The following is a 60,702-nucleotide window of genomic DNA, read 5'->3' as shown; positions in this document are numbered from 1 at the left end:
TACATCCATAGTGGACAGGATGGTGTTTTTAGGAAGATCACCAATGGACTGTAGTTTCCTCAGGAAGTCAGTGGTGTCTCGAAGATAGCTGGGAGTGCTGGTAACGTAGGGCCTGAGGAGGGAGTCTACATAGCCAGAGAATCTTGCTGTCAGGGTGCCAATGCCTGAGATGATGGGGCATCCAGGATTTCCAGGTTTATGGATCTTGGGTAGCAGATAGAATACCCCAGGACGGGGTTCTAGGGGTGTGTCTGTGCGGATTTGTTCTTGTGCTTTTTCAGGGAGTTTCTTGAGCAAATGCTGTAGTTTCTTTTGGTAACTCTCAGTGGGATCAGAGGGTAATGGCTTGTAGAAAGTGGTGTTGGAGAGCTGCCTAGTAGCCTCTTGTTCATACTCCGACCTATTCATGATGACAACAGCACCTCCTTTGTCAGCCTTTTTGATTATGATGTCAGAGTTGTTTCTGAGGCTGTGGATGGCTCCCACCATCAACCTCAGCCTGGACCAGTCCACACAAGAGATCCACTTCCTGGACACTACGGTGCTAATAAGCGATGGTCACATAAACACCACCCTATATCGGAAACCTATTGACCGCTATTCCTACCTACATGCCTCTAGCTTTCATCCAGATCATACCACACGATCCATTGTCTACAGCCAAGCTCTACGATATAACCACATTTGCTCCAACCCCTCAGACAGAGACAAACACCTAGAAGATCTCTATCAAGCATTCTTACAACTCCAATACCCACCTGCTGAAGTGAAGAAACAGATTGACAGAGCCAGAAGAGTACCCAGAAGTCACTTACTACAGGACAGGCCCAACAAAGAAAATAATAGAACGCCACTAGCCATCACCTACAGCCCCCAACTAAAACCTCTCCAACGCATCATCAAGGATCTACAACCTATCCTGAAGGACGACCCATCACTCTCACAGATCTTGGGAGACAGGCCAGTCCTTACTTACAGACAGCCCCCCAATCTGAAGCAAATACTCACCAGCAACCACACACTACACAACAGAACCACCAACCCAGGAACCTATCCTTGCAACAAAGCCCGTTGCCAACTCTGTCCACATATCTATTCAGGGGACACCATCATAGGGCCTAATCACATCAGCCACACTATCAGAGGCTCATTCACCTGCGCATCTACCAATGTGATATATGCCATCATGTGCCAGCAATTCCCCTCTGCCATGTACATTGGTCAAACTGGACAGTCTCTACGTAAAAGAATGAATGGACACAAATCAGACGTCAAGAATTATAACATTCAAAAACCAGTTGGAGAACACTTCAATCCCTCTGGTCACTCGATTACAGACCTGAGAGTGGCTATCCTTCAACAAAAAAGCTTCAAAACCAGACTCCAACGAGAGACTGCTGAATTGGAATTAATTTGCAAACTGGATACAATTAACTTAGGCTTGAATAGAGACTGGGAATGGATGAGTCATTACACAAAGTAAAACTATTTCCTCATGTTATTTCTCCCCTCCACCCCACCCCCCACTTTTTCTCAGATATTCTTGTTAACTGCTGGAAATAGCCTACCTTGCTTGTCACCATGAAAAGTTTTCCTTCTTTCCTGCCCCTGCTGCTGGTGATGGCTTATCTTAAGTGATCACTCTCCTTACAGTGTGTATGATAAACCCATTGTTTCATGTTCTCTGTGTGTGTGTATATCAATCTCCCCTCTGTTTTTTCCACCAAATGCATCCGATGAAGTGAGCTATAGCTCACGAAAGCTTATGCTCTAATAAATTTGTTAGTCTCTAAGGTGCCACAAGTACTCCTTTTCTTTTTGCGAATACAGACTAACACGGCTGCTACTCTGAAACCTGTCATTATTCAGGGACTGTGTATCTGTCTTCTTGGCAGTGGAGAGATTGTGGTGGATGTGATGTTTAATGATTTCACAGTCAATCAATGTAATGATTAAGAGTGTGCATTCATCTTCTCTTTGATGTCTGGTCAGATGATTTTCTTCTTGTGATTGTTGGTGGGATTGTGGTAGTTGTGAGTGGTGTCGTCATTGTTATGAAAGAATTTGTTGAGGCTACACAATCTCTTTCACCTTGTATTTAGCAGTGACACTCTGAGTTAGTTTCCCAGACCTGAAGAAGAGTTGTGTGTAAGCTCAAAGCTTGTCTCTATCACCAGCAGAAGTTGATCCAATAAAAGATATTACCTCACTCACCTTTCTAATATCCTGGAACCAACACAACTACAACAACACTGCAAATATAAAATAAACACACATTATTTAAAGGTGAGCTGTAACCCTAAAATGAAATTTGAGTTAAACACAGAAATTTGTTCTATATGCCCCCCCCCACCATGGTGTGTGCTCATTTAGCAGCTAAGTTTTAATTTACTTTTAAGAAGTTTACTTTCCCATTCTGTGAAATCCTTTTGAACATCCTGGTTTGGGAAATCCATCTTAACATTCATTTTTGCAATCAGAGATTTCACAGCTCTTGTGGGTTGCATGACTTTTCTAGTCCAATGCTGCTGCAGATTGATGTACCTTGAGCAAGCTAAAAAGTCTTGGGCAAGCTAAGGAGTATCAGGGGATTTCCTAGGGGCAGAAAAGAATGTTGTAAAAATGTGTAGGCATTTCTGTGGCCTTGTTACCACAGCATCTTAGCCCCGGACATAAATATAGGATGTTACATTGGTAAATTCATGAATTATTACCATCCCCATTTTACAGATAAGGAACTGAGGCACAGTGAAATACCTTTTCCAGGGTCACAAGAAAGTCTGTAGCAGATCCAGGAATATAGTTCACATCTCTTGAGCCCCAGTCTAGTGCCTTAACCACAGCTCATTGCATTGCTAAATTTACCCACAGCCCGGTATCAAGTACAGCGTTGGTAGTCAGACAGCCATGAATGCTAATCCTGGCTCTGTCACTGGCTCACTCTGTGGCCTTGGTCAAGTCATTTCCATCTTATTGCTTCAGGTTCCCACTCTGCAAAACAGGGCTGATAACACCTCACAGGAGTGGTGTGAGGAATGCTTAATTGGTTGTAAAGTGCTTTGAACGTGAATCTGTGTATAATAAATGTTATTAATTATTTCTAAACTTGACTCCATTTTACTGTTAATTTTGCAATTTGCCTGTAACTGTAGAAGAAACTCTTTCCAGACCACTTCTTGCAATGACCATCTTACTCACATTCAAGTCAAAATGATAGTATTTAATGGACACATTCTAGATTATGTGGTACTGAAACTTCTTTAACCCACAAACCAGACATGGTCACAACAAGTCATCTAGCAGTGTAAAAATGTCTGCAGTTTGATGTCTCTTCCCTTCTCATAATAATGTAGTTCATTAATATTGTTACTATCCTGGTTGGATAAAGATTTAGTATTATCCTTCAGGGGCGGGGGGGGGGGGGAGCCTCCAAAATGCTGGTTAAACTGTACCATATGGGACATTGTGATTCTTTTAGAAGTTTTTGGTCTGAATTAAATGAGTCCTCCTTTCTCTATTTAAATGTCACCATCACTAGAAGGAAGATGCTTCTGATAGTGGAAATAATCACAGTACCTGTGTCTGCTTTACAAGAAATTAATTTCTCGAGACATTTCATAGACCTCTAGGAGCTGAAACACCAGAAACACTGGCTCAACTATACATCCGGTTAAGCTATGTGCTGGCATGGGAAGGAATGTTGGTAATTTTCCTTAAGAACAAAGACTAGGAAAGTTTAGATTCTTGCATCAAAAACATCAATGTATGTGAAGATACCAATATTATTTGAGTACATATGTAAATTTTAAAAATTTCTGGAAGACCAGTGGCCAGGTATTAGAAAAATGTATGCACGTGGGTACATCCATTAATCTTTCTTAAGAATGTAGGTGGCTCCCATCACCATAATGTGTGAGAACCTCATAATCTTTAATGTACTTATCCTCGCAAAACCCCTTTGAGGCATGTTATCCCAATCTTACAAATTGGAAACTGAGGCACAGAGAGACTAAGTGACTTGCCCAAGGTGATACAGGAACTTTGTGACAGGCTAGGGAATTGAACCCACTTCTGCCAAGTTCAAGGCTAGTGCCCAACCCACTGGTGTAGTGTATCTATATGAAATGAGATTGGTAGCTTCAGTCCATTACCTAGTGAACATGGGTTTTGTGGTTTGGACGCACCAGCTGGCACTGATCATCACCATTGTTAGTAAGCAGAGAGGCCAAGGATCAAATGGGTATGATGGCTGAACTCTACTTCCTGCCAGGGGTGGTCCTGTGAGGGCAGGGTTGGACTAGGTGACCTCCTGAGATCTCTTCCAACCCTAATCTTCTGTGATTCTATACTGATACGTAAGTAGGGAAACTTGCACTGCCACTGTCTCTGCTGTACTTGCTCTTCATGTCACGACACGGCTTCAGTCTCCAGGATCAACCTGGCACTTTTCAGAAGTACTAAACTGTCATCCCCACCCCTAATATCTGGTAACGTTGCCCTAAGATTCAGCATTTTTGGTCTGAGGTCTCTCAGCATATAAAATAACTCAGGGTGAACTGCCATGGGATACTAGATGTTACTTTTGAAGTTTCCACCACATGAAATCAGTAACAGTGAGGGGAGATCCTTTCTTTCATGTGTATAGGTAGCTGCCCACTATAATACCATAGCAGCATTCTGGGGAAGAAAGAAATCCCCTGAGAATGTGATCTTGCTAAACCAAATAGAGGAGACATTTGCTAAGGAAAAAAATACACAAGGGATCAGGAAGAGAAGTAGTTACGTGGTCTGAGACTTGAGGTGGTTCCTCTAGATCTGGGTGAGGTTCAGCATGGGAATACCTACACTGTCACTGTCTGTGCTGAATGTAAACCCTAAATAAGGTAAAGGCTTCTGTTTCCACAGCTATCATCCAAGCACCTTTTACCAGCCCCAAGCAAAAATACCTGCCCTTCTGCTGTGATGCCCTTTTATTTCATTTCTCCGAGGATGCAGACAGTCAGGCAGCTGCAAAAACAGAATCACTCTTATCCCTCTCTCTTTCTGGAAGCTCTCTGAATCTGAAAGAACACTCTCACCCTGGGGACATACACTGAAATGGGATCACAGGTTTCAGAGTAGCAGCGGTGTTAGTCTGTATTCGCAAAAAGAAAAGGAGTACTTGTGGCACCTTAGAGACTAACAAATTTATTAGAGCATAAGCTTTCGTGAGCTACAGCTCACTTCATCGGATGCATTTGGGACTGGGAATGGATGAGTCATTACACAAAGTAAAACTATTTCCCCATGGTATTTCTTCCTCCCACCCCACCCCCCACTGTTCCTCTGATATTCTTGTTAACTGCTGGAATTAGCCTACCTGCTTGTCACCATGAAAGGTTTTCCTCCTTCCCCCCCCTGCTGTTGGTGATGGCTTATCTTAAGTGATCACTCTCCTTACAGTTTTCAGAGTAGCAGCCCTGTTAGTCTGTATTCGCAAAAAGAAAAGGAGTACTTGTGGCACCTTAGAGACTAACAAATTTATTAGAGCGAGCTGTAGCTCACGAAAGCTTATGCTCTAATAAATTTGTTAGTCTCTAAGGTGCCACAAGTACTCCTTTTCTCCTTACAGTGTGTATGATAAACCCATTGTTTCATGTTCTCTGTGTGTGTGTATATAAATCTCTCCTCTGTTTTTTCCACCAAATGCATCCGATGAAGTGAGCTGTAGCTCACGAAAGCTTATGCTCTAATAAATTTGTTAGTCTCTAAGGTGCCACAAGTACTCCTTTTCTTTTTGAAATGGGATCCTGGCCCTCCCCTATACCTATCCCCCTTTATTCTTCTGCTATCATCTTCAGCTTTAATTTGATTTGTAGATGAACATGTTGCATTTAAATGATCAAGATCTCTTCCTGATCACTTTTTTTATCTTATTACACTGCTCTGATATGGTTTGGGTTAGACATTCCACTCTGCAGGGCAAGTGGTGCCCAGCTTTTATCTGTTATCACAGCTTTGGGCTGGTCGTTTACTAATCTGAGACAAATGCATGTAATAACCTATTTGTCCACAAAGACGGGCATTACCCAGGCAATGTGTTTGCATCTGAATTTTGTATACATTTTGGAATAATAAATAACATGCAAGGAAACAGAAAAACCCCAAACAAACTGGCTCATGAATCTTTATTGCAAATCAAATATGAACAAAGACATTGAGCCAGTTATAGGAGATTGCAGTATGTATCTTAAATATCACTGCATCCAACCAAAGGAATTCATACCAGCAAGTCCTGTGCCTGTACATCCCTAGGAAAAGGATCAGATGTATTTCATTTTGGTGGAAAAAATTGTTTATTAATTGCTATTAATCTATCTTTTTGGAGACCGCCAGGCTGTCAAACACAATTTCCAGTGCTGAAATAATGTATCTGAAACCCATTGGCTAGGCATGGACCCCAACAATATTATTCTTTTTATATATAATGTTCTTGTACATTACTCATTACTGTAGGATCTGCCACAGTGCAGTACTAGACATTGCAGACACTGCATTCCAGCAAAATAACATCACTCATCCACCATCAGTTCTCAAAGATAACTAGCAGTTCTGAGATTGCTTCAGTTAGTTCCTTAAGTACCTTAGGATGAATTTCATCAGGCTCTGCTGACTTTAATACATCTAAAGTATCTAAATATTCTTTAATCTGTCCTTTGCCTATTTTGGCTTGTATTCCTTCGATCTTGTTGTTTAATATTACTTTTGTTGAGTACCTGGACCCCCTTAACCTTTTCAATGATGACAAGCAAAATAGGCATTAAACACCTCATCTTTCTCCATGTCAATTGGTTATTAGTTCTCATTTTCTGCTAGATAGAGGACTTACACTTTCCTTCATCTTTTTCTTGCTCCTAGTGTAATTAAAGAACTCCTGCTTATTGCCTTTTATGACCTTTGCTAGGTCTAACTCATAAGGATAAGAGTTTAACAAATCTTTTAACTGCAATTGATCAACCTTGGCATGGGACTCCTACCCCCAGTGCTTTAGCTGTCTTCTCTCTTACTTGCTTGCAGATCATCCACAAAAGAGTGTAACCTGTGAGAACTAAGCCAGAGAAGGGGACACCTCATCAATGGTGGACAAAAAGAGTATATTAATGTTCTACCTGACCACTGAGGGAGTAGTCTATCATAGAACAAAATGCTCCCTCAGAGCTCTCTGTAACCTTTCTAATTCCATTAATCTCCAAGGACTGATCATCAATGCGGGTGTTTTGGATCAAACTGTGTTTCTACAGTGCCTAGCACAATAGGATCCTGATCCATGACTGGAGCCGCTTGGTGCTACCACAATACAAATAAATAATTAAACTTAAAGAATGGGGATTAAAATGAAAAACTGTAAAGAATTACTGCAGGAAAGGGCAGATGGAATATATCATCAGTCCTATCAAATGTAGGTTAAGCACAGACACTTGCTCTTGCTTATATGGCTAAGTAAAAGTGAGCCTGTATCCAAACACCACTGAATTTTGAGGAAGTTTGGATACAGCTCTGAACTTCACAACTGGTCCTTTTCTCTACAGTGAGTATAACCAAAACCTTGGATCCAAACACTCCTAAACTTTGAAGATGTTTGGTTGAGAATCAGGTTATGAATCTGATATCTGGATATGAACTTTACTGCTTAGCCTACTTCTAGTTCTGAGTGATTAATAATTATGGCAGATTTAACATAAGGGATTTCAATTATTTCAATTGCTTCTATGTTGCCTAATGTATCTGGTATGCATGAGGTAAAACATCTCCAGCACTGTGACAGCTACCTGGTATGTCCCTATTGAATGCTGAATATTGTTTCATCAATGATAAGAATCTTGTAATTTTAAGAAAAGGAGTACTTGTGGTGCCAATTTTAATTTTGTAATTTTAAGAGTAACTCTTTTTTGTGATGATATGAACAAGTATCTAAATTCATGGCAGTTTTCTGGGGCCAGCTCTGTGGACAATATTTGGTAAATAATGAGCTATATGCTTTTCTTTAGTGATGATGCCATGCAGAAAGATAAGCTCATTTCTTAGCAGGGGAATATTAGGGCTGTCTTATCCAATGGGAGAAACAAGTCTGTTGTATATTATATGCAGGCTAAGATCTTGATCCTACAATCTTTGTGCACCCAAAGCTCCCCATGTATTAATCGGTTTAAAGTAGGGCTGTTGATGAATCACAGCTAACTCGTATGATTAACTCAAAAAAAATACTTGTGATTAAAAAAATTAATCATGATTAATCGCAGTTTTAATCGCACTGTTAAACAATAGAATACCAATTGAAATGTATTAAATATTTTTGATGTTTTATATATTTTCATATATATTGTATTTTGTGTTGTAATTCATATCAGTGTATATTATTTTTATTACAAATATTTGCACTGTAAAAATGATAAACAAAAGAAACAGTATTTTTCAATTCACCTCATACAAGTACTGTAGTGCAATATCTCTGTCATGAAATGCAACTTAAAAATACAGATTTTTTTTTTGTTACATAACTGCAGTCAAAAACAAAACAATGTAAAACTTTGGAGCCTACAAGTCCACTCAGTCCTACTTCTTGTTCAGCCAATCACTAAGACAAACAAGTTTGCTTACATTGCTTATATTTACAGGAGATAATTCTGCCCTCTTCTTATTTACAGTGTCACCAGAAAGTGAGAACAGGTGTTTCCATGGCACTTTTATGGCTGGCATTGCAAGGTATTTACGTGCCAGATATGCTAAACGTTCATATGCCCCTGCATGCTTCGGCCACCATTCCAGAGGACATGCTTCCAAGCTGATGAAGCTCATTAAAAAAAATGTGTTAATTAAATTTGTGACCGAACTCCTTGGGGGAGAATTGTATGTCTCCTGTTCTGTTTTACCCACATTCTGCCATATATTTCATATTATAGCAGTCTCGGATGATGACCCAGCACATGTTCATTTTAAGAACACTTTCACTGCAGATTTGACAAAACACAAAGAAGGTCCCAATGTGAGATTTCTAAAGATATCTACAGTACTCAAGCAAAGGTTTAAGAATCTGAAGTGCCTTCCAAAATCTGAGAGGGACCAGGTGTGGAGCACGCTTTCAGAAGTCTTAAAAGAGCAACACTCTGATGCGGAAACTACAAAACCCGAACCACCAAAAAGAAAATCAACCGTCTGCTGGTGGCATCTGACTTAGATAATGAAAATGAACATGCTTCAGTCCACACTGCTTTGGATTGTTATCGAGCAGAACCCATCATCAGCATGAATGTGGGTCCCTTGGAATGGTGGTTGAAGCATGAAGGGACATATGAATCTTTAGCGCATCTGGCACATAAATATCTTGCGACGCTGGCTACAACAGTGCCATGAGAATGCCTGTTCTCACTTTCAGGTGACATTGTAAACAAGATGCAGGCAGTATTATCTCCTGCAAATGTAAACAAACTTGTTTGTCTGAGTGATTGGCTGAACAAGAAGTAGGTCTGAGTGGACTTGCAGGCTCTAAAATTTTACATTCTTTTATTTTTGAATGCAGCGGTTTTTGTGCATAATTCTACATTTGTAAGTTCAACTTTCATGATAGAGATTGCACTACAGTACTTGTATTAGGTGAATTGAAAAATATTATTTCTTTTGTTTTTTTACAGTGCAAATACTTGTAATCAAAAATAAATATAAAGTGAGCACTGTACACTTTGTATTCTATGTTGTAATTTGAAATCAATATATTTGAAAAGGTAGAAAACATCCAAAAATATTCAAATAAATGGCATTCTGTTATTGTTTAACAGTGAGATTAATTGCACAATTAATTGATACATTTTTTTAATCGCTTGACAGCCCTAGTTTAAAGTTACAGGAGATCTATACAGTTCATCCCGAATGAGTTACAGTAAAATCTCTATACCACCTTATGGTACCTTGTATTTTTTTGTATCATATTGCAGAAAAGAGTTATTCTAGAACACTTTTTAGTTTTAAAATATATTGAGACTATTTTTGTACCCTTTGGCCTTTTAAAATCATGTTTCTTAGTTACCATGTGCAAGCCTCTAAGTGACAGAAAAATTAGAACTGGCATATTCTAAATTGATCATAAGTGTGTTTTTAAATAAATCCAGGTGCCACAATATTATGGTATGGTATCTTGTGACCAGCTGGAGTTGAATAGTAGAGGCTTGGGTCCCAGCTCCTCTGTGGAGAAAGTGGAGAGCGACAGAATACGAAGATAGGTTTCCGAGTAGCAGCCGTGTTAGTCTGTATTTGCAAAAAGAAAAGGAGTACTTGTGGCACCTTAGAGACTAACCAATTTATTGAGCTGTAGCTCACGAAAGCTTATGCTCAAATAAATTTGTTAGTCTCTAAGATGCCACACGTACTCCTTTTCTTTTTGTGAATATGAAGAAACATTCTTTTAGAAAATAACTGATTCTTTAGATAAGGGAAGTGCGGTAGATCTAATGTACTTGGATTTCAGTATATCATCTGACACAGTACCACATGGGAAGTTATTAGTTAAATTGGGGAAGACGAGGGTCAGTACAAGCATTGTAAAGGAATTGGTTAAAGGAGAGAAGGCAACGGGTTGTGCTGAAAGGTGAATTATCAGACTGGAAGGAGGTTACTAGTGGAGTTCCTCAGGGATTGGTCTTAGGACCAATCTTATTCAATATTTTTATTAATAACCTTGGCACAAAAAGTAGGAGTGTGCTAATGAAATTGCGTGATGATACAAACTTGGGAGGCATTGTCAATACAGAGGAGGATCAGAACATTATATAGGAAGATTTGAGTGACCTTGAAGATGGGAGTGATGGCAATTAAATGAAATTCAATAGTACAAAATGCAAGGTCATTTACTTAGGGTCTAATAATAAGAATTTCTGCTGCCAGCTGGGGAATCATCATTTGGAAGTGACAGATCAGGAGAGAGAACTTGGTGTCTATGCTGATCACAGGATGAGTATGAGCCACCAATGTGATGTAGTTGTGGGAAAAAAAGGCAAATGAGATCCTAGGATGTATTAGAGGTCGAGATAGAGTCGAGATAGATAGAGAAGTAATAATGCCGTTGTACAAGGCACTGGTAAGACCTCATCTGAAATAGTGTATACAATTCTGGTCACCGGTGTTCGAGAAAGATTAATTTAAACTGGAACGGGTGCAGAGAAGAGCTACGAGGATGATCAGGGGAAAGAAGGGCCTATCTTATGAGAGGAGACTGGCAGAGCTTGGTTTGTTTAGTCTAGCAAAAAGAAGGCTGAAAAGGGATATGATTGCTCTTCATAACTACATTAGGGGGAGTTAATACTAGGGATGGTAAAGAGCTATTTAAGCCTAAGGACAATGTTAGCACAAGACCAAGTGGATATAAACTGGCCATGAAAAATTTCAGGCTGAAAATTAGAAGGTTTCTAACCATCAGAGAGGTGAGGTTTTGGAACAGCCTCTCAATAGGAGGGGGAGGGGCAAAAAACTTGATTAGTTTTAACTGAGAGCTGGACAAATGTATGAGTGTAATTGCATGGTGGGGGTTGCTTGTGACGGTCGCGGGGAGGGCTCACTTCGGAGCTCAGGAGGCCAGACTAGATGATGTGGTGGTCCTGTCTGGCCTTAAACTCTATGACTGTGTTGTATAACCATTGATGTTTTAAAAGATGGACTTAAACAGCAATAATAACGAGGAGTCCTTGTGGCACCTTAGAAACTATCAAATTTATTTGGGCATAAGATTTCATGGGTTAGAACCCACTTCATCAGATGCATAGAGTGAAAATACAGGAGCAGATATAAATACACGAAAGGATGGGAGTTGCTTTACCAAGTGTGAGCAAGTCTAACAGCAATGAAAGACTAGATGTGCAACATGCAGTGATTTCAAGGGGTCCAGGATTTCACCCCAGAGTTTTAGAAAGCGTTGTCTAAACAGCATCCACAAAATCTGCATGCATTCCTACTATGCACTGATTTATCCACAGCTGCACCTGCAAAGTAGATCATTCCTATGAGGCTACAGACTGGCACAGCTGGTCATTCAGAATTCCCCTGCTATACGTTTCTAAATGACATGGTTCTTCATACATGGCAAGCGGTGCCATCATGCTAGATGCCCATCTAGCACACCTAGGGGGAGGTATTTAACACTTAAAAAACCAACCCCCTAGCCTTGCAACCGGTTCCACTGCACATTGCCAGGGTAGGGTGCAGCTGGCAGGTCTTTGCTGCCCTTTTAATACAACCCAAAGGAGGGTAGATTGCCCTCAGGTTTGTTTACCAGCTAAAACACACCACAACGCTTGATTTCCATTTTTCTCGAGCTAAAGCCCAAGCACGTTCCTGGGTCCAGGCTAACCGTGCAAGGTCATTAGAGCTTGGGGGGAAATTAGCTACCCGAGCAGAAAGCTGCTTCCTCCCCTGGGAGAGTAGATCTTTCCCATCCAGCCCTTCCTGTGGGTCCTCCCCCTCCGGCTAGCAGCCCATGCCAGCATGGCCCTGGAGCTCTAGGCGAGTTTTGCCCTTTCCCGGTGACCTCCCCTAGCCCGCGCTGGCGCGGGGAGCAGGGCAGCTCTTCGGAGGAGGCGGGCGGTGGGGGCGCACAGGCAGGGGAAAGGAGAGCGGGGGGGGGGGGGGATTTGTATTGCCCCGGCGTGTTGATGCTCCCAGGAGCAATGACATCACCCAGCCTCCTCGACGCGAAGGGACAAAGGCGGGAGGCGGCGGCTGCAGAGAGCGCCAGGGAGCCCCAGCCCCGCCGCTCCGTCCCCTGCGGGCCCGCGGCGAAGCTGAGCAGCCCTTGCCCTGGCGAGCGGCGGGGGGACAGGGAGCCGCAGGCAACGCGCAGCATGCACTGGGCTGTTGGCTTTGCCTCCTCCAGGGCCTGTGTGGTTGCGCTGAGCCGGAATCAGAGCCTCGCCCTCGGCTGGTGCGCGGGACCCGAAGAGCCCTTCTCCTTTGATGGGGACGTCATCGCTTCCCCTTTGCCGGATTACGGTGGGATCATGGCAGGGCTGGGTTCGGATTCGTGGTGGAAGAAGACCCTGTATTTGACTGGGGGAGCCCTGCTCGCTGCCGCGGCGTATCTGCTCCATGAACTCCTGGCGATTAGGTGAGAGAGCCCGGGGCAGGCTGCCGCAGGGAGGATTTGGAATAGACGCTGCAATGGGAATAGGAAATTATAAGACAGTGCTGACCTGATGGGAACGCATTGTACCCGACCTTCAGCCCTTGAGAAACTGACACCAGAGCAAGGCAGAAATCGGGAGTCTTTTGTGATTGTTTTTGTTTATTAGGCATTTCAGAGCTTCACCTCTGTAAGGATTAATGTCACACCAGTAGACACACAATTCTTAAAACCCAAGTGTCATTGGTAGTAGGGGGATCGACCACAGGGCTCTTCTCAGGGATGGGTTTAGCCTTATCTGGAGACCTCTAACTTGTCTGGCCTGTGGTTTAAGGACAGGGGCTCAGAATTAAACCAGTGGGCTTTAAAACAAGAGCTACCTTCATCATGGACCCATCTTACTCTTAGATCTTGCCATTTTAGATGCTTTGCAAAAACGTCCTTTAATAAATCTGCATGTATTAACCCACCTCCACCCAAACGACCAGTATGTTTAAATAAGACAACTCTGCAAAATAAACCTCAGCGTCAAATTGAACATACTGGTCCTTGCTTTTTGGGGGGTTGCTCAAAAATCTAACATGAAAACGCATATTTAAAATGATGCAGCATCATCTGGTTATGCAAGATCTCTTGAAAATAAGAAGCAGCCACAATTGTTTTCAGTGTAGTATTGTGTCTGGTTATGATCTCTAGCTTCATAATGGTGTGAGTAATAGGGAGCATGAGAGCAGGAATAGACACAGGAGTATGTTTGTCATAGACTGAGATCTGAAGCGAACAGTTGCATATGGTGCTGCAGTTTGTTTACAAGGATAGTAAATCATCTCAGAAAATGGTGGCTTTAACTGCTGATTTCCCAAGGATGTACCTGGAAATATAATATCCACAACAGAGGTGATGTATTGCTAGCACGCTATTTTAAAGAAATCAGTGAGAACAATCTCAGGGGATTTTATATATGTATACCATAGAAGCCTGGTGCAGACTAACATTATGAAAATGGAATGGAGATGAACTTCAGACTACTATGGGCCCAAACCTGCACTTCTTACTCAGCTAAGTCTCTCGTTGATTTCAGTGAGGACTGCATAATTGGGTCCTAAATGGTTTCTATGATCATTGCGTAAGACAGCTGTTTGTGTAATATAAACAATGGCAAAATACAGAAGTTATTTCTGAATACATTTACAGAGAAATAAAGGATCAAACTAGCCCTCTACTAATGGGCTGCCATGCACAACATAAGGTAAACAAAGATAATGTTGCCACTGATAACCTTTTAATAACACTAGAACTGAGAGATATACTTGCCTTATATATTTTATTTATTTTTATATATTTATTTTCATTCACCTTACAATAAATACCTGTATAAACATAATTCTTGGAAAATACTTGAATTCAGGGATTTTTTATAATTTAAATTTCATAGATTATCTTCCCTCTATCCTTAGGAGAGATATACAGAATGAAATTACTTCATGTAGCTATATTTTAAAAGATATTAAATTTTCTGGAGAAATGTGTAGAAATGTGATTTACAGATTCAGCAAACAAGTGCCATCTGCACAGGCTACTAGCAATGTTAAATCTGTGTATGACTGTTTCAATATTAGTATATAATGGGATGCTATAAATGTATTAAATGATTTAAAATCAGACATTTTAAAATGTGTCAAATTTGGCAGTCAAATTGCAATTGCTAGTGGCCAAATTTCAAAAGCAAAGCAAACTAACATCATCTCTGGTAGCTCAGAGCTCATTTCTGAGAGGTTAAAATCATCATCCTCATGCTAAGCAAAACTGCATGGGCTGCTCTCTGTGATGTGCAGTGCAAACCTATTCTGTACAGAATCTTTCAAGGACAATATATCCCAAATGCTTCACAGACTGAAACTATTCAACACAATGTATTGTATCAAGATAGTATGTGATGATTCAAGTAAGACCTTGAGTCATAAAGGGGGTGGTTTCCAAAGGCATAAAGAGTCAGTAAGCACCTCACTCCCTTTGACATATGTGCCTATGAAAATCTCCCTTAAAGTCGATAACCAAAGGCAGTTACTGTAAGAGAGGCATGAGCTTGGGCAAAGAAGAACAGAAATGTTTTGAGATAAGATAGCAACAGAGATGAAGACTACATGAGGTGGATGGATACTGAAACACTGTTTGAGATGGTAGAAGCATCGGAGCAGGAAGGCCCTTACACTAACAGTGGCAAACTTGTGTGAAAGCACAGATAAGAGGCCAGTGCTAGACAAGTGCCAGAGGTGCAGGAGTGTGCGTAAGAGACAATGGGCCGCCTTCTTACTCCTTTGACTTGCTACAGTTTTACACCTGTACAGCTACCTTGACCTGAATGGATCTCATGGAGTTTGGTCAAATTCTACTCTCAGTCACACTAGTGTAAATCCTTTGGAATCCTCTTGATTTACCTCAGTGTAACTGAGAGCAAAAGTTTGGTCCCAAGTCCAGGAGGTTGATTGGAGCAAGTCCAGGTGGGCTTTGAGAACCATGAACGGGATATTTTGAACTGGATCCTGAAATGAATGAACAGCCATTGGAGTTGTTTGACAGCAGAGGTGATGTAGCTGTGAGTCTTTGTACATGGGAAAAGGCAAGCAGCAGTCTCTTGGATATTCTGGAATTAGGATGATAGAGATCTTGAGAGGCCATAGAGATGAGAGTTAAAATAGTTGAGGCTAGAAGGGATGAAGGCTTTGGCAGGCTGGAGTCAAGGCAGTGGTGTATTTGGGCAGTCAAGTGTAGAGGTGACAATGGACACGTACAATGGGAGGAGATGCAAAGAACAGAGAACAAGGCCAAAGATAGTGACAAGTTTACAGACAGTGGAAGTGAATGGCATTTCTGAGTCTGGAAGTGGGGATCGGAGAGCTGAAACTATGCTTGAGTTGCTCATGTTCTTCAAGAGAGTCTCTTTGTTCTTTAAGGCCTTTACCTGAAGGAAGTAGATTTGCAGGGCCTGATTTTCCATTGCCTTACCCCGTGTGTTGTCATTTATAACTGTGCAGAGTGGCTGAAAAACACTGCCACAGCAAAGTTGGAGCATTTTACACTCACTTTGTCTAAGTGGTCCGTGAAAGACTTAGACTGAAAACAGAATTCAACTATATATACAGACAATAGATTTGCAAAGGTGCCCGCACCTCTATTCGAAATTTCCAAAGGGGTCTTCACCTCCATTTGAAATTTTTTAGGGGTTCGCAAATGAAAAAAGGTTGAGAACCACTGCCTTAGTCCACATGAGCTTGGGAGTCAATTTTAGTGCATACTAGCGTTCTGCACACTAACTGGCTCGTATGAACCCTACTGATATGTACTAAAAGTTCCCCAGTGCATGTTAACGTAGTCCCATTTCAAACAGCAATATGGTACCAAGAACAAGGGAACTTTTAATGTGTGCCAGCAGGGTTCACACAGGCCAGGTAGTGTGCAACATGCTAGTGCACATTAAAATTCACACCTCAGCTAGTGTGGACTAAGGCACCATGTAGACAAGGCATAGGCGCTGACTTCCCCTTTGCTCTGTGGGTGGTCGACCCCCCCCGGGCCCGCCCATGCCCACCCCTACACCACCCTCGCCCTGCCCCAATTCCTCCCTCTTCCCCCAAGTCCCCACCCCTGCCCCTCATCTTTACCGCCTCTTCCCCCTCCCTCCCAGAAAGTGCTAAGTGCCGCCAAACAGCTGTTAGGCGGTGGGCGGGAAGAGCTGGGAGGGGGAGGAGACGCGGCATACTCAGGGGAGGAGGGGGTGGCTGACGGGGGGAGTTTGGTTGCCAGGGGGTGCGGAGCACCTGCTAATTTTTCCCCATGGATGCTCCAGCCCTGCAGTACCCATGGAGTTGGCGCCTATGAGACAAGCCCGAAGTGACTACATGAGGCACAAGGCAGGGGAGATTCAGGCTTGCTTGCTTATTTATTTTAGCTTATGAGCCTGGGCTTATTACCAAAGGTTTGCAAGATTTTTGGATCTCTCCAACATAGAATTAACTAAGCTTCCTGTCTGAATTCTGCGCCTGCAATGTAAGTGCTTTTTAGTGATTTCAGACTTGATGAATAAAAAATTACAATAACCCATTAAAGGGAGGACAAAATGTTTTGCTTCAGCCATTCTCGCTCCTTCGTGCACATAATATATTGATATATGGCACATGCTGTAGTCTGGGTTTCTTTTAATTCTGTTTTGTTTTTGACAGGAAAGAGCAAGAGATTGATTCCAAAGATGCTATTATACTGCATCAATTTTCAAGGCCTAACAATGGTGTTCCCAGTTTATCTCCTTTTTGTTTGAAAATGGAAACTTATTTAAGGATGGCTGATTTACCCTACCAGGTAAACTTGAGTGTACTTTTTCCCTTTACATTATCGTTAACTATAGAAACACATAATGCTAAGTATGCAAGAGAAATATCTATCTTATCCAAGAGAAGTGTAGGTGTACACATATAGCTAGCTAGATACACACATCACTATAGTGAAGTTTTGGTCTGTGATCTTCAAGGTAGGCCTAACAGAAGCTGGTTGGTCTAAACATTCAAGCGCTAATCCAGATTTCATTGCTTGATGGCAACTGAAAATTTAATTTTGGGAGAAATGAACTTTTGGAGTGGTTCAGCGTTCATATAATGCTACATAATGGACTGGGTTTGCTCTAAAATTCAGTGTTGTTTAGTTTTATTTAGCCTACCAGCTCTGTTATGTTAATAGATCAAATTTAAGCTGTTGCAATTTTTTTTCTTTTCTATGAGGGTGTCTCTTCTATGCTCTCCTAGTAGAATAGTGACAAATCCCTCATTTGGCCTTTCATTGCAGACACTGCCCTCCTGGCTGAGGAGGACTGGATTGCTTGCAGAGCCCACGAATACCCTTTCTTAATAGTGGACGGGTTGCTGTTGAGGCACTGTCTTTCTTCAGGGAATGAATCCCAAAGTAAACCAGAGACTGAGAGACAGGAGACTGGGAAATTTATTCTGACTCTCCCATCTGTTAGAGTCAAGATCTAGCCACCAGACCACTGGATAAGTTCACACTCCATTGTTGCAGTTTTAATAGAGCTGTTTTACATTTGATAATATATATGTTTGTCAGCTCTCTGAGGCAGAGAACATACCTTTTTTTCTGCGTGTGTAATGCAGTGTGTAAATTTAAGATGGACTATATGAATGCTTAATAATATAATAAGAATACATGATGGTACAATGTGGTATAAATGTTTGTTTTATTGGCACATGTTTTGGGATGACTGATTATTCTCAAGTAGTGGAGCCATGAATAAGTTGTGTGGTCATCTCAGATGGGTTCCAGTAACACTTTTATATCACACTGTTATGAAAAGTATTTTGTTTTTTCCATCTAGCTGGCAGGGATTTTTTTTTTTAGAAATGTTATTTAGAGTATTTTTACTTTTTATTGTTGTTGGTATCCACCCCCAATAAAACTAGCCTGCTTTAGGGCTATGAATCCACATATACGGACACCTGAGGTAAAGAAAAACAATAACTGATATACCTTAGAACTCTTTAAGAGTATCTAAAATAGTTTTTAAAAAAGTCACGTCTGGTTTTAATGTCCATTATCTTGTGATTTTCCAGCACTAGAACCAAGCACAGTATTGTACTGGAAAGGAGGAAATTCCTGGCTTCCCAAGGATATACGCCTCCCAGGTCCAGCTGGCACAGCTCACAGGATAGTGAACTTTAAACATATCACAGGTGCAGCATGGGCAAAAGCCCCTCCAACATCTCCCACCGATTTAAGGCTGAATTGTAATTTGGGGGTGAAATTGCTGTTTGCAGGGACAAAAATATTCTTGGCGGGTTGTCTTTTCTTTGCAATTGGTTGATTAAGCAGGTTTGGAATGATTAAAATAGCTCTAGTGAAGGTGGAGTAGTTGGCAGAAGGCAGGTGAGGCTGACAAAATTGCAATATAAAAGCAGCTTAGCCCATGGTTCTGCAATTTTTAAAGGAATGTTACTTACCATGTATATGATACACACATGCACACCCTCTGGACATCTTATTTTAGGAATGTACGTATTGGGGCCCTCTATGCCATAGGAGGTATGTCTAGCTGGCAAGAGGCATCCGTGGTCCTGGCCGCAGTGTGTGATGGATGCTGATAAAGACCACTAATAGGGGCACTATCAAATGGGCTGGTTCAGAGTGGGAACTAGCACACCTGCCTTCCACACAGCTGGTGTATAGATCCGAATAGCTGTTGTGCCCTGGCACTGAATCCTGACCTATGCGGAGTGCATCATGCATGTACTGAGCACAGGCATTTTTGCAACTGCCCATCGTCAGCGACAACCACATACATGCTACTCTAAGAGTCTTCCTTTTTGGCAGGAGGCTGTGCTGTGTTGCCCTCTGCCCAGGGTTTGCCAGTGTTGTTTCCAACATACGCATTTTAAAACACCCTCAACCAGCTTTATTTTGCACTGTCCTTACTCTGGATTTTTACATGCAGTTGGAAGGAAGCGTGTGGCACAGTCCTCTTTCCTCTGGCCATACAAAGACTTTGCATGATCATGCCTACTTTCCTACCACCATTTGGTACATCAAGTATGCGTAAGGCTGTGCTTGTCTCAGCCCCGCACAGAAGCATGGCAGCAGTCTTTACTTGGTGTTCTCCAATCGGTCAGTTGAGTACATCATGCACTCTTAGGACATGTTTACACAGCAATTCAACATCCACGGCTGGCCCATGTCAGCTGACTTGGGCTCACGGGGCTGTCAAATTGCATTGGAGACATTTGGGCTTGGGCTGGAGCCCAGGTTCTGGGACCATCCCCCCTTGCAGGTCCCAGAACATGAGCTCCAGCCTGAGCCCAAACCTCTGCACCACAATCTTACATCCCTGCAGCCCGAGCCCTGCAATCCCAAATCAGCAGACCTGGGCCAGCTGTGGGTGTTTAATTGCTGTGTAAACATACTCTAAATCTCCCCTGTGCATTGTGTATCTGGGCTTTCTGGAAGAGATGTTAATGTAGGGGCTGCAGGTCACTTGGAAACCTAGTTGAAGTCTTAATAAACTTTTAAAAAGTTTAATCAGGAGGAGAAATTTTCTACCATGACACCCAAATTGCTTAATGTTCAGTCCTTGGGGTTGAAGTCTATGGGGCTGCATGGGGTTTAAAGGCAGAATTTATCCCAGTTAAATTGTTGAAAGGAAGGGACAAAGAAAGACCTTTTAGCCAACATAATCTTTGCTGCTGGTCCTGGAGGCACCTACCTTCCTTGTGGCAAGGAGTCCTGTGGTACCTTATAGACTAACAGATGTATTGGAGCATAAGCTTTTGTGGGTGAGTATTATGAAAGCTTATGCTCCAATATGTCTGTGAGTCCATAAGGTGCCACAGGTCTCTTTACCGCTTTTACAGATCCAGACGAACACGGCTACCCTTCTGATACCTTCCTTGTGTTTCACAAGATGCTGCTTGGGGAAGCTTCCTTATAAATGTAGTCGCAGGGAGCTGTCCAACAATCTCATTGGCTGAGACAATAGAAATCTGACTGCAGGTATACAAAATTCTATGGAGTTTGAAGATTTAGAGATTTTTTGTCCCCCCCCCCCCAATTCTAAGCTTTTATTTACAAGGAAAGGAAGTTTCCAGCCTCGCAGGTTTTAGAGGCCCCCTTTCTCAGTGTAAATTAAAGCACTGCTCTTTTTTGATCCCATAAACATTGTAAAACCAGCAGTGCTGGAGGGACCCAGTTAGACCATGGTTGTCTGCTGACATGGTTTGTCATAGTTACAGGGCAAATGTGCCTTAGATGCCTTCTAGTACCTTTTGAGTGTACCCAGTGGGTGACAGGCCTGCCTTCCTGCACCTCACTCTGGGTGGAACCATGTAGTCCAACCATTGTTAGATGGAATCTATGGGCTGTAGGCTCCTTTTCCCCACTGTGCTAATCCAACAGGCCCAACTGCATTGGCACCTGCCAGCCTTTTCTTTCTGGGGACCCGTGACCAGCAAGTTGATTAAAGTGACTCAGAATCAGCATCTTCAAAACAAAGCTGTATTTATTCCTTTCCTCAAAGGTAGAAAGCACGTAGAGCAAAGGGTACAAACAATAAAAGTCCTGTATGCCTCGTTCTTATTTATGTCTTAGTCTTTTCTTGCCAACTTTTGTAAATTTCCCTCAGTCCAGCTAATCCCCATCTCTGGCTGGGAGAAACAGATAGCTCACAGCAGGCTCGCTCTTTTTCCTTGCCAGCTCTCACTAACACTTCTTGGGCAGTGTCTGGCCACTCACTGTACCCCAGCTCTTTTCTAGGCCCAGGGTCCTCTAATATTTGGTATTCTACTTCTGATCCTAGATTTAGCCTTGGGAAGAATAAACTGTTCTCAGGTTACCTGGTGGGGGTATTCCCTAATAAACAGCTTTTTCCATTGTTTCCGCTAGATCTCCTATCTGTGTCATTGTTTTACCTTTCCTTCTTGGTTCCTCTAACAACCCTTTTTTATCTAACTCAATGGCCAAGTACCCATTATAGAGAAATGCAGAGGCATGCACCATATTCATAAAAACAATACAGCTAATTCCCAGTTTGTTTTATAGTTAAAGTGCCATTTTTTCTTGCAGTGCTGATGGGACCTAACCATGTGTTAGCTGTTGCTTAATCATGCTAACACCATGGCTGCTCTGCAAGAGGGAAGCTTCTTTTAAGCATGGCTGGGGATAATAGGAGTTTTGCTGTTGACTTCAGTGGGAACAGAGTGAGGCCAACATTGAGTGCTTTTGAAGATCTAGTTTTCTCTCCCGAGCTGGCACTGTACCTTTGAGCTGTAGAAGCAGCTCTGCTCTCTGAAGCAGCAAGGATTCTCTTTTTACTACCCTACCAGGAGTCTGGTGCTACTCACAGACACACCTTAGCACCTAAGGATATGTCTACGCTTTGAGCTGGGGCGTAATTCTCAGCTCGAGAAGACACACCCGCGCTAGCTCTGATCAAACTAGAGTGCTAAAAATAGAGTGTCGCTGCAGTAGCATGAATGTTGGGAGAGACGAGCTGCCCAAGTACATACCTTTCTCAGATGGTAGGTATGTATTCAGGAGAGCTAGCCCCTACTGTTGCTTGCACCTCCACAGCTACACTGTAGTCCACTAGCTGGATCAGAGCTAGCGTGGCTATGTCTCCTCAAGCTGTGAATCGCACCTCCAGCTCCAAGTATAGACACACCCTCAGAGAAAAGGAGGATTAAAAAAAGATGAAATTAAGCTACTGAGGAACCTTTAGAACTTCTTAGAAACTACTGTTAGCTGGACAATAGCAGACGGCACAGTTTTGAACTGGATCCTTTGCTGCTCCCTGCAGCACAAATTTTAATGGTCACTGGAGATTGATTATCTGGTGAATTTATCCAGTGTTTCTTCCCCTCCCTCCAGATATAAATATCACAGAGAAGCAGAAGGTGACATTTACACATCAGTTTTGCTAGCATTTCTTGCATTTAGTATATGTTGGCAGCTAGTGCTGCCTGTGTAATGTCTGTGCCCTACGGGTGTATAGATCTTTAAAGGAGAATATGCCTCCCATTTCTACCCTTCCTTTGTCTTCTGTCAGCACAGTGGCACCTTTCAGGCCACTCAATGTGGCAAGGATATTTTTGAGCCTGCTTGACTTCTGAACCGTCAAGAAATTCACTTTTTCTAGAATTCCTTATCCATTTTTATTGACCATTGCCAACAAGTCACCATGCTATTTTGATCAGATGTGTTTGCTGTTGAATATAAACTTTGCTTTGCTTTGCCAGTCCACCTGTCCTAAACGTTGCCACTGATTGCTTTCTCTTCCCAAGCCATCTTGATCTGGCCTGATTGCTTTGTTGATGTCTGTGAACGTTACAATGTAGCAAAAAGTTTCTATGCCAGGTGTTGAACTTTGATGATGATCTCTGTAGAGTTTGGTTTGAAGGAACCAGTTTTGGGTTCAGGGGTTTTCTGTAAAATAGAATTTTTGAAATATATGGATTTTTTTACATTCTGACAAAGTACAAAGGCAACAGAAACGTTATATTTATATATTTATTAAGAAATAGTTTTTAAAAAATATATACTACAGTTTGTTCTGTGTCCCTTTGTAATTGGAAATATTAGGCTTAATTCTTCCTGGTTGTCACTGTAAAAGGGCCCCAAAATGTCTTGTGCAATTCAGTTTGTAAATTCCATCTACATAAAATGAGCTTCCTATGGGCTCTTGTGACAATTGCGTTGTAGATTACAGTTAAAGTTAATGTACTAGGGCGGATTTATTTATTTTTAGTACCAATACCATGGCCACTCACTGTTCTTTGCAGCTGGACTGGTTCTTAAGTGAGAGTTTGGTAAATATTTGATGACAGTTAGTAGCAGCTTTAAAGATATAAAGGTTTTGGGCCTAAAGATATCCGCTTCAGACACAGTACAATGTAGTGTAAGAGATTTTGCCCAGGGATGGAGGGCATCTTAAAATATCACAGGATAATGAATAGAAGCCTTATATTCCATTTTTCTTGCTTAATCATATTGCAAGGAAACATTAAAAAAGCAAACCCTAGAAAGCCTAAGATTCAGCAGATTTTACCTGTGTAATATGCTTGTCAACTTTGTTTCTAGGATCTTAACTTTTGCATTTCCTAAGTTTAAAATGTGTAAACGTATTGTTGCGTTAATGTAATTCTTTACACACAAACTCACTCACACACATATTACATAAAATCGTCTTAATTTTTATTAATGCAAGCTATATTGATTTAAACTATTGCAATAAAGAAAATTATGCAAATATATTTTATAAAAGCTTAACAGCAAATGCCCAAAATTATCAATATTTTTGGCATAAGGGGAAAAAACCCTAATGGAACAATCCTATGAAGTTTAATTGAGATTAAACCAACAGTACTGTATATCTATTTAATAGGGTCCTAGAGAAACTATTTTAAAATCCTATATAATATAATAAGAATGAAATTCTTTCTATAGGTTTTTTTTAACCAATCTATAGAAGGACTATTAAATTCTATAGGATGGTTTAAAAAAATCTATAGAAAGGTTACCAGTTTATTTTAAATTCTATAGGCCTTTTTTCATAAGGGAAGAGCCTGGACTAAAGAGCATGGAAGAGTTGGTATTCTCCTTTAAGTTTCAAGTCATCTGTTTCTGTAGCCTTTCTGTTATGAGCCAGAACACCTTCCATCTTTACTCCTCATTCATACACTAGACAGATGATTTCCATTCCCTTATTCATTCATTTCTAGATACAAGTCATGACAAATCATATAATTTTATTCTTGTATCAGGATATCTGTATATGGGCAGAAATCCAAGAGTCGCTAGACCCAGAAGACACTGTTCCCAACAATGTTCCCCAATATTTCTTCTAATTTGATCCAGAAGGAAGATGTGTCTGAGAAAGAACATGTATTTATAATGTATCAGACATCCATATTATTTAATGTAGTCAGGGTGAAGTGCCATCTAATGAGGATTTCCTGCTGAATCTCCATTGCCACACAGTGTGCTATGTGTTTATCTGTCTTCCACGTTAATGGATTTCTGGAATTTAAATTTTTGAGGCCTAAACAGGTTGACATTGTATTGCCAAACCCAAACCTTCAAAAATCATGAGTCATGCATCCAAAATAATTGGCTTAAAATCATAACATTTTAAAAAATAATAAATTTGAGTTTTTTTATTTGGCTTCTCATTATGAGCCTTTAGGGTTCACATTTTTGAGATTTTCACCACAGACGTGACGGCTAGAAACTTACTCTATCTTTAAACGGAAGCTGAGATTCGTATGTAATAACAGGACTCCAGGAGCTGGGTCTTTAAGAAGAACACCAACTATCATGAGACTTACAGTAAAATCACAAGAATAGTTAACATTGTTGAGTGTCCTTTTAAATAAAGGAAATAAAAGAACAAGAATACAGCAGCTCATACCTGTGCTTTTAGGAATAAGCAGACTTGTAATTAAAGAGAGTTATGGTCTAATGATCTAATCACATGACTGGAAGCCAGGAATTCCTGCTTGACTCATTCCCTGCTTGATCTCTCTGCTTCAGCTTCCCCACCTGTAAAATGGGGATAAATACTTAGATGCAGAGACCTGCTAACTTTAATGGGATTCCACACAGGTGACGCTCTTGAGGATTTGATTGCAGGAACCTTGGCTGCAGATGAGTGAGGTTCGCCGACCAGGAAATGCCAGGATCATAGGCAAAGACATATTTTCCCACTCCAATGAGGGAGTGACATAACATTCCATCGCTTGGGCCTGGCTGCTTGTTGAAGGCCTGAAAGACGGCAGGAGTACATGCCATTGGGGTTTCCTCATCTGAGCTTAAGACTGAGTCTAAGTCCTTCCTGTTCCCACTGCATCCACTTTTGGTATAGATTAGTGGGTATGCAGATTAACCACATTTGCTTTTCAGGGCTACTGAGACATTTAATTAGTTAGGTATCAGAGGGGTAGCCGTGTTAGTCTGTATCCACAAAAACAACAAGGAGTCCGGTGGCACCTTAAAGACCAACAGATTTATTTTGGCATAAGCTTTCGTGGGTAAAAGAAAGCTTATGCCCAAATAAATCTGTTAGTCTTTAAGGTGCCACCGGATTTCTCATTGTTTTTATTAGTTAGGGTTTGTAAGGTGCTTTTAAGATGAAGAATGTTACTGTGAATAAGTACCAAATATTATTGTTGTTTTGTCTATGATGCAAAATTGTCCAGAATATTGGGCCTGACCCTGTGGAGTTCTGAGTGCTTCTATCCCCACTGGACTTTAATTAAATAATTAACATTAAATCACACTATAGAAGGCATCAGAGGCACATAATACCTTTCAGGACTGGTCCCATTGCTTTGCATTAAAAAACAAAACAAAACAAAAACAATGATGGGTACATTCTTTTTGGCTAGGAATTACTTATGCTGGAAATAGGTTTTTGCATTTCCATTTAGAGTAAGGTTGTCGCTCTAGTTTGATAGCTACTTTATGGAGGATATTGATTTTATGCTTCGGGTATTGGCACCTTTTAAAGAAAACTTTATACTGATCAAACAGAAGCTGAAGGGTGTTTTTTGTGTGTGTTTGTTTTTTTTTGTTTTTGTTTACTTGCTTCTTTTCTTAGAACTATTTTGATGGAAAACTTTCCCCTCAAGGGAAAATGCCCTGGATTGAATACAATCGCAAAAAAGTATCTGGCACTGAGTTCATTATTGACTTTTTGGAAGAGAAACTCGGAGTGAATTTAAATAAAAACCTTGGTCCACATGAAAGAGCTGTTTCCAGAGCAGTGACAAAAATGGTGGAGGAGCACTTCTATTGGTAAGCTTGCATGGTAAAGCTAGTTCTGTTCTGATCTTATCAAACCTGCCGCTGCACGTTTTATCTGGAAATGAATGCTTGCTTTGTCTTTCAAATAACTCAGAACCGAGCTGTCAATTCCACAATTCTTTTCACTCTTGGAGAATTGGTGTCTCTTTCTGTTCTTACTTGTGCCAGTGTGAATCAGGAGTAAACACCACTGGAGGGTGTAAAACCATTGCAAATGAAGTTCAGAATCAGGCCTTTTGCCCATTTGCAAGTTTATAAAGAGGAGCAACCACAGGCTAATACTGCAGTCCTTTCACATGTACCCCTACAGTGGCACATGAGAAATAATTACAGGATTGGGCTGGATAATAATAGGCTAAATTTGAGACTGTTTAATAAATTTGTGATTGCCAAAAGGGAGAGAAAAAAATCCAGCTTTTGGGATTAATAGGTGACAGGAATGCAATATTTTGAACTAACTGAAAACTATATATATATTTGCACAGTCCTCTTCATTTAATAGAATTTTGTTGTTATTCTTCCACTATCAGTAACGGGATGCAGTATTGTTGGCTGAGCAAAGCAAGGTCTAACGTTCAACTCGAAGGATTTCTCTCTGTGTCTCTCTGGTTGTAGAATGACCTGAAGTCATTTAAAAGCCCATAAACCATAATATAGGATAGAACCTCACTAAATCTCCTATTGCTAATTGTTACACTCACACTCACAAAAATGAGTCTGCCCACTTACCAGCAAAGATTTAGGACTAGACACAACAACCCTGACTCATGTAGGATGCTGCTTGTGACATCAGTGAGACTACTGGTTGAGTAAGGCCCTTAAAAGTACAGTGAGGGTTCCCATTATGACTTCATTGCATTAAAATATGTATGGCAGAACACCTATTCGCATTTTGGGGAGCCTTATCATAAATAATTACAGTTAAACTACGCTTGTCAAATAAATGAGCAAAAATACATTTTGTGATGCCTTATTCTTTCTTAAAAAAAAAAAGGGCCCCATCCTTCCTGGGGCTGAGTGCCTCCTGCTGAGGCATTCCACTCCTATTGGGCCAACCGCTGAGAGGAGCTGCTGAGCACTTGGAACTCCAGGTGTCTTCACTGGGCGTTGTGCATGCTTGATGCTTCTCAAGATCTGAACTATTGACTTCAATGGCAGTTGAAGGCACTTGGGCCGAGGTTCACCAACATGTAGGTGTTGTGATACTGAGCGTCACAATGCTGAACTTTTAGATGCTTAGAAAATCACAGGAACACACTGCAAATCACAAAGCCTAAGTTAGGTGCCTAGACTCCAAGACTGAATGGGGAGAGATAGGTATCTTAGACTGTGATTCCCAAAAGCTAGGAGGCTAGGCAGGGAGCCACCTAAATTAGCCACTAGGAGATGCCGATGAGAGGGGTGTATGGTAGGCCTCATCTCTCTCACCGAGATAGGCGCCTAAGTCTAGGTTGTAGGGAAGTGTGTATCTCTACTAGAGATTCACAACTGGGAGCACTATTTGCAGTTCAGCACCTACAGCATTTCCACAAGAAGCTGGGGAAGGAGGAGGACCTCTTTCACAACTTTTAGCTCAGTGGATAGGGTACTCACCTGGGATGTGGGAGACCCCTGGTTCAAGTCCCACCTTCACCTGATGAGAGAGATTTGAACAGAGATCTACCACCTGTCTTCTAGGCTGAGGTTAAATTTAAAGTGGCCTTCAAAAATGGTCTCACTCAATTGATATGTCCCCTGCTGGAATAGTCAATGTCAATCCAGATTAGATGAAACCAAAGTTACCTTAAAGTTATGGTGCAGCAGAGAAAACAGTCAGAAACTAGGAATTTATACATTAGCTTCTTTACACAGTCTGTTCTCTGGGGGTCTTGCAAAGGTTTCTAATTAAGGGAAAGGAAAGGAATATTACTCATGGCATTCAGAAATTTTAGCTATGAATTACCAATATAGACGTCATGGTTCCTGCTGGGTCTACAGGAGAAGTCTTTTGTCTCTTCAAAATGAAGTCTGTCTCCTTGCTGCTTTCTAAGGGGTAGTCTAGATTAGGAAGAGAGGTTGAGATTAGGTTGGGGTTGTTTAACACATGTTAGGAATGTGCTTGTTTACCCAGAACAATCTCAACTATTTGCCTAAACTAGACAAAATCGAAGGATCAGATCCTCACCTGGTGCAAGCTATCATAGCTCCATCGAGCACCAGTGATGTACACCAGCTGAAGACCTGTCCCTAATAGTCTCCTACTTTCTACATGCTAAGGAGCCACCCCCCTACTTCACCTTTGTGAACACCCACCTCTTGCTTTGCATAAGTTCTCAATTAGTTTCTGACAGTAAGGGGACGCTTCAAGCTAGCCACTTCTGGTGACTCTCTCTGCCTGCTCCCATTCCTGATTTATGTATTGAGACTAAGGTAATTACCTATGTCTTTGTTTCAGATATGCTAGTTCCTGGGACCATTCCTATTCAGTGGATTATTATTTAATTTATGTCTGAAGATTTGTACAGGAGTGCCTATCTGAGGCACTAGTAAGTTTTCAAAAATACACAGATCATACAAATACTTAAAGCCAGTGTATAACAGTCTAGACCCATGTAACCAAATAAACAACCAGCTGATGACACTATTCACCCCTCTCCCAGTGCCTGAGGAAACAGATCATCTTACAGTGTTTCCTAAAGGTCTGGAGTTCAGAGAGGCCTTTTATAAAGTGACTCATGCTGGGGGCGGGGGTGAGGGAGGAACTGGCCTTGAGCTACAGTGGTATGATTGCTCCCAGTACTCACTTAAACTGGACTCTCCTTAATGATTCTTTTCTGGGTCTTCAGGACATCCACTGTTGATCCCTGGTAGTTCTTATGATTGGCCCAAAAGGCCTTTTAGGAGTCAATGAAATAGTCCGCTTGAGCGACAGTGTGAGCTGAGGCCCGTCTTAATGCAACAGGTGGGTTTGCTAACATGAAGTGTAAATTAGTGCTCATGTTTAAGTAAGTTTCACCATTCTAATATTACAGATATAAAATGAATAGATATTGGTAGTAAGTACAGATAAATCAGTTTATCAAGCTGTGTAACAATAATATACTTTGATAAGACCCTGGGTAGGGCCAATTTTCAGTTGCCTTAACCCAGCCTCTAAATTAGTTGGCACACACATTTCTGTGTGATCAAAATCATGGCTTAGTGTGAACAGATCAGGTCGCTGGCTGTTTAGTTACCTTCTTTGCAGGCCCAAATTTGAGTTTTGGGGCATCTGATCCCCCACAGCATCCATACAAAGTGTCACAAGTCTGAGGTTGTTCATGAAAATTATGTCTTTAATGGATCATCTGGGTCCACCCCCATTGTACTTTTACCAGATTAATATCCATATTGGCAATCTTTATTTTGTGTTTGTCCTTTCCTGAACCAACCAGTCCTCAGTACTGCTCCACAACTAGTAAGTGAGACTCAGGGAAATATTTAGTTCCAGTGCGAGTTTAATGGCAGGTATTGGGTGTTGTGGTGGAAATCTATGAGGGAGTTTAAGTCATTTTTCCAGAGGATGAGAATATCATTGATGTATCGCAGGTATATCACTGGTGCATTTGTCCCAAAATTCTTCTCCAAGTGGCCTATGAAGAGGTTGGCATATTGGGGAGTACCTATGGTTGTTCCCATGGTTTGGACAAAGTGTTTGTTGTTGAACGTAAAATTGTTATGGGTGAGGATGAAACGGATGAGTTTAGCGATGTGTTTGGGGTGGATATCTGAGGGTTGTCATTTGTTTTGTGGATATCTGAGGGTTGTCATTTGTTTTGTAAATATTTGAGGGAGGCAGCTATCCAGTCATTGTGAGGGATATTGGTGTATAGGGAGGTGACATCCATGGTGGCAAAGAGGGTGTGCTGAGAGAGATTGTTTAATGTTGTGGAATTTGTGGAGGAAGTCGGTTGTGTCCTGGAGGAAGCTGTTCCTTTGTGTGGTGAGTGGGTTGAGGATGGTTTCTATGAGTCCCAATATAACTTCAGTAAGAGTGCTGAGGCCACATAGGATGGGTCTGCCTGGGTTCCTTGTTTGTGTATCTTGGGAAGCATGTAGAAGGTCCCTGGTTTGGGTTCATGGGGGATAAGTTTGTAGAGTTTCCCTTGGATTTGTTTGGGAAAGGATTTGATGATATCCTTAAATTCCTGGGTAAATTGTGTTGAAGAGGTCTTTTTTGAGTTCCTTATAATAGGTGGTGTCAGAAAGTTGTCAGCTGGCCTTGTTAACATAGTCAGCACTGTTGAGGACTATGATGGCGCCCCCTTTGTCCGCTGGTTTGATCATTATTGTGGTTAGATTTTAGGGACTCTGGACAGACGACTTAAACTCCCTCATATCTTTACACCACAACTTCAGCAACCACCATTAAACTCTCTTGCGAACACTCCCACACAAGCATCAACTTTCTGGACACCACAATCAGCTTCAGCAATGGAATCTTATAAACAACTATATACAAGAAACCCATGGATCATCACATCTGCCTTCATAGATCCAGTGACGACCCCAAAGACACCAAGAAATCCTATTATCTACAGCCAGACACTCAGGTACCACAGAATATGCTCTGAGGAGAAAGTCTGGGATATACACTTTAACACATGCAAAACTGCCTTCACCAAACAAGGACACTGCACCAGAGAAGTAGATTGCATCATGTATCAGGCCACCCAAACACCCTGAGAGGACCTGCTTCAGTACAGCAATAAGACTCCCTTTGACCACACACCCCTAGTTAAAAGAAAAGGAGTACTTGTGACACATTAGAGACTAACAAATTTATTTGAGCATAAGCTTTTGTGAGCTACCGCTCACTTGTCACCGACCACCCCCATTGGAGCGCATTTGGGGTATCATCCAACAACTACAACCCATACTCAATGGGAATCCCACCCTGAAAGAAATCTTTCTTGAATCCCCTCTTCTGGCCTTCAAACAACCCTCCAATCTCTCCCAGCTCATAATCAGAAGCAAGCTCTCCACACACCAGGACACACCAACTCAAAGTGGCACCAGATCCTGCCAGAATACCAGTTGCAAAAATCCGCAGACATGTCTCCACTACTACAATGATCAACATGCCCCCACAACACATCTTTCAAGATCCATGGATCCTACACATGCTTATCACAACATGTGGTATACCACATCCAGTGCCCTGAATGCCCCAATAACAACTATGTGGGTGAAACCAGACAATCACTATGTTCTCGAATGAACTCACAGGAAAATGATAAAAGACAAAAACATCATATCACCTATTGGTAAATGCTTTCCACAGAGCAATCACTCTATATCTGATTTCTCAGTCCTCATCCTGAAAGGAAACCTGCAGATCACTTTCAAAAGACAAGCCTGGGAGCTTAAATTCATATCTTTGCTAGATGTTAAAAATCATGGTCTCAATAAAGACACTGGATTTATGGTCCATTTCAACAATCTATAACTCACTAACTCCCCTTTTTGTCCTATGACTACATGGTATTAATGGGTCACCTGGGATGATCCCTTTAGAATATGTATTAATTACTGATGCTAAACTATCTGTTCGATCTTGTATTTAGCTGTGACACTCTTAGTACCTTTCCCAGACCGCAAGAAGAGTTCTGTGTGGCTCAGATGCTTGTCTCTCTTGCCAACAGAAGTTGGCCCAATAAAAGATATGATATCACCCACCTTGTTTCTTTAAAACTGACTTACCTAAATCAATTTCAAATTAAAAAAATTGCCTTGCCTTTAGTAGACCGGCTCTCAGAATACTTAAATATAAATATTAATTCACTGAATTAATTTTAATGTGATTAACTGAAAATGTCTCTAGGTGCTCAGCTTTGAGAGTATTGTATATTTTGGGCTTTTATTGCAACTTGCTTGGCTTTTAAGCCAAATATCCTCCTTTTACTCTTAGCAAGAAATATCCTTGGTGATTTTTTACTACATGTTAATAGAGTCATTAAAGTGAAGAATTTGTGAGCTGTTTCCTAAAGAGATTAGAAATGGACCCTAGTGAGAAAGTAGGTGTAGTGTCAGGGGAATATTGAACTCTGCTTCTGTCTGTGGTTGCAGACATTTGTGATGTTATGAAAGAAAATGTATAGGAGTGCCCAAAAGGATTTTGCTCATTCTCTCTCTAGCATTAGTTAATCAGTATGTACAATGAGGAAATCCCATAGGTTTAGAACTATGTACAATGATAAACTGAAGTCATGTTCAGAACAGGAAAAACTGGGTTCTGGTGACTTTTGCGGGGAAAATCCCAGTACAGTGGAACAGTTGACCTGTAGACCGTATTGTACACTGTGTGATATTTCAACTTTTCTGACTAACTGCATTAGGCTGTTGTGTCTCCATCAATCAGCTTTCAAAATGACCACAAATGTTTCAGCTGATTTTATATTTTCCAGTTTGGAAATTACTAGGAATACCCGGCACAAATTGTCATAAACACCCTGCATTTCCCAGACACCCGAGGCTGCATCTGCTCTTCCCACCTCCTCTTCCGATGGATAACTCTTTTAAACTCCCTGCTCCGGCTCTCTTTGAAGTTGGTGACAATAATTCTATTGCCTTCAATGGGAGTGCTTAACTGTTCAATATTTACTTACGATGACAGTCACTTTCCAAATTAATTGTTCCTTTTTTCACAAGCTTCTTCAGCAAAAAATTGAAATTTCTCTTTAACCTGTTGGAAGCGTAATAAAGACCAGCAATTCAAGTGAGAACTGGGAGATTTTGACTGGTAAAGCAAATTTAATAAAGACTCCTTTTAAAAGAATACTTCCTCCATTCAACCAAACAAACTTATAGATTGAAATACAGCAAAGTCCTTTTGAAAACATATCTCATTCAGGGTAAACCTTCACTTCATAAGAGGATAAATTGCAAAAGAAAACCAACCTGACAAAGCATAAATCTCTTAAATGAATTATTTTTCTGTTTAAACCATAAACCTTAATACATTTCAGAGGAGAGTGGAGGCTTCTGAAACAAATACCTTTTACAAGAATCATATTATTGCAGCAAAATGATTCATTTGGCAGGCTTCAGCAGCGCATATAGTCACTTCTTAGACGAAGTAAAAACAAAGCTTAAGCCAAAGGGAATGGATAGGTAGGAAAGGTTTGTCTAATGTGTATCAGTCTTTTATTAACACCAGATCTAGTTTGCACAACACTTTGCTGTGCTAATCTAGGGCTTGGATCCGCAACCCTTATTTCTAGTGAGTAGTACTTACTCCCCTGAATCTGATCCTCAGTGAGACTACTTGCATGACTAAATGCTATGCAGTGTGAACAAGTGTTTCAGAACGAGGGCCAACATTTAGTATTCTGGTTGATATTCCACATTCACAGGAAGATGTATATTTTACCACAGAACTAACTTTCCATCAGGCCAATAATCCTCAGGGCTTCAAGATTTACACAAGCTCTTCATCAAACCCTTTTGCGGGCTACTTTGTAGAGATGTTGGGGGGTCAATATGCTGCACAGTTGTAACTTGTTTTCACCACATTCTAGGACATTAGCTTATTGCCAGTGGGTGGACAATCTCCACGAGACCCAGAAGATGCTTTCATGCAGTGGCCCCTTTAGTGACCTGCTGAAGTGGATTCTGTGCCACCTAACAAAAGGAATCGTGAAACGAGAAATGTATGGCCATGGCATCGGCCGCTTCTCGGAGGAAGAGATATACAAGCTGATGGAGAAAGACATGCGGTCACTAGCAGGCCTCTTGGGTAATGTACAACCCATTATATTCTGCACAGTCACTTTTTGCATGATTAGATTTAATGGTAATGCTCTCTGCCAGGCTATTTAAACATATATTTTGTTTCCATACTCTATGTACAGACTATCATGGCACTATCATTCCATGCCTGTCTTCCTAGTTAAGGAGATGTCACTTTTTTTCTTGCTGCCATTGCACATGTATATTGCCAAATTCTGCCAGCAGAGGCATACACTCATCTCCTTTTATCTTTGCTGGGAATTGTTTGTGTGTGTGTGTGTGTGTGGGCGGGCAGAATTTGGCCCAGGGCTTTTTAACAGCAAATTAAAGCTGGTGTAAAGCTGGTGTTTGAAAATCACTTGAAGGTATAGTTGTTTTGATGAGTTGAGAATTTGATTGACATTAACACTCTTTGAGCGAGTTTCAGAGTAGTAGCCGTGTTAGTCTGTATTTGCAAAAAGAAAAGGAGGACTTGTGGCACCTTAGAGACTAACAAATTTATTTAAGCATAAGCTTTTGTGAGCTACAGCTCACTTCATCGGATACATTCAGTGGAAAATACAGTGGGGAGATTTATATACATACACAGAGAACATGAAACAATGGGTATTACCATACACACGGTAAGGAGAGTGATCACTTAAAATGAGCTATTACCAGCAGCAACCACACATCACACAACAGAACCACTAACCCAGGAACCTTGCAACAAAGCCCATTGCCAACTGTGTCCACATATCTATTCAGGGAACACCATCATAGGGCCTAATCACATCAGCCACACTATCAGAGGCTCGTTCACCTGCGCATCTACCAATGTGATATATGCCATCATGTGCCAGCAATGCCCCTCTGCCATGTACATTGGTCAAACTGGACAGTCTCTACGTAAAAGAATAAATGGACACAAATCAGATGTCAAGAATTATAACATTCAAAAACCAATCAGAGAACACTTCAGTCTCTCCGGTCACTCGATTACAGACCTGAGAGTGGCTATTCTTCAACAAAAAACTTCAAAAACAGACTCCAACGAGAGACTGCTGAATTGGAATTAATTTGCAAACTGGATACAATTAACTTAGGCTTGAATAGAGACTGGGAGTGGATGGGTCATTACACAAAATAAAACTAATTCCCCCTCTCCCCCACTGTTCCTCAGACCTTCTTGTCAACTGCTGGAAATGGCCCACCTTGATTATCACCACAAAAGGTTTTCTTCCTTCCCCCCACTCTCCCTACCTGCTGGTAATAGCTCATCTTAAGTGATCACTCTCCTTACAGTGTGTATGGTAATACCCATTGTTTCATGTTCTCTGTGTATGTATATAAATCTCCCCACTGTATTTTCCACTGAATGCATCTGATGAAGTGAGCTGTAGCTCACGAAAGCTTATGCTCAAATAAATTTGTTAGTCTCTAAGGTGCCACAAGTACTCCTTTTCTTTTTGAGCGAGCTGTTTGCTAACAAGTTATAACTATTATTTGGTTGGCATTCAAACTGGTTGAGCTGCTGGTGAGACATGGGTTTGTACTATCAGAAGTGATGGTGTAGGACTGGTTTGTTGCAGCAGGTGGACCTTTAGTGACAAAAGTGAACCAAATTAGTGACCACTTTAAAAGTTTTTTGTTTTTTTCCTTCAAAAGAGCTAGTCTACTCCACTCATCTGTGCTCCCTTCTCCAACCCCCGCCCCCAAGAAATACTGTTCAGCTGACTGCTTGATAGAGCAGTAGTGATACTCTGTATTAGAAAAGAAGAATTTTAGTTCCTTAATCTTATCCTTTTCCACTGTCCTCTAATCTTTCCTCTGTTTCATACATGTATGGTAAAGTTAAAGGGGTAAAGCTTGATTCAGAGTTAGCTCATGCATAGCTGTGTAGGATGAAATCCTGTTGGAGCATGGTTGATGTACGAGGAATTTATTAAATGGATATCTTCTATTTGTTAACAATGCTTTCTCCACTCTTAATTCTGTTTTTCATAACACCTTTTCCAGCTCTTTGCTAGCTTCAGCTACATCATTCTTTCTCTGAGATTCACAGTGAAATTCATAGAGTTTAAGGCCAGAAGAGACCATTAGGTCATCTAATTTAACCTGTATATTGCAGGATACTAAATTTCACCCCTGTAGCGAGCCCAATAACTTGTGTGTGACTAAAGCATATTTTCCAGAAATGTACCCAGTCTTGATTTTTAAACATCAAGAATCCACCACTTCCCTTTGTAGTTTGTTCCAGTGATTAATCCACCTCACTGTTAAAAATTGGTGCCTAATTTCTGACTTTTGAGCCCTTTAGTACACGGTATTTTCTCCCTGTAAAGGTACTTAAGCTGTGTAATCAAGTCACCTTTCAATCTTTTTGATCTTTTTAAGTCTCTCGCTGGTATTTTCTGCAGCCCTCAAATCATTTTTATGGCTCTTTTCTGCACCGTCTACAATTGTACAACATTCTTTTAAAAATGTGGCCACTACAATTGTATGCAGTATTCCAATTTCATTCTCATCAATGTCCCTACTTCTACTCACTGCTCCCCTGTTTATACATTGAAGGATCGCATTAGCCCTTTTTGCCATACCATCGCATTGGGAATGCATGCTATTTATTATTAATTATTATTGTTATTATTTGAATGATGATCGTGTCTAGGAGCTCCAGTCATGGAACAGGACCCGATTGTATTAGGCGCTGTACAAACAGAGAACAAAGATGGTTCTTGCCCCAAAAGTTTATAATCTAAGTATAAGACAAGAAACAACAGATGGATACAGACTGACCAACAAGGAAGTAAAAGGAAACAGAGAGAATATTGGCTGGCATAGTAAGCTGTGGTTTCAGCACACCAGCTATTCTAACCCATAAATCCTTTTCAGAGACTCTGCTTTCAGGATACAGACCCCATTCTGTAGGTATAGTCTGCATTCCTTGTACCTCGGAGGGTGACCACCTTTTCAAAAGGCAAAAGCGGGATACATGCAGGAGCCTCGCCCTTTGGGGCCACATCCCTGCTCCTCCTCATCCCCGATGCCCTGCTCCTCCTCCTCTTCCCCAAGACCTCACCCTCTGCTTCTCCTCTTCCCCCTGGGGTCCTGCCCTCTTACCAGGCCAGAAGCCTGAGCTGGGCTGTGGTAAGAGCTGCCCAGGGAGCCCAGGCCGCTCTGGGGAGCCCTGAACCCTTCACCTGCTCTGAGCTATGATAATTCCTTGTAACTAGTAGGGCCTTGTGATGGGGAGGGGGGGCGGCAGCTAAGGCCCACCTCAACTCCCCCTGCAGGAAGAGGCTGGCACTGCCCCTGACTTTGGGCAGCCGCAGAGCAGCGCCACAGGTAATCCGGGACAATCATTGTCCTGGAGTCATTCAGCCCGGGACCGGGACTTGAACTCTGTATTTCAGGACTGTCCTGCCTAATGTGGTACAGGTGATTACCATAGTACCTAGATATACAACTTTTCATTTGTCTGTATTAAAACATATTTTGTTTGAATGGGCCCAAGTGATCCACATCACTCTGTATGACTGCCCTGTCCTCATCATTATTTACCACTCCTCCAATCTTTGTCATCTACAGATTTTATCAACAGTGATTTTATATTTAATTCCAGGTCATTGATTAAAATATTGAATAGCATTGGACTTAATCCCAGTCCCTGCAGAACCCCACTAGAAATACCCCTCTTCAGTAATGATTTCCCTTTGATGACTACTTTTTGAGATCTGCCAGTTAGCTAGTGCTTAATCCGCTTAACGTTTGTTTTCTTGATATTAGATAATGCCAATTTGTAATCAGAATGTCAGGTAGTACTAAGCCCAATGCCTTACAGTAGTTTAAACTAATTTTATATAACTATTACTCTATCTACATATCTATATTGATATAAGTATGTAACTATATTAGGTAACTTTATTGCAGTTATCTTTAGCAACCAAACTTGTAATCTCATCAAAGAATGAAATCAGGGCTATTTTTCATAAACCCTGTTGACGAGCATTAATTATATTCATATCTTTTTATTCTTTTTCAGTTGAATCCCACATCAGCTTTTCTATTGTTTTGCCTGGGATATATGTTAGCCTATCTAGCATCTAGTTACCTGGATCATCCTGTTTGCCTTTTTTGAATATTGGCACATTATTAGCACTCTTCCACTCTTATGGAATTTTCCTGGTATTCCAATATTTATTAAAAATTAGCATCAGCAGTCTAAAGATCTTCTCACCTAGCTCTTTTAGGATACTTGGGTGCAAGGTTATCTAGGGCCTGCTAATTTTAAAACTTTTATCCCTAATAAAGATTGTCTAACATCCTCTCCACTAGAGATTTGTGGAAAAAGGGAATTCTGTTTTGCAGAGGATTTCAGTATTTTGAAATTTGGTTTAATCCTGATTGGGAAAATTGGTTTCATTCCCTGCCTGAGTTCCATCAGAACTTTGGCGAAATTAGACTGTTTCTGGAAAAGTTCCAATTTTGTTGCATAGGCAAATTCTGACAAAGGATTGTTTTGCTAGTGTTGTGCTGACCAGCTCTACTCCTTAACTGATAATGGCCTGGAAGTTTCTTCATCATTGTCATATGATATTAGTATATCATCCTCCTTCTTTTGAAATACAGAACAAAAATATTTATTGAGCACTTCTGCCTTTTCTGTGTCATTATTAACAATCTTACCCTTTCCATATAGCAATGGATCTATACCATTGTTAGGATTTCTTATGTTCCTAATATACTTAACTCCTTTTTATTGTCCTTTGCCCTGTCAGCCCTGGATTTTACCTGTTGTTTTTAGCTTCCCTTATAATTGTTCTGCACCCTATAACTTCTGATTTATATTGATGCTATCTTTCTTCCCTTTTCCCCATTTGTTATATTTTGCTTTTTTTATTTCTAGTTGCAGCCTTCACTTTGCCACTGAACTAGGATGGGCTTGTAGCCAAAGTTGTCCTCTTTCTTGATTTTGGAATTATGGCTTTTTGGCCATCTGATAAACTCTTCTTAAAGAGCTCCCAGTCTTCATTCACATTTCTGTCTAAATTGTTCTCCCAGTCAATTTTGCCAATGATTTTCCTTTAGAAGCATCATGAGTGTGTGTATTTCTGGTTGGAACTGTCCTCTTTTTGCCCATATTGAATGCAATCAGGCCATCATCACTGGTTCCTAGGCAATCGCCAACTTCAAATCCAGTGATTAATTTATCATAAAGAAGTCCAAAATAGTTACCTTATGTCGGATACTTTTGGTGTTAGAAAAATTATCATCCACAATTTTTCCTACTGGCTATGTGAGATCTCTATCATATATCTCCCAAACTGTGCTTTTCGGGGTGTAGTAATGGCAATATTACTTCTTTCCAAAGAATGTGTTTAGAGGAGATCTTAGCAGATGTGTGTTTAGTACTTCTGTGGGACTAGCACTAATTGGAAAATCAAGTGATCAACAGGGATCTCCTACAATATTCTGCATTCCTTCCAACAGCTGGACCACTATGTAAAGATACTTTTGGCCTTATTTGCAGAGATGCACAGCTCCAGCAGCTGATATTGAAGACAACTGTGCACTTCTGAAAATCAGGCCACATGTAAATTAAATTAATAAGTAAATTAGAATTGGTTGAACAATCCATTTTGAATTTAGCTCTTGTTGGGTAACTAATCAGTTGTAAACTCATCCCAACTTTCTGGGAATTAATTCATTATTTGTAAGTAGAGGAAAGATGGGTCAGTGGCTAGCCGAGGATTTGGGAGAGTATCATCGGGCTCTTTGTTTGTGAACTAGTTGATAGGATTCATTTATTTTTTCTAAAATGGCTTTAATTTGTTTAGCAGTTTTGTGGTTTTATAAAATAAAGCAGTGTCTCCTTCTACTTCCTCCAGTTTCAAAATGTTGTTGGGTCATTCTCTGCAATGGAATGGCTTTACTTTCCACATTGTCTTGTCATATAGCTGAGAATGATCCATTTTATAATATGCCTAGGCGCAGTGTGCTGAATTAAGTGCTAGTCCTTATTTCCTAGTGTATATAGATTGAAATCAGACCCATAATCAAGCAATAAGACTTTACAGACACTTCTCCTAGCTTATTATTGCAGCTCTCGGGTAATGTAATAAGTAAGGCATCAGACCGAAGTACATGTGAATAGCTGCTTGAGAAGCACAATAATCCTTGGAAGTGCAGTGTCAAATATCTTGTTGTAAAAGTTTATTTATAAATAAAAATGAGGCAAAATGAATTTATAAATAAAAACCAGTCAGAGCTTGCCATTATGATGACATCTGGGTAGTCAATTAGAAAACTCTGTTTATAATCTAATCTTCTCCTTCTAAAACTGGTTGATCACCTTTTTTGTTTGTTTCATTAAAATGTCAGTTTAACAGCATGATAGCAGAACACGGTGAATGTTTTCAGGACACTGGCAGTCTGCATGAAATTTGTATACTTAATAATGAACAGAGTGTGACCCTGGATGCCTGTGGCAGCCCTCACTGAAAATACCAAGGTCAGGGCAGGCTGCAAAAGTGAGAGCAGATATTCCCAAAACTGGTGGTTAACACTGAAGTTAAACTCACCAACGAGACACAAACTGTACCTCTGATCCCCCACACTGGTTATCAAGAAGCAAAAAAAAAAAAAGAAGAAGAAGAAGAAGAAAGAAATTACACCCCCCCCTTTATTGCATTCCAGTTCTCGGGCTCCCAATCATCACATAGGTCCAGTACAGTGAGAAGTTATTGAAAAACTTTGCTCACTATACACAATGTTCTTCTGACCCCAAAGAGTCAGCCACGTTACCAGGTCAATATTAGTTTTGATCTTATCCAAAATACCACGCTGCCAGCCAATTGTTTAGTGTCTCAAACTAAAGGTTTAACATTAAAAAAAAAAAGAAAGAACAAGAAGAGAGTTGTTAAATGATAAAGCACGCGGATACATACAGAGACTTCACAGTCTATGTATCAGGTTCTTAGCAGTATTGGTGATTTTGCTGGCTTGAAAGTCTCTCTGAAATACATCCACAGCCTGGATGGGTCTGTCAGCTTTTTGTTCAGACCTTCAGTTTGTCGCAAAGTTACTCCAGCGGTAAGAAGCAGGAATGAAGATGAAATGGAGATGATGCAGCTGCCCTTTATATTCCTTTTGCCATGTGGCTTGTACTTCCTGTGTCCCAAACACAAGTTTCACAGCACATGGCATGGAAAAACCTCAGAGTTCTCTGCTCACACGCTACCACATGCCTTGCAGATTCATAAGGTGTGGTCCCTGGTCTTTCAATGGGTTCACTGTACAGCTAATCACCCATCAAACAAACTAGGTAGTGCTGATGCCAACCTGCTTAGGGGGGCACCCAGAAACACAGCACAAGTTTGGAAACACAGATATACCCTACATATCTATAACTCACAATACAAAGGTTTCAGAGTAGCAGCCGTGTTAGTCTGTATTCGCAAAAAGAAAAGGAGTACTTGTGGCACCTTAGAGACTAACAAATTTATTTGAGCATAAGCTTTCGTGAGCTACAGCTCACTTCATCGGATGCATTTAAATGTGAATGAAGTGAGCTGTAGCTCACGAAAGCTTATGCTCAAATAAATTTGTTAGTCTCTAAGGTGCCACAAGTACTCCTTTTCTTTTCACAATACAAAGGTGATACAAACATATAAACAAGATTATATTATTTAGTGAATTGTAACTTTTCCATGAATACCTTACATGGTATATCTGGTAAAATTCATTGCACTTTTATAATATTGGTATCAACAATATCATAATGTGTCTCCCATATTCCATACAGTGTCACACAGAGAAACACAGAAATTTACATAGTACAATATAACATGACCCGATATAACGTGCGTTCGCATACAATGCGGTAAAGCTCCGACACGCTGCTCTGAGCAGTGTGTTAAGGGTGCTGGGCTGGGCCAGGGCCGAGGAGTTGGATAAGGGGCAGAGGGTCTCGGGAGCAGTCAGGGGCTCCCCTCCCCAGGGTCTGGGAGACAGGAGCTGTGGGGGGGCGCTTTTGGGGGCCCCGCAGTCCCAGAGTAGTCTGGGGGATTAGCAGGGGGCCGGGAGCAGCCTGCTCTGCTTCCCTCACCCCAACCCGAGCCCCAGCCATGTTGCTCGGGGGAGGGAGCTTGGGGGAAGGGATCCCCCCGCACTCACCGGCAGTGGCGGAAGTGGAGCAGCCCAGCTCCAGCCTGCTCCACTCCGCCAGCTCCCAGCCGCGGCGCTCCGCTTCCCGCCACAGGTGAATACGGGGGGCATCCCTTCCCCAAACTCCCCACACTCACCGGTGGCAGGAAGTGGAGTGCCGCGGCTGGGAGGTGGCAGAGTGGAGTGGGCTGGGGCCATGTTGCTCCGCTTCCCGCTGCTGCCGGTGAGTGCCTATCGGGGCGAGAAGTGTGGATAGGGGTTGGAGCAGTCCGGGGACAGGGAGAAGGGGAATTGGGTAGGGGGTGGAGTCCTGGGGCTGATTAGGGATGGGGATCTCTGGAGGGGGCAGTCCGGGAATAAGGAACCGGGGGGGCCAAAGCAAGTTTGATATAACACGGTCTCACCTATAACGGGTTTCAGAGTAGCAGCCGTGTTAGTCTGTATTTGCAAAAAGAAAAGGAGTACTTGTGGCACCTTAGAGACTAACAAATTTATTAGAGCATAAGCTTTCGTGAGCTACAGCTCACTTCATTGGATGCATTTGGTGGAAAAAACAGAGGAGAGATTTATATACACACATTTATTAGAGCATAAGCTTTCGTGAGCTACAGCTCACTTCATCGGTGAGATTTTTTGTCTCCCGAGGACCATGTTATATCGGGATAGAGGTGTAGTTAAAGAGCAACATAAAATACTTCATTGGAATGGTCTAATATCACTGGGTCAAACTTTGCCCCCCCCCTTTGTCTTGTTGAATAGTACCTTGCTCCCAAGGTGTTACTCCCACTAATTTTAATGCAATTATTTGTGGCCCTCGTCAATGATAGGGTGTCAGAATCTGGCCCTTTGTCTTTACAAAATGATTCTCCCTGTGATTGACAAACCCTATTTGGGCTTAATTTTTTCTGATGATCCAAGTGTCATTCAGGCACTACAGCACTGGGAGCCATATAAGCATGTAGACAGATAAATAGCACTGCTGCAAGAGTTCTCCTTCGTGTGTGGATATTTTGACATAATCACCTGGGCTGGGATTTTTAAAGGTGCATGTTGGAGTTAGATGTCCAACTCCCTGGAAATTCAATGGCAGCTGCTGGGTACCTAACTCCTGGCCTGCCACAGGTACTGCTACCATGGGGCTCCGGCGGTAATTTAAAGGGCCCGGGGCTCCCAGCTACCGCAGTCGGAGCCCTGGGCCCTTTAAATCCTGATTTAAAGGGCCGGGGGATTTAAAGGCCCCTGCCCCATCCGGTTGAGGCCTCACCACCCCTGCTCAGGACCCCAGCCCTATGTACCAGTAAGTCCCTTAAGTTACTTTCACCCCTGAGCATAACGCCATGGCATGATAGGGGTGCAATTGCCCTGACCCTTACAATTCAATAAAAAGCTCTTCTGGATTTCCCACCTATCTTCTCCCTTCCATGAGTTTTCCCATAGGATGGGGCAATTGGTTCTTGGTTCTTAATTAGAAAAACCCAGAGCAACAGTAGGAGGATTCAAGTTCTGTCTAAATCCTAATGCAATCCTAGTGGCTGCTTATCTTGAGTTGATTTGGAGACTGTTACAGATCAGATTACTTTGGAGCCCCTTTTGCACCATGACAAATACACACTGGAGCAACAATATTTATTTTTAGCTCCAAAAATAGTTTCCATAAAGGAATAACTTGGCAGCTGTCCAGTCTCTCTATGTGGAAGGGGTGGAAATATTTACCTTGCTTGGTTTGAAGCTGAGCTTTATTCCTCACCTGGTGGTGGCAGAATAATATTGCTATGTTCTGAAGCAAACTTTAACATGTATATGGTATCAGTAAGTGCATGCATAGAATAGTGTAGAAGTAGAATTTTATATAGCACCTTTCATACTCAAGATATCCTAGAAGGCATGGCAAAACAGCAGATTAGTAAACATAACAGTTCATGCTTAACTTTGGACACCAAGGACCAGATCGTTAATGGTGTAAATCAACAGCAAGAGATCTATTTACACCACATTAAGATGTGGGCTAGGAGATTTTTAGTCAATTTTTCTTATCAGAATTTTCTTCTGCAGTTTTCAAAAAGTACTACTAAGATCTTCTACTGCCACACAGATTACTGCCAGAGATGCTACCTTTACAAGAAAGGTGGTGTAGTTTGTACTCTGCTCTATTGTCTATATGTCTTAGGTATTTAAATGGCCCACATTATCAAACTATTTTAGCACTGAACTTTAATGAATATATCCTCACAAAACCCTGGGAAAAATAAGGAAATAATATTAGTCCCATTTTACAGATAGGGAACTGAAGCATAGAGAGATCAATGGTGGGATCCACACAGGGACTTCAGTAGGTTTCTGTGATTTCTTTTACAATTGCAAATGAGCAAGAGATTTTAATGAATCTGTTAATTGGCAACCCAGCTGTTCTCAGCTAACAGTTTACCACAGACATCATGGCCAAGGTGGATTCTGAGTAGGCACTTGAGGGAAGACAGGGCACTGGCTTTGAGTCAGCACAGGGAGCGCATTTAATGCTTACGTGGCAACAGTGAAGTAAGTGCACTGGTGAGTGTGGGAGGTGAGCACTCTGAGAGATGCAGTTTAAATTACCTTTGTGGGGCAGGATGGTCTCTCCTTTTATTGCACTTGTCCTAATCCCTGTGGAGAATTCTGTTTCTCTTCTTTTTAATTATCTAAAATCTTAAAAGAGAAGTTCTCAGGGAAATTCTGATGGTCAAGAATCAGGTTTCTTGCCATCTCTTGGGGCTAGATTGTGAATTAGGTACAGCTCAGAGCAAGGAGTCCTGTGAAAGTGTTGCCACCCCACGAGGGGCCCAAAGAGGTATGCCTACAATATAATTTGATGCTAGCTTATACCAGTAGTCTATGTCTACACTGCTAGCTAGGGGTTGTGATGCTGAGCTCACTCACACAGGCTTATGCTAGCTTGATGAAAGCTAGTGTGAATATACATTGTAGTGTAGCTGTGATAGCATGGGCAATGCTAGCATGGCTCAGCCGTGCCAAATATGTATTCGCGGGGTTCAGGTGGGTTTGCACTTGGCACGCCTATGCTGTGCTGCAGCTGTTTGCGCGACTGTGGCTACACTATTTCATACCTATGCTAGGTCTCAGTGAGCTAGTCTGAGTGTGTGTACATGAACTGTGAATTGCCCCTGAGCTTGTAGTGTAGATGGGGCCTCAGTGATGACTTGCCTCATGGCTCTGCTATAATGAAGGCATGTTGGGAGGGTCTGCGTACGCCTGAATCCAGAGTCCAAGTAACCCATGCAGAAGTGTCAGGGACTGTTTTTACTCCCCTTTAATCCCTTCCTCGGGCATGTAGTCCTAGTCACAGTCTTGTTTGCATTTGTTTTTAGGAATCTGAGAACAAAATTTCAGAAGAATGAGGTTGGGAACCCCCTTTCTCTTCTCACATGTCTGGTATTATGCTTTAACTGTCTGAAGAGTTCCACTGAGATTTTCTGTCTGCCCTCCCTCCCCTCGCAGCTAGGAGTGCTGCAGGTGTGAGAGGAGGCCACTGGCAGGAGAGTAGGTGAATGTAACAGTCACTACCTTCCCTGGCTGTAACAACATCACCATGCAGCAAGGTGGATTGATTTAAATCATGGTGATTTAAAGGATGATTTAAGCCAGCAATCAGGAAATCTTGATTTAACTCATCTTGTTTTGCATTTGTACTTTTGTTATTTTCCTAAAGAAAGGTTGATTCTCATTGATCTGTAACAATTAAAACATGTTGATTTGCAACTAAATATAGCTTTTAGACTAAATTTGGTACTCTCTTTGTTAACCATGAGGATGCACTATATCTGTACATATTTACTTAATATATTATATAGCTTAACACACATTCATTCAGATTCTTAATTTTTGCATCTTTATCGTGTTAGAAAATAGTTAATGATGCATTTCTTATTTACTGGATGATGATGAAATTTTTACTTGTGACTTGTGTCAAGCTGCATTTGGACAGAAATTGGAATTAAATTAATAATGTGCAAAACCAAAATTTAATAGTTTTATTAATTAAATAACTACCTTAAATGTGCTGGATACTTAAGAAAAAATAGGTAATTTTATCACAATATGATTTGCATTTAAAACTAACTGATTTAGTAAACAAAGCAAAGCAAGTATTATCTATAGTTACTGAATTGAACTGATTGTATGAGGTTTCAGGCTTTGTCTACACTAGCACTTCTGTTGGTAAAACTTTTGTCAGTCAGGGATGTGAAAAACCACACACAAAAGTTTCACCGACAAAAGCAGGGGACGCTCTCCCACCAACATAGCTACCACCGCTTGTTAAGGGTGGTTTAATTGTGCCGAAGGGAGAGCTCTCTCCCACCAAAATAGAGCAGCTACACGGGAGACCTTAAAGCAGCGCAGCTGTGGCAGTACATCTGTTCCACTGTAAGGTTTGTAGTACAGACAAAGCCTTAGAATTACTAGATCTCATCCTCTCACATCTAGTTTTTATTCATAGATTGGAAGAAGAAAACAAGCTTTCCTGGTTTTTCAACTCCCTGTTGTTTTCTTACATTTGAATGAACTCGTCATTGAACTGAACTGGTTGAATAAATTGAAATGAAGAAAATATTCACTCTGCCCCTGCAGAAGAGGCTACTGTTGTAAAAAGCTGGCTTAGCACGTCAGCAACACTGGCTGCTGGGTGCTTAGCCAGTGACTCACTAATTCACTGATATGACTTTCTTTAAAACTTCAGCAGCAAACATGATTGGCTTAATATTATTTTTTATTTAAATGATTTTAATACATTATGGTAAGCTTAGACCTTAAGAGAGGCTGTCATAATTTCAAATTTAATTTTAAATAGATTTATTTTTGAAAATAAAAATATGTTTAAGTGAACATAATCAATTTTAAATTAATAAATTCTGATATTTTTAAAAAATATTATTTTTAAAAATAATAGATTTTTAAAAATCCACTCCAAAATGCAGTGTTACTTCCCAGCATAACACTGTTCTGGACTTGAGTGTGAAGCACAATTAAATTGTGTTAAATTTCTCGCAGCAGGTAAAACGGGATTTTAGCTCAGAGTATGTAACTGTGGTGTTGGGAACAACTTTTGAGATTTGTACAAGATGGTTCAAGACTAGACACAATATAACTACCACAAAGACATTTGCTGCATTTCCTGCTGCCAGAGGGATTGTTTACCTGATAGTTCTATTTAGACAATGGACTTATGTAGTAGCTGGTCTTTTCACAGGGAAAAAGTGTTCAATTTTAATATTCTGTTTGACTTCGTAGAGGAAGTTGTCATTCTCGGTTATTCACAAAGCTGCATTGCTACGATGTAGGATGCTTGAGTAGTAGACTGTGTAGTATTTTGGAATAGACTGCATTGTATTACTGTACAGCTTTGCTTGAAGTTGTTTAATAAACCTAAAGCTAGTAACCCCAACAAACCAGAGCAGTGTAAACCAAACCGAGGAAGACTATCACTGAGAAGTGGGATAAATAGATTTGGATGATTCAGATCCATACAGTATTGGCTGTGCCTTTCCTGATGATGAATCTGAATTGCTTTTCAAAAGAATCTTCTGTCATACCTTACTGTGTGATGATTTTTTTTCCCCACCAAATGCATCCGATGAAGTGAGCTGTAGCTCACGAAAGCTTATGCTCTAATAAATTTGTTAGTCTCTAAGGTGCCACAAGTCCTCCTTTTCTTTTTGCGAATACAGACTAACACGGCTGCTACTCTGAAACCTGTGTGATGATTATAATTATTTATTTGTATTGTAGCGCCTAGGAGCCCCAGTCATAGACCAGGATCTTTTGTGCTAGGCACTGTACAAACAGAACGAAAAGACAGTTCTGCCCTGCAGACCTTACAGTCCAAAGAATGTGACTTTTACATGTGACTGACATTTCAGTTCCATAAAGAAATGTATGACAAAATGCCATTACTTAAGGCTAGTTCTTGCTAGTTAGGTACAGCCTGGGGAAGAGAGCAGAGCATTACAGCACCCCCCCCCAGCAGTCCACATAGAACTGCTCCTTAGTGGCTTGGGTGAAATGACTTAGTGATCTCAGTTTCATTTCTAATGAACTAGTGTCCCCATCACAGTGTTGCACCATCGTTGGCAATCTCAGCAGAAGGGCCAAGTGACTGAGTGGGACTGAGAATAAAATAACCTATTACTCCCTCTGGGTTTGAGGTCCAGATCGTAGGGTATTTCAGGGACAGTGTAGGGAAGCTTCTCTGCTCCTTCCCATGTTGTGCCTGGTCTGTGGATAAGCAGAAGAATTCAGACACCAGGACTGTCATTCTGGTACCCTTCACAAGCAGCTTAAATTGCTGTAAAACTGTGGCTGAAATGGGGAGGTGGTTCTGAGATCTAACAGTACTGGTTAGAGCTGGGCATTGTGTGAGTAGGCATTTTGCAAACTTCCTCACCGATCCAGGGGCATGCACTAGCCTTGAACTGTGACACACTTAACTATTCCAGCACTAGGCCTCTTTTGAGCAGAAGTTGCCAATCATACCAAATGGGGTGATGGTTTGGATTTGGACAAATATTAAGTAAGTACTCAGTTGAAGTCACACATTCTCATTTTCACTTGTAATCTGAGGAAGGACCTGAAACCAGATCTCCACTGGTGAAAGACTAGTGCAGATACCCATGGGCTGCCAGCTCCTTTCAGCAAATATGTTAATCACAGGCCAGCTTTGATTTTTCCTAACAGGAGGAAATCATACATTCAACCACTACTGGTTGAGAATGCCCTGAATGCAGCGAAATCAACTCAGTGTGTATTCTCTGCATGCCATGGTAGATTCTGCTGCTCAGTGCATAGGGCATGGCAGAAAGAAGGGGAGCAGAAGGGTTGGTGGTTCTGTAACACTATAGATCAATTAGCCAACTGACTTGCACAGGATTACATAGCAGTAATGGAGTCCATCCCTGGGAACCTTCTCTGTGCCCAGGCCAAAATTTGGCCCACATGCAGTTGCTAAAGCATAGATCCCAGAACCGGATATTTTTGGGGAGCGTATGGGTTGCCAGTCAAATTGTTTCAGTAAGACACATGTTAAAAGATGCAATCTATAGTTATAGTTGGGAGAGGTACCTGCACATCCATAACTGTTCACCATTTTACCATTTACAGGTGACAAGAAGTACATCATGGGACCAAAGCTTTCCACTCTCGATGCCACTGTCTTTGGGCACCTGGCTCAAGCAATGTGGACATTACCAGGGACTAGACCTGAGAGACTAATTAAAGGTAAAACAATCTTAGAGATTTGGACATCTCTTTTGGTAGCATTCTCTGCTTGTAGGCCTAGGGCAGGCTTTCAGGGGGATCTCATTATAATATGCAGGAGAACACTGTCAGGATCATATGACATTTGAAGACAGAATGAGCCTAGAAGTTCAGCTAGAGTGTCCTGTCTTTTGATGTACTCTGTACTTTTGATGTTTTTCTATCCAAAGGTGCCTTCATTTCCCCCCATGAAATTCTTCACATTAGTTGCTCTTATTGCTGTACTTGGTAGCTTACACACTACAGCACTCTGTTTAAATAAATTTGGCCTTTGCTCTGTTAATTAATTAATGTTCGCAAAGTGTTTGATAATGAAATCACTTTGGGCTAGATGATGCCTCACTTGCTTACACTGAGTAGTATCATACTCTGCAAGTAGTCCCGGTGAAATCAGAACCTTAATGGCTACTGCAGATACAGGGAGAGGAAGGAGCCCATCTTCACTTTTGGATCCCAAGGTAAGTTTGCAGAATTAGCAGTTAGAAAAAAAACCCACCCTTTTACTGGTAAGCTGAGCACATTTGATCTGGAGTCATAGATGCATGATAAATATGAAGGTTCTCCCCGAGCCATTGATGAAAAACACTGTATATAAGAGCTGGGTATTGTTGTTGTTATATGCTTCTCTTCTATGACTTTGATCTCTGAAGGATCTCAGACAAAATCTTAGGGGACCCATGAATTTCAAGAATTAGCCTTATGTTGATTGAAACCCATCTGTCCTACCAAAATAATCAGATGGACACTCCCATCCCCTACAATACAGTACTCTCCAGGCTGACTCCCCCTAACCAGACAGCTGCTCATGCTATGAAATACTGCACACACGTGTTTTTCCTGGATGTACTGTTATGTTTTGTCCTTCATTGAGCTTTTTATAATATCTTCATAAATGTATAAGAAAAATACTTTCATTCCATCCTTCCATCCCTAATGTGTATAATACCTAAGGGTGTGCTACAGTGACCATGTAAAAATTCTGTATGTCAAATGCCAAATTTATCTTGCAAACAGTACTGCCATCTTGTGGTCCAAAACCAAAATTTGCCTCCAATTGCACAATATTCTTTTAATAAGTACATAGAATATGTATGGCCAAACTCTGTCTTTGGATGCCAGGTTTGTACAAAATGCATAACAATTTTATTGTGACAAATTTATAAAATCAGTAATCTTTTTCCTTTGAGTCACATTCATGAAGATTAATTCTAATTGCTTAACTTTATAGCTACGCTTATACATAATCCTTTCATTTTGATCCTGCTTACCGCAGGTACGTTAATCAAGTCACAACCATTTGCATTTTTCATTTGACTGAACTTGTAAACAGTACCGTTACTATGTTTGATCGCAACTTAGCCTTTTGGAAAGAGGTCTCTAATGCCTCCCTGGAAACAAGCCAGGAAGATTTCTTTTAAGACCACTCCTGTGAATTTTCTTTGCAGTAAACGTTGTCACAGGATTAATGATTAGGAATATTTACACTGGCTTATTTTACTGTGTTGCAGGTGAACTGATTAACCTTGCTATGTACTGTGAAAGAATAAGGAGGAAATTCTGGCCAGAGTGGCACCAGGACGACGATAACACCTTGTACGAATCTGAGGAAAGTAGTGAAGCTAGCAAGACTCACACCCCATTGCAGGACTTCAGCTTTTATTCAAGGACAGAAACATTTGATGAGGAGGGGACAGAGAACAGTATTTCCCAAACCCCTGACACAGATTATACTGGACACTCGCTCTTTGATTCTGATGTGGACATGGATGACTATACAGATCACGCACAATGCAAGTGATGTATCCAAGCACCTCTCCATTTGTGTCAGAAATGCCACTTCTTGGGACCAGTCCAACTTTCCCATGTTCATGCCAGTGTGGAAGAGATCATTGTGCTTGACACATTTCACATGCTACCTGGACTATTTCAGCCTTATTTCATTTTGTAAATCCATTCAGATGGAGCCTACGTTAAACAATTAGAACAAGGCAAACAAGAGATCCAGAGGATAGGAGGATTTTAGGCCTACATATTGCTCCCACTGAAAACAGATTCCAAAATCATGCAAGCAAACCTACCACAGGTGGAGCAGAGAGGTCATGAGAGCTGCTGTGTGTTGAGTTTCTCATCTTCACAGCAAGGGGTTGACAGAAAGGGAAAAGTGTTTATTGGAATTCCCCTCTCCCTTCCTGGTAAGCAGTGACTGCACTGTATTAATGCAACAGGATGCCAGGGCAACTTTACTCAACAGCTTCTTGCACTCTGGGTGTGTACGTTACGTGTGAGTGTGTATAGGAGAGGAGCAGGGGTTTGGTCTCCAGTGCACAGACTGTCAATCAATAAAGGCAAGAAGAAAATGTGCTCATGCAAAAAGCAACATTTTATAATTCCTATTCTGTACAATAGCTTGAAATCTTTCAGTTTTATAACTTTTTTAGTTGAAAGGGAGACTTCAGAGTATTTTAAATTATTACCTAATAATCCCTCAGAAGATTGTTTAGGAGTTTTGGCTAAACCCCATCTCAGGTATATATATACTCCTGCCCATCCAAATTCCCCTTGCAGTTTCGATTATGTCAAGTGTTCTTTCCATTTCCCACTGAAAACTGTTGTGTGGTATTGTTAGATACTGTTAAGTTAAACACTTAGAGTGCACCACCCCAGAGTCAACTACATTGCAGTGCTGGACACTTCAGTCTCTCTAGTTTTTGTGTATCAGTTGGCAAAGTTTGCGAAGCACTTTGGAGTGCTGCCGAGTATAAGGTACTATGTAAATTCAAGATACCAGATCCTCAGAAGTGCCAGAGCAGAACTCAACATGCCTTAGGGGGAAGGCTAGGTAGGTCAACTATATTGGGTCTAGGGCTCCTGACACACTCCCTATAACCAGGTGGGTGGGAGTGTGTAGAAGGGAACTTGCTGGCTATGCCAGTTCTGTAGCCTGTGTGGATTTCCCCATGCCAGACTGGATGCTGACACTGATTGACTGATTTCAAGCAGAGAAAAAGCATATGAGGAATTAAAGTATGTCAAGGTGTTTGTAAATATATTTAAGAAAAATCAGATTTTGGGTCCACTAACCTTGACGGTGTCCTTTAAAATGTTTTAAGCATGACTTTCATGGTTTAGGAAAAAAGTTGTTACATGAACAAGACCGCTTTGCAACATTATTAGTCATGCAGCTGATAAATAACTTGTTCCTGTATCTTGTATTCTGGGAAGCTAAGGGTAAAAGGGGCAGTTGAGGACTCTTCTCATGATTGTTATTGCTTCTCCTAATACTGAGAATTCAAAATAAATGGAGGAGTTTCCCAAAGCTTTAAAAGAAATTCATCTTTTGGGGATCTTTTCACTAATTGTGAAGACCCCTTCTAGCTCGGAGTCCTTTGATTGTTCCGGGGAATCACAGAGCCAGCTGTGGATCTGGAATATGAGAGTCACAGTTCACATGTGGAGATCCACAACCAGCCGGGTGGTTGCTCCTTGAGTTTAGGTGGGAACAGCTATTATGAAGACAGCTGATGGCTTGCGTAGTGTGGGATGCATAGTTTTGTGTTTGTTTCTTAAAATAGGCAGACATTCCTTTGAAGTCATGAGTCTGTCAAACATTTCCAATCTCATGGATGAGTACTATTCATGAAGTGAATTGGAGCTATAGTTGACTTGCAGATGATGGAGAGGAAGGTGCAATCCAATCATTTATGAACTTTGTCAGCAAACTAAGCACAAAACACAGGACACAAAGGGTAAAGCCTTGGGACTAAAAGGACAGACATGATTGGTCAGAAATGCCTTTGAAACCCCACAGATCATTCAACCCAGGTGTTACCTGAAGAAATTCAGATGTTGAAATCTGACCAAAAGAATCACATTTGACAGGGGAATTTTGTTCTTTAAAAACGTCAGATGTGACCCTTGTTTATATCGGTTTTGTTTGTTTTGTTTATATATTGATTTAACTTTCAAAGCTCTTTATTTGAAGTCGGTGGTTTTTTCAACTTTTTGATGTCAGGAGCTTGAGTTTCAGGTCTGGAGTCCGCTGCTGAAAATGGATGTGTCACAGCAATAAGCTACTGTAGCTAAAAGATTAACCTGAGTTATAAGGCACTTGCATCTTCCCCAGTTGCAGAGGCTGACAAATCTGCTTGTGACTGTGGTCCATCATAAAGGGAAAGGACCCAATCTAACCAGAATTCTAAAGGTTAACTTTCCCCCTCTAAATTTATGGGGTCTGATTCTGATCCCACATTGCTGTAAACAGCAGTAACCACTGAGATGAGTGAAGTTAGACTGATGTAAAAGCAGTGAGAGAGCAGCATTCTGTCCATCATGTTCGTAGGTATCCAAATTCTTTCTAATTCCAGACCTCAAGCCTATCTGAACAGATTCTCCCTTATAACTATGATATATTGTCTACCTTGAAACAGTACTAGACTCATTTTCACTCAGAATGGCAAATAAAAACCTAGTTAGAGGATATGATTATTGGTGTCTTCCCATCTCTGGGGAGAGTGAAAAATAAAAGCACTCTGGAGCCTTTCGCTACAAATGACTAGATTGCTAACAAGGTTCCCTGCCCCTACTGTTGTGCATTCTCATGCATTTTGATGCTTCCATACATACACCTTGGAGAGAGGTGGCTAGAGCAAAATCATTAAAAATCTGTGTCATGTCTTGTGACAAACACTTGCTGGAGGTGGCTTTTAGATATTAGAAACCTCACACAACAGCAGGAATGGGAGAGGGAAGGGGATTGAATTTAGATGGCCTATTCTGGGTATCTCCAATACTTAGAATTCTGTATTACAGAGACAGGCAAACAGCGTGGGGAGAAAACTCGTATTCATGTGAGTAAAACTTACTTATGCAAGTTTTCCCATTGAAGTCACAGACACAGTGCCCCCAGTTAGAACAGTGTAAACTTGGAACACCTCCCTGGATTGAAACTGGTCTAATAATATAGGGCAATATTTAGACCAATGGTCTGCTGTATCAAGAGGTTCATGTGAAATCAATAGGACCACTTGAATAAAAATTGCTACTCTTAGAATTGCAGATTTAGTCCCTAAAGAAGGAGGAAGTGTACTTTAGATAGAAGTATCTCCCATTGAAATTTAAGTTGGAAAAATAAGTTGTGCAACAGTCACTTTATGAGCTAAGATTTTTATTTTTATTCTGAATATCCACAAATTTTCCAGTGAAGGTTTAACTTGAAACTAACAAGCGCAGTAACACATTTTGTCTTAGGAAAGTAACATTTAAAAAAAATTTGTAAGGATCCAAAGAGACTACAAATGCAGCAGTCCTTGTCAGTATCAGCTGCAATTTTCTAGCTGCACTGATTTGTCTATATATTGATCAGTTGTGTGAATGGATTTACAACACATGCCAGGCCTTTTGTTTCTTAGGAGCAACTCAGGTTTTTAAAGGAGGAAGTTAGTAACATTTTCCTCATCATGGGTACCGTGGAAAAGTGTGCATTTTTGTGTTGCTTACAGTATTGTTTTGATTTAAAATGTAGAAGAAATTGCAGAAACAATGTATGTATGTTAAATATACATGTACGTTGTATTTTCAAGGCATAACAGGACATTTTTACCCTAATTTAACCTGTCCAGAAACAAATATTTCCTGCTGTTTTTCCTGCTAGAGCTGGTCAAAAAATATTTTGTTCACACTTTTTTTCAGTGGAAAATGCTTTGGCTAAAACAAATGCCTCTTCACAATAAATACATAAAAATAGTTTTGGTTCAAATCTTTAGTTTTTTGACAAACAAATTAGAAATTAAACATTGCATTTTTACTTTCCTGCTTCTTTTTACAATGGCAAAAAAGTGAGAGAAAAAGGCCCCCCACCCCCTGAAATTTTTTTGGAAATTTTTGAATTTTTTTGTCAGAAATGCAAAATTTTCATTTCCTTCAAATTGTTTCATGGAAAATACCTACCTCTTTTGACCAGCTCTCTGATGAAATATATTGAGTTGAAAACTGTCAAAGGGGCATTCCATTCCTCCTCCCCTTCTGTGTTATATACAGTTAATCTCCATTCTGTCACCTGATTTATTATCCTTGCCCTCACTATTACCAGTGACTCTTGTTCTTTCGCTGAGGAAGCCTGGCTAAGATTCTCTGTGGAGTCTCTCAGCAAAAAGACACATGGAATGAGTCTAAGGGCCTTCAAGTCACTCTGGAAACAGTCACTATCTTGCAGGATCAGACACTACATGCACTGCCTGCATAGCAGTCACAGTCCATGCTGGCTCAGTGCAAGAGATTGGCCCTGGGAATCTCTAGGTCTGTAATGTAGGATACTGAAACTGGGGCATCCAGGGTATTCTTTACTAGAGGAGTATAATGGATTAGAATTTTGGATTACTCATTAATGTATCAGTATCTGAATTTGATTGTGGCACAGATTGTGCCCCCTCCCTCTCGGTCCATATATGGAAGAATCCTCCATACGTCAATCTCCCCTTTTCTTTACAGAAAGGAGGCTCACGTAGGTGCCTCTCTTGCTCCACCCATCCCTTCCCTCGCTGCTGTAGAAGGATCTTTATGCTGCGTGGGCTCTGCACAGGAGGAGGGGGTGGAATTGTGTGGCATTTACTTCCCCAGCTCTTACCATGAAAAAAAACCATCTGAGCCTCTGATCTCATACTGTTTGATGTGAGTTAACTCCATTGACTTCTCTGGAGTCACTCCTGATTTATACCGTTTAAGTAAAATCTGAATCTGGCTCTTTATTTTGTTAAAAGTCAGAGCATTTCCCCCCACTCAATTTTGTTTTTTAATAATATTGCCGTCCAACTGTTAATTATTGTTTTAAGTTTGTTTTTATAAAACCCTCTGGGGATGATGAATACATATTCATAGATTCATAGATTCTAAGGTCAGAAGGGACCATTCTGATCATCTAGTCCGACCTGCTGCACAGTGCAGGCCACAGAATCTCACCCACCCACTCCTATGAAAAACCTCACCCATGTCTGAGCTATTGAAGTCCTTAAATCCTGGTTTAAAGACTTCAAGGAGCAGAGAAGCCTCCCTCAAGTCAACCATGCCCCATGCTACAGAGGAAGGCAAAAAACCTCCAGGACCTCTCCAATCTGCCCTGGAGGAAAATTCCTTCCCGACCCCAAATATGGCGATCAGCTAAACCCTGAGCATATGGGCAAGATTCACCAGCCACATACTGCAGAAATATTTTTAGCCCCTTTTCCCATTTGGCAAATGGTGACTTGCATCTTACGTTTTGCTTGTTTTTTATTTAACAGCAATTGCAACTTCATATTGTGTAGCACCTTGTCATGCTGAAGTGGATTTGTTTATAACCATTAGCACCATCAGCAACATCAGCAGAGCTCACTGCTTCTGACTACAGTTAATAGAGGAATCATACGCTGTTGGTTTTAGAAGTCCTACAAAAATCTCATGGATGTTGTGCTAGATTTAAAAAACAAATCAAATGATATTTAAAAATTGGAGGACTGTCCCCATCCAATTATAACACTGTAGGTCATGCATTTTGATCTTTAAAACCTTGACAATGTCCCCTTGAATCCATTTTCTCTTTGAAAAATATTGCCTGAAATATTTTTAGCAACAGTCGAGACACAAATTTCCTTTTGTCAGTGAGGTCTGCTCAAGTAATCATGACAGTTTCCTGCTATTTCCATTGAAAGGATTTTATGTGTTAAGTAATAAACCTTACAAAATGTTGCCTGGGGGAAAAACGTGTTATGTGGAAAAATCTATGCGGGGTGCACAGCAAATGAAATTCTGTGGAAAGGGATGGACTAAAGTGGATCTTGACCTTAGATGTTGAAATAATAATAATCGGAGTCCTTTGATTTTTGACACTAGAGCTACTCTCAATGTAAGAAGAAAAATAGTTATACATGCGTGTAACACTATGGATTTGGCATGAGTACCCCATGGATATGTTTTGTATTCAGCAAATTATGCTCATTAAATGCAAAATTATGTTGCATACCCCAGTTTGGGAGGTGGAAACAGATGTGCATAATACAGCAATGAGTCACACATATGTATATTGGTGACTGCAGTTAAGAGGAATGTCAAGGTAGCTCTATCTAATCATTCATAACATCTCATAGACAAAGTTGACTATGTAGACCTTTGAAGGGCCCAGTTACAGTATGTATAGTGTCCAGTAGCTTTGTAGTACCATAAACTGCAGGTATTCTTTAGAGCTAAATAGACAAAGAAGTTATTTCTTTTGATAGGTATTAACTATTATGTGAGGAGGTTATTGGGCTGTCCTTCCACAAAGGTCTCTATTTGTTCTGGAGAACTGTCAGTGTGTTTATTAAAGGATGTTAGACCTGGTAGGAGACTTTTGGAAATAGTTTTGGTACAGACAGCCTCACATGGAATTTAATTTTAGACTTATCAGTGAGCCTGGTGCTGTAAGATACTCTGTGCCTTCAATTCCAGGTACAGATGGAGTTGACTGTGAGAGCAGGGGCTGGACTCACTGACCCAGGGGGTCCCTTCCAGTCCTATATGTCCTGAGTTCCTATCCTCCTATGTTCCAGATTAAATCAGTATGATCTGAAGGCACCCTCTATACCTCACAGGATCAGGCCCATGTGTGGGTGGGATGGAAGAACTGCTCATTCTGGTCTTTATTTCTTTACCTTAGAGGAGAGACACATGCAAAACTAATCAGCTCTGACTCGGCAATTTTGAGGACTCCTTACTTTGATGGTCATCATGGAGGGCCTCTCTTTCATTCCTTTTCTGTAGTCAGTAACATAAAGTGCTTCTTATTTGCATAGATTTTGAAGTTCCAGGATTTAGTACTGGGAAAAGAAATGACGCATGTGTGTACAGCACAGGAATCTTATTGCAGAAGAATGTTTTATGTGATAACTATAGTGCTGCACCTCTAGGGCCAAATCCTGTTTGGCCTGCTTATAATTTAGTCTATCCTGCATAACGCAGGCCATAGAATTTCACCCAATAATTCCCACGTCAAGCCCAACAATGTGTGATTGAACTAGAGCATATGTTTTAGAAAGACATTTAATTTTGACTTAGAGGTAAATGCTAGCCCCCACGGAAGTAAATAGCAAAACTTCCTTAGCTTCACTGCTGTCAGGATTTCACCCAAAGGTTCCAAGTGAATGCGCCCGATGAAGTGAGCTCACTTAAGTGATGGAGAATCTGTCATATCCCTTGTTACAGTATTCCAGTGGCTAATAACTCTCACAGTTAACAATTTGCCTCTATTGGACTACTCACTGGAGTGCGACATACAGGGTTTAGCCCTTATTTTTTCAGCTTCACTGATTGTAACGGTATTCTTACAGAGCAGTGTGTTTGTGTCACCTCTCATTATAATTTGTTATTCTGACTAATCTTTCCTAGAATGTACAGGTTGTTGTTTTCAGGATACTTGAGAATTGCGGGACCCAAAGTTTTTATAATTATAGTATATAATCCAACCATGTTACAGACAGAATAGAGCAGTAGTTCTCAACCAGGAGTTTGGGGCCCCCTAGGGTATCTTGAGCAGGTTTCAGGGGACCAGTGCCCAAGCAGGGCCTGCATTAGACTCATTGGGGCCCAGAGCAGAAAGCCGAAGCCCCACCACATGGGGCTGAAGCCCAGGTCCCTGAGCCCCATCACCTGGGGATGAAGCTGAAGCTGAAGCCTGAGCAATGTAGCTTCGTGGGGGCCCCTGGCAATCTCCCTGCTTGCTACCCCCTAATGCTGGCCCTGGCTTTTATATGCAGAAACCCAGTTATTGTGGCACAAGTGGTCTGTGGAGTTTTTTATAGCATGTTGGGGGGGCCTCAGAAAGAAAAAGATTGAGAACGTCTGGAATAGAGTATGTGTTTGTAGGTGGGGTGGGTAGGGTGAGCAGATAACAAATGTGAAAAATTGGGACAGGGATAGGGGGTAATAGGTGTCTGTATTAGAAAAAGCCCAAATTGAAGGACTGTCCCTATAAAATCGGGACACCTGGTCACCCTAGGGGTGGTGGAGGGGATGGGTTACAACTGATTATACGGTGTACAAAAGTTTACCAACATAATGAAGTAACACATTGCTAATTGAGGAATCTAGTGCTACAGCTGCATTCCATTGTGTGTGAACCTACATGAGACATGAATTATTTTAGCATAGTTATTACTACTAGTTTATAAAGCCATATTTAAACTTATACACTTGATTGTAACATAAATTTAAATTGTGCACTATGTTGATCAATGTACATACATATGAAAATCTGTATATTTGGTCTTAATGTAATTGATGTGTAAATGATAACAAAAGGATATAAAATACTTTGCTGTACATGTCTTTATTCAGAATAGCTCTGCAGTTTGCAAATCTTCATTGTCTAACTAAAAACACTAGCGAAATCTCTGAAGTGCTGACAGTTGATATGCATTTAAGCGATCCACTTATAGACCCATATATAGATACTTATTACGTGTCTGAGTTTAAGGTAATAATCTAAGCCTGGATCCTGCAAATGCTTAAGCATCTATGTACCTTGAAGCACAAGAATAGTTCCATTAAAATTAATGAGTGAAATCCTGGCCCTGTTGAAGTCAATGGAAATTTTGCCATTGACGTCAGTAGGGCCAGGATTTCACCCAGTGGCATTACTCATCTGCCTAAAGTCAATCGCATGTTTAAGTGTATGCAGGATTAGGCCTTCAATCACAGAGAATGAATTTTTCAAGTACTCTGGTTACCCAGTGGAATTTCAACCTAATGCATTTAAATGGGAAATAGAACCTGGAAAGATCCCCCTCAGACAGTGTTTTATAGTCCAGGGCTAGAGAAATCTTCCAATTCCCCACTGCAAATGTACTGCTGTGGGTAAAGTGGTTGGGAACTCCTTGAAACCTACCTTATTCCCTGTTTCTGTGGCAGTTACAGGAGCAGAATACATACAGGGCTACAGATTGGAGTTTAAGATCATCAAATGGCCATCCTGGGTCAAACCAATGGTCCATCTAGCCCAGTAT

At 41.0% G+C, this 60,702-nt stretch overlaps 1 protein-coding gene across 1 annotated transcript; it reads left to right on the top strand.

Annotated features, from left to right (window-relative positions):
* The first annotated feature begins 12,658 nt into the window (after positions 1-12,658).
* FAXC (failed axon connections homolog, metaxin like GST domain containing) lies at positions 12,659-56,587 on the top strand. Its single transcript, XM_038393595.2, has 6 exons — positions 12,659-13,126; positions 17,362-17,497; positions 26,286-26,482; positions 34,030-34,247; positions 49,538-49,654; positions 51,202-56,587. The coding sequence occupies exons 1-6, from the start codon at positions 12,675-12,677 to the stop codon at positions 51,489-51,491; spliced, it is 1,410 nt and encodes a 469-aa protein (XP_038249523.2). The 5' UTR covers positions 12,659-12,674; the 3' UTR covers positions 51,492-56,587.
* Positions 56,588-60,702: the final 4,115 nt, after the last annotated feature.

This window comes from Dermochelys coriacea, chromosome 3 (assembly GCF_009764565.3).
Source record: "Dermochelys coriacea isolate rDerCor1 chromosome 3, rDerCor1.pri.v4, whole genome shotgun sequence".
NCBI classification, from domain to species: domain Eukaryota; kingdom Metazoa; phylum Chordata; order Testudines; family Dermochelyidae; genus Dermochelys; species Dermochelys coriacea.
The sequence above is the reverse complement of the archived record's forward strand: the minus strand, read 5'-3'. Positions and strand labels throughout refer to the sequence as shown.

What these genes read in the sequence shown, in the direction of transcription:
- FAXC (XM_038393595.2), top strand. Translation starts at nt 12,675, where the DNA reads ATGCTCCCAGGAGCAATGACATCACCCAGCCTCCTCGACGCGAAGGGA. An exon ending in CATGAACTCCTGGCGATTAG is followed by an intron (nt 13,127 to 17,361) that starts GTGAGAGAGCCC and finishes TGTTTTTGACAG; the next exon opens with GAAAGAGCAAGAGATTGATT. An exon ending in GTCACTAGCAGGCCTCTTGG is followed by an intron (nt 34,248 to 49,537) that starts GTAATGTACAAC and finishes TACCATTTACAG; the next exon opens with GTGACAAGAAGTACATCATG.